The sequence below is a fragment of the Cinclus cinclus genome, chromosome 3, assembly GCF_963662255.1.
Source record: "Cinclus cinclus chromosome 3, bCinCin1.1, whole genome shotgun sequence".
NCBI lineage: Eukaryota > Metazoa > Chordata > Aves > Passeriformes > Cinclidae > Cinclus > Cinclus cinclus.
The window spans coordinates 102768666-102840754 of NC_085048.1; the positions used below are offsets into that span (position 1 = coordinate 102768666).

Below are 72089 nucleotides of genomic sequence, written 5' to 3' on the forward strand. Positions count from 1 at the left end.
TATATTCTGTATAGGAAACATTCCTGTATGTTGCACAGAGATATTCCAGAAACATTCCAGTGGAAGAAGAAAATGTGACCCTCCAGAGGAGGTGGTCACAGGTTCAGATGTTTCTGGAGTGGCACTGGTAAGATTTAAACCTTGAGGTGCCTGTGTGACTTCCATGGCTGTGGCTTCATAGTTTAACAGCATCAATATGTTGCTTTTGTCAACCTAGCTAGCAGGCTGCTCTATTTGAAAGCCCTTTGGTGTGCTTGTTCAGTTGTATGGATGGGGATGGGCCGTGTCTTTGCTTTGGGAGTTTCTGTGGACTTGCAGAAACTTTAGGGGGTGTCTTATGGGTTGGGGGGGTAGGGGTGGGGAAGGACTGTTTTATTACAACAGTGCAATGAATTGCAGCAGAGTGTGTTTGCAGGGCAGGAGCTGCTGGAGTGCTTAGCTGAGAGCTGCACCTCTTGAATGTTTATCCTGTTTGAATGTCTATGTACTGTGTGTTTATGTAGAAATTGCAAAAATATTAACATTAAAAATATTAATTATCCAGATGCATTTATGTAAGGGAGGGAGCAGGGATGCAGAGTGCTGATGTTGCTTCTGGGATTCTGGATCAGAAAGCAAAATATTTTCTCATGAGCAAGCATGTGACTGACAGAGTGAATGTCTTTGCAAACAAAACCTGGAACTCACCTGATTTCAGTGTTTTGGTCTGCAGGAAGAATTGCTGGGTGTCTTGGTCCCTCATCCAGTATCAAGGTGATTGCTGAGATAGCAGAGAATAAATCAGGGTGTGCCTTCACTGCTACCTTGTAGTATTTCTGTGACATTGTGTTTTTCTCTGCTGAGCAAATACACACAGGAAGTGTGAGGCTTTAAAAAGTTAACTTTGAGGTCAGTCACTTAAAAGTTACTTGTTTGATGCACATAATATCAACATAAAGCAGGATTTTTGTCTTTTCCTATGCAAACACTACAAAAGCTGTTGTACTGCCCTTCAAATTTGCTTTGGCAACTCTAACCCAACCCTGTTTTATTAAACAGCTCTCTTTCCTCCTAATATATACAGAAATGTTTGCTGTATAAACATCTTAACTAGACATCTGCTTTTCCCCAGATATAAAGCACAGTTAACTTTTTGCCCTATTCACTGAGGCTGATCACTTTTTTCCTGCTGGCCATATGGAAAGAAACTGGGTTTTGCAGCAGATGCAGCCCAGTTCAGTTTTGCATGATGCAGGTGTTCCCCCAGCTGGGAAGTGTGGAATTGTGCCATTTTGCTGAGATGATGGGGAGGTTTAGATATGTGAGGGCGTTAAAAATAATTCTCCATGTTAACAGTGGGCTTTGTCCCTGGTGGGCTCCATATGCTCAACAGCTGACTGAGGCAGCAGCTGTTCTATATTTTATTAGGAGACTTGTAAAGTTAGAAACACAGATGATCATTCAAAACACAAGCAACTCTTTGCAGTCATGGAAACAGGATTCAACAACAAACTTGCATTTGTGAGCCTTCCAAGCAAAATAATCCCACTGCACTGTGTTCAGGTGGTCCTGGGGAAGTGAATGAACTTGTATTTTGATTTCTGTAAGTTCTGTTTACTCACTCCCATTTCCTCCCCTCTTTTCTCCCTGTTTTCTGTTTCTGAGAAGATACTAAACTTTGCATGTGATCCTGCTTTAGATTCTTCTCCGACACTGACAGATTTATGAGAATCCTTCCTGGAGTATGGTCTTGGTAATGGTCACGGCAGTGGGATACAGAGGAGGCTGAGCAAACACTCTGCTCTCATATAGTTTCTTGGGATTTCAGCGTCCCTCATAATCCATGTTAGCTGCGCTTCCATACAATTTGTAGGGAACAGGTGAAGCTCTGCTTGCCTGGAGAATTGGAGAACCTATAGGTCTCCCTCCTCAAAACGTGCTGGCTTTTTTTTTTTGTGTACAAAAGCTCTCCTTGTTCAGGCTCTGAACCATCTTCTCATTCTGACTGTGGGTTCCTTTCAGGCTCAGTCATGTACCCCACCCCTACCCAAAACAAAATCAAACACTCCCTGCCAGTTTCTGCTGGCTCTGCTCCTGTTTTGGTTTGGAGGGGCTGCTGTTATTCCAGCTCCTGGCTTTCATGGAAGCACTGCCCACACCCAGTGTCTGCCTCCAGGCTCAGCCAGCCCGCAGAATAGTGACAAGTGACTGGATCTGTGCTCTTGAGCTGTGTGACAACCTCTGACTCGCCCAGTTTGGGCTCCCAGTGGTCTGCTGGACACCTGGATATCGCAAACAAACAGGGAGCAGGGTAGCAGGACAGCTGTGTGTAAATAAAATGGATTGAGCCAGGTGTCTGTGCAGGCTGAGGATGACTTGGGCATGTGTGTGAAGTCCAACTACTGCTACTGACATTTGAGAGATGTATAAACATTTTTATATACGATGATCAATTTTGGGTTGCTGTCAGATGAGTAGAGATTTAAAAGGAAGGCTTAAAAGGGCTATGGGTGAAACTGATATAAAAACTGGTAGAGTAAATCCTTGGGGCAGAGCCTGTCAGCTTGGGGACTTCAGGGATGGTTTATGGTTCCTTAATTTGCTCCAGGGATCAGCCTGGTGCCCTTCAAGTCTGGGATCTTAAGGAGGCGAAGCCACTTGAGCTTCCTCTGGGCACCTCTCAACAAAGAACTTTTTGAACTCCATTTTAAACTTAAAAGCACCAAAACTGATTTTCTTGGAGTGGGCAATGCTGAATTGTGCAATTTGGAAGTTAAAAGTTGGTGTAAAAGGACAGTGCTGATGTTGGGGGTGGAGGGGCGTGCCTGAGCAGCAGCACAGCTTGTTTGTAAGGACAGCCTGCACTGAGAGAAGTTAATTAAAGGATGTGTAGAGTTGAGCATGTGCTGTTTGCCACGGGAATTGAATGAAGGAGCAGGAGGTGGAGGCATCTTAGTCTGTGCTTGTGTGGAATGAGGAGTGGCCTTTCACACCAAGTGGATGAATGGGGAGGAAGGAGATCCCTACAAACCAAACTCTGTAGCAGGGACTTTTCACCATGGCAGTTAAATCCCACTATGAAGCAACTGGATTTGTCCTGATGATCTGGGGATGCTGGGGGTCTCACCCCATAGCTGTGGCCCCCAGGCAAAAAGAACATGACCTACCACCAGCATGGTTTTCTGGCCTGTGCTGCAGCCACGTGCTCCAAGCCTTTTGGCAGTTGCAGTGTTTGTTTAAAGCCACAAATGACTTCCTGAAGGAACGATCATTGGATAACAGGGTCCTGCTTTACAGTCTGCCCAAGCACAGGGGATGTGTTGCCTTCAACCACGGTGGTTGTGGCCTGTTCTCAGTTTTGGTCTGGAGTGAACTTTTGCTGTCAATGAAACTAAATCTCAGTAGGCCGCAGGCTTGTTCTTCTACAAAGGGATTGTGTTTTTAGTCTTCCAAGGACTCATCCTGTATGGGCTGAGATCTGGATCCCTCTGGCTGTTCAGACTTTGCCAACTCCCACAGTACATGACAATAACAGCAGCAGTAAAAAAATTACTTCAAAATAGGCCAAATACTGTATGGGAAGAGATCTTTATTAAAAATTTTGTACATCAAAGGATTACCTACTGCATTTTAAACAAGAAGTAGGATTTTACATATTACAAAAGATGTTATTAGTTTTTGAATTAGAAATAAATTTTATGAACGCTGTACATGATACATCTGAGTTGTAAGAGCAAGAACAGGACCGAGTGCTTGAAAATGATATAACTTAATAAGAAAATGCACTCAATTCTTAGTATACAATATAATTTTTCTGGAAAAATAGTACGCTAACTTCAGTCTGAAAATACTGCATTCCTCTGAGCAGTAACAACCAACAGTGTTCTCATGGACATTTGCAGCCTGTCTGGTGATTTCCTATTTGGAGTTTTTCGCTATTGGAGACATTTTCTTCCTATGGCCTATTTTTCTTGGAGAGAGCATAATGTTATTCTGTGGTATGGTTAACACAATCTGCATACAAAAACCTGATGCAAAGCATTGCTTACAGTGTCACTTTACCTCCAACCCAGCTTAGAAAAACCAACTGTGATAGCACATAAATGTCTACAGAAATAGATTTTTATTTACTGTTACATTTTGTTACAAAGTAGTTAAAAATAAGAAGTATATTTTAGCTTATCAGATAACCATTACTTTGCATATCATTTGTACTATGTAATTTGAGATTCAGTGTAGCTGCATTAGAATTTAAAATAAAAACAAAACAGAGGATCTTTGAAATTGCATGACCTATTTGAGTAGGAAGGGTGTGTAAAGTTTTACCGGATAGTATGAACATACAGTTCTCATATAAAAGCATAATATGTATCTAGTCCAAGGAAGGTAATAAAAAAGATTTAAATCTTTATACAGAAAGTGACAATGCCCATGTTATACTATGGAACACATCTACTAATTTGGAATTACAGGTGTAATGTGTGAATAAGAGATATCAACTTACTAAACAAATTCTTTTCAAAAAAGAGAGCGAAATCTATAAATAAAATAGTGCTTTCTTTCAGCTACTATTCTTTGGCTGCTGCGAGTGCCAGCAGAGGTTACTGCAGACACTAGAAGGTGTAGGGTCCCACGATGATGGTTAGCCTCAGCACCGAGCTCGTGCGGTAGTTCAGGCTGTTCACCGTCAGCATCTCCAGGTCCACGATGTGCTCCCTGGGGCCTGACAGGGACTTCACCAGCACCAGCATCGCGCTCACAGCGCTCGTTTGCTGCAACAACAACGGCACAACAAAGCCCGGTTCAGCGCAGCCCACAGAGCATCCGCGCTGTTGTGTCACCGCTCTGTCTCAGTGTAGGCGTGCCCCAGGCAAGGGGCCTTTTAATACTTCCGAAGGGCCGCAAGTAATCTCACACCTGGACTGTGCCCAGAGGAATAAACTGCGCTGTGAAATCTGTTCCTGGTTGTGCTGACTCCCCTAGAGGATGTGGGAAGTGGTAATCTATCCCAGGATGGTTGTTGTTTTAACCCCATCTATCAGCTTTTAAAATAGAGAGCGAATAATTATGTCAAATGAGTCCTAATGTCTTTAACAGAGAGGCAGTTTGTCAGTTGAGGGAAACTCAAAACTCTGTGTTGTGGCTCATACTAAAGAATTTGTGCTGTTCTTGTAAGTGGTGGGAGTTTTTGTTACTGCTGTGTGCCTATTGCTATCCCCATTCTAGTCCTGCTTCAAAGCTCTTTTCCTGGTCTGGGGTTATGCTGCTGGTTTGTCAAACAGCTTTGTCTTTGCCAGATGATAAGAGTTAATGCCATCTCTCCCTTTGCCTACTACAAATATTTTCTCCCCGTGTCACATGAGTTGGGTGCACAGAGGAATCCAATCCCTCTGCTACATCCAGGAGCCAGCTCAGCATTTTTTACTACAACAGTAGGAATAACTTCCAAGTAAGCTTTTGTTTACCATAGTCCCCTGGCAGGAATAAACACATGCTTCCTTATTTAAGGCCTGTGATTTCTTGTTGGGTGGCAACAGGAGAGGGGAATTGTTACTCCAAGGGTCAGTCTGAGGGCCACAGTGGGACCTGTAATAATCTTGTTTGTATTTTAAGCAAATAGTTGTTTGTATTTTGAGGGTAGTTAGGGGGTTCTGATGTGTAACCTGTAATCCAGTGCTTTCCCCTGGATTTGTTTTGTCACAAGACACCATATATGGATGAGTAGTTCCCACCTTGGGTAAACATGGTGTAAATGGCAATACCATAGCTTGGTACACTTGTTGAATGTACTATCAAAAGCCCTTCATCTCCTGATTTGAAGGAAAATAATTAAACACTAAAACCTCCCAATTACTGTGTTTCTGGTAAAAGATTTTTGTGTTGAATCTATTTCACAGAGTGTAAAGCCATATATGAAGGAAAGGATTTCTCAAGAATTTGTAAATATTAAAGGGGCTCAAGAAAATGAGATTTCTTCCCCCAAAAAAACTCTTAAAAAGCAGATGTTCTTGACATTCCCATTCTTGTGTATCTACTTGAATGTATCCCACTGACAGGAAATAGTACTATCCCAAGTATTTTGAACTTCCTTGGGTTTTACTATGGGAAATAAAGCTTAATTTTGTCTTAACATAATACCACTGTAAGTTGGCCTGAGCTTAGCTTGGTATGGAGCACAAATTTCTAAAATGCTGGTATTGATTTCTTCTTTTGCACAATGAGAAATGTAATTAAGGCAATTATGCAAGAAGTCTTTCCATAATTGTGTCCTGAATAAATTAATCTGAGGTGTTGGTACAGAGAGGGGAAGGCAGGGAGTTATTTTATGTGAATGTGACATGGGTGTCCCAGGATTGCTAAATATTCCCGAGTTGAAAGAAACAATTGGAGTTGCAGTTTAGGTTTTTCAGGTAGGAAAGGAAAATGCTTGTTAAAAACTAGAAACCAAGCATGCTTAGTAAGGAAGCACCAAAAAGCTGCTGAACTTCAGGGTGTTGTAGAAGCCTCATGGGGACATTTGGGGTTGTTACAAGGATGGGGCAGTATAGAGGTAGACTCTGCCCCCACTACTCACCCTCAGGTAGAACTCCCCATTCTCGTTGCCAGACTTGATCCTGAAGGTGTTGATGGTATTGGGGTAGATGGTGGTGGCCTGGATCTGGAAGATGTCAGAGGGCACGGTCCTGTCAGAACGGATGCTCATGTACTTGTACACCACTGAGTAGGGCAGCTCCCGGCAAATGGCATTGGACACTGGGCACACACAGCGGCTGCCACACAAACAGGGGTAAGAGCACAGGAAAAGGCATTAAAAGACAATTCTCTGGTTCATCCCATCATGTCCCCTTTTGAGGATGAGCCTAAAAAACCACAATTTCATTTTTCCCTTACTTCTCTGAGGTAAGGATGTAAGGCTCTTGACAAGGATTTCTGGGGTAACAACGGAACCCTCCATGGTAGTTCCAGCAGATTTCATCCTCTCTGCATTCATTAGTGGTCTCACACTCGTTAATATCTAGGAGGAAGGAGGAGGGACTGTGTCAAAGCAGATGGAAATGGGCTTGCTACAAAGGTACCACAAAAAACCTGCTTGTCTGTTGAAAGCCATCAGTTTTCCTTGTCTTGTTTTCTGGGATCCAGCTATAGAGAGTTTCTCTTGGCAGAAGTGGAATAAACTTGCTTATTGGTTGTTAAGCAAGACTGAATGTTTTTAGCTGACTGGAGATGCACTTTAATCATATATAATCCAACCGTGGAAATGCTGTCAAGTTTATAATTAGCAAAGAATGATTTCACAGCAGAAGGTGTCCTGGAGACAAGAAAAAGGTCTCAAGGAAGAATTGTGATTACCTGCCTTTTGCAGCTTCTCAGTTGTTACAAACTGGGTTTCAGGGTCTCAAGTGCTTCATTAATGACCACATTTTCACTAAAATAGCTATAGAAGGAATAGTGAAAGCTCATTTATTGTGCAAAGTAAAGCTTCTTTTGCCTGGGGAAAGAACCGTGAAGGGAGGTGGTAACCGTGAGCCTTGTACTGTATTAATGTTCTCTTTCCTGTCAGTGCCAGAGCCTCACTGTCTATCCACACAGTCTCCTAATTTTCACACAGGCACAGAAAGGCTTTATCCAAATGTCATCTCTTGGAAGGTACAAACAAGTTTTTAGATGCTTAAATCAACTCTTCTGCAATGCTCGGTGTCAGCTGCTGTTCTTCAGGAGGGAAAGAAGTTAATCAGGATTTTGTAAGACCAAATACTGGCAGAGTTATTTTCTCACATTTTCTGTCCCTAATCATCACACTTCTTTATTTCTAAAAATACCCACTGTTGAATCAGGTTTTGCATTTAGAAGCAATAGTTCTTGCACCTAATATATTGCTCTGCAATATTCTTTAATAAGATGCAGAGATTTCTAGCACCACTGAGAAAAAAAAACACAAACTTGAAAATCTTGGCATTTGGTGGCACCTGGCCAGAACATTTATTTTTCTACATGTGAATTATCTAAGCTGCTGAAGGCTTGCGGTTTTTTTCCCCTTTTGTTATCAGAAGAACTCTATCTTGAATTTCTACTGTGGCTGGATTTAGGAGTCTCTCTGAAAAGAAGCATGATATAAAGCATGTCTGTAAAAATGTTCTGTATTTATCTCAAATTTAGAGCCCCTACCTTGACATACAAGACAAGTTTTACCTGTGGGTTGCAAAAACTGAAATTTTGCCTTAGGATACCAAAGGACTCAGAGTTTGAGCTGAAGGGTTCAAATGAGATTAGAAGATATTTAATTAATCATCAGATGCTTTATCAACATATCTTCTGCTATCAGCACAGTAATCCTGTCATGCAATACAACCATTTAGCTAGCAATCATCCTTAGCCTTGCCTGAAGTGGTGTAAATAATGCAGGGCTGAGCCTGCCAAGGGGAGGGCACCTACCTTGACATGTCCTGCCTCCTACTACCTGGTATCCTTCAGGGCACACACAGGAGAACTTCCCTGGCTCGTTGACACACTGGTACTGACATATGTAACTTGAGGTTCTACATTCATCGGTGTCTGCAGAGAGCAGAAGAGCTTTGTGTTACTGGCTTTGAAAATTTGCCTTGCTACAGAACTAAATATAATAGCTAAATGCTTGGGGGGGGAGGGGGTATAAATCTAAAAATATTTATCTGAAACCTGAAATGTTTAACTTCTGCTTAACACCTTAAGAATGGAAGGGTGAGCTCTACTGGGATTTTGTTGGTAATCCTCCAAAAGAATTTTTGAGGAAGCAGAAACTAAACTAGACTTCAGAACAGGTTTGGGAAAATAACTCTTGAAATTTGTGTATACTTGCAGTATTACAAAATGTGATGACTTTGAGGAAAAAACAGCACAGCTGTGAGATCAGTTAGTAAGGCAAAAATGTTGCCTTTTTACTTGTGCCCTACACTTGTGGAGTAGCTCTCTGGGAAAGAGGGAAAGGTCCTTTTTTTGCCTTGTGATAATAATCAGTGGATACTATTCTCCTGCTTTTTTATCCTTGTGTATCTATCAGTCCCTCCTGAGGGAACCCTGGTGTGAAACAGAACTGAACAGTGTACACCACTAGCAAGAGATTAATTAAAACCCATCAAGACGAGCCGTTGGCTTGGAAAGCACAGAGCCCCCTCCTCCTAGCTCTGAGCTGAGCCGAGCTCTTGGGCTGGGCTCGGGGATATCCTTGGAGGCTGCACATTTGCTGTTCCCTGTTCTGTTCAAATAGGATTAGCTTAAGCAGCCTGGCTTAGCAGAGGGAGCATCTGTAACAGCTCTTCCAGCACCTTGGGGAGGAGGGCAGTGCTGAAACAGGCACCTCTCTGGCTCCAAGGCTGGTAGAAAGGATGTGGGCTGTAAGGGTGAGCTCATCATGTGTCCAAAAGGAGATTAGGGCACCCCTGTGGAAACTGTGGCAGAGGAAATAAAGTGGTGACTGTACAATCATCAGGAGACAATCATCAGAGTGGTGTTTGTGTACATAGGCTGCAAAGCACCTCAAAAGCACACTTGTTACTCCCTTAAAATCAGGAATTGGAGGTTTTGTTTCCAGAGAAGCCTAACACACAAAATTGTCCTTGTTTTTGGTGTGCATGCCTTTCCAGTTCATTTAATGGTCCATCAGTGTTAGACCACCCACAATTCCAGGGAGTTTGTGCAATTAGGGTTCAGAAACCTCTTTCTTCCCACTTGGGATCTGAAGTGCAGCAATCTCTGTCCTGTTCTGCACTTGCAATAGAGAGATCTGTTCCTACCTGTACCAGAAATCAGCTGCAGCTACTCAGGTGTGAATTAGCCCCCTTTCTGCCATAAAAAAATAAATATCTTAAGGCTTTTGGCTACAAATTGTACCCCCAGAGTGTTTCCATTTCAATTCTGTCCCCAACTCTGTTCACAGAAAGACTTCTGGGGACACACAAAGAAACAAAAAAAAAAAAATTGCTTTTCCAAGATAAAAAAGTCTCACCTTCACAGTTGATTCTGTCACTGCTTAGCTCAAAGCCTGGATTACACTGGCAGATGAAAGAACCCAGGATGTTGTAGCACTGCTGTGCACATGGGTTGTTGGCATCACATTCGTTTATGTCTGAAAGACAAAATTAGATATTTATCTTGTGTAGGCTGGGCCTGTTGCTCAGCAGAAGCTCTGTTGGCTCTATCAAAGTAGAGCTGCAGTCACTGGAGCAATGTTAGACCTGTGCTTTACATTCCAGGTAAAAAAAAAAAAAAGGTATTTTTCCAGGAATGAGAGTTGTTCTAATGTTCTAATTCTCCCAAAAATGTTTAATGTGGCAATTAAACTCTACATTCCAGCACCTTTTTTTCTGGTATGAAATGCCAAGTCTGTATAAATAATTGATATAAGGAACACATACTGATAAAACTGCTCAGCATGCAGTGGTTAAGATTTATTTGAGCTATTTATTACTCTGAAAATTTGTTCTTTCAAATTCCATTGCAATTATAACATGAGCCTTTGAAGCCAGTAGAGTTCTGCAGAGCTCTAAGGCTTAGACCATACTGGGGGAAGGTATTTTTCTGTGCTACATTTTCCATGCTCTTGCCCATCCCGAGAACATTTTGAGGAAGCTGGTATGAGAAGAAAAGCAATTTTTAATGGGAAGTTTATATAAAGTCTAATTACTTCTGGAATCTATAGCCCTTGTTTGGCACAGATTGTTGATTAACTGCTGCTCCTGTCACTCTTCAGATTTTAGTGTTTTCTGTTGTATTTCTCTCCTGCATGTTTTCCATTTGTGTTTGTATTTATCAGATCTCTTCATGAGTAGAGAGCTGTGCTAGGGAAGAAAACTTTGAGTTCATGGCTTATAAATGTCAGCAACACTGTAAATTTACAGATGCACCTAAAAACTGACCAAGATGAGGCACTCAGAAAAAATGAAACCAATGAAGAGGATATGATTTCTCTGCGTAATGAACCTCCTGGTCCTGAAAATGAATGATAACGGGGGAAACTCATCACAAAGTCTTTTTCTTCCTCTGAGTTCATCTCTGGCAGCAGGGCAAATGATGTACATCATTCCTCTTCCACTACTACCAGGAAGAATAAATTAGGTGGTCAAAGCCCAAGTTCTGTTCATTTTCTGAGAAATATTGACCCATTTTCAGTACAGGCAGAAGTTGATACAAATGTAATGGCTACATCTCTCAACTGTTGCTGTGGGAGATGAGTTTGTCTTGATGCAGCAACCATTCACTTATAAATCTTTTCCTTAAGCTTTCTTCCCCTTCACCTGGTAGAAATGTGCATGATGAAGTTGGGAGGCTGGAAAGCCAGGGAAAGACTATTTGGTGAAGTGCTGAGAGAATCCGCCTTCCATCTGAGCCATGGAAAGGGACAAATAAGTGACTTTTGTCACACAGTTCCGTTGTGTCCACGGGCAATTTTGAAAATCCCATGATCTGGTGAGAACAAAGCAATTCCTGCCTCAGTTCAGAGGTGTGCAGTGTGCCAGGGTGCTGGTGAGGTTTGGCAATGCTTGGAAGGGATGGTGGAAGCTGGAAAACCCAGCCTGATTTCTCTATGTATAAAATATAGATTTTTTTTTTTTTATACACAAAATGTCTATTGAAAACTGAGCATCTCTGTGCTTCTGCAGACAATTAAATTCTATTATTACTTTTGTAATTTTTACTCTAATTTATAAATAAATAATTTTGTTTAATTTTGTTTATTATTTGTTACTCTCATCTTTTAGAACAGATGTTATGATTTCAAACTTGACATCAGTCTTAGTTTTATTGTGTACCTTCCCTTAGTGTTTTATTTCTAAGGGCAACATCACAGCTGAAAGGTCACTCATAGTGATTCTTGTTTCAATTTTAAGCTTTTTCTAGATATTCACATGTGACCTGAAGACTTTGTTTACCATGTGCTGAGGCTAATTACCCTTAACTGCAGTATTGATTCCCAGTTCTGGCTTTTGGGGTGTGAACTGGAAATAATACCAGGAAAGCATAATAATATATATAATAGCATCTAATAATAAAGCAGAACTGCAAGAATAATTAAGTCTAGGATGAAATAGTGAATATAAGGCTTTAGTTATTCCTTGGAAATCTGCTATGCCAACAAAACACCAGTGTTGGAGAAAAATTGAGCTTTCTCTGGCTCTCCTGTAATTCTGAGGAGCCTCTCAGTGCAGTCTGTTCTGGTTGCTGCTGATTTTATTTCAGTCTGTACATGGCAGTCATGTGTCTCTGTCTGGGTGAGCTGCAGAGGAGTCCTTACCCACGCAGGTGTGGTTGTTGGATGCCAGCTGGAAGCCAGCGTTGCACTGGCAGTAGTAGGAGCCGGGGGTGTTCACGCAGCGGTGGTGGCAGTACGGGGGTAGGGTGCACTCGTCGATGTCTGCAGCACCAAAAAAACAGCGGTTAGTTCACACAGAAGCACAGCGCTTCCCTGCTGCTCCCTCCTGCCCCAGGAAACTTCATTGCACTTGATTAAAAGCAGGAGGAAAACTTAAGTGAGCCGGGGACTGCTTCCGTGGCTATTGCAAGATACACTTTAACTTTTCCCGTGTTTTGCGACAATATGCTCAGTTTGTAACAATTTTATGCTCAGTGTCTTCATTTGAACTTCATTTTATTGACTCAGTCCTGCAGCAGTGATTGGTCTGGTTGATTATGTGTAGGTAAAACTCAGTGTTTTGTTCAGCTTTCCTTGATCCCTCAGGACTGGACACGGTGCTGACCAACACAGCCAATGTGGCTTGGAGCTCATTTTCCCAAAAACTCACATGCAGCACTCCTGGTGCATCCTAAATATTTTCAGCTCCATTAGGAAGAGTCCAGATTTTCTGTGCAAGTCCAGGGAAATAGCAAGGATAGAGAATTAATGGGCCTGAAAAGGAAACAGGTGGTTGTGCTTCTACAGGGGTCCCCAGACCCTGCCTTGCTCCCCATGGGTTTCCCATTCCCCTGGTGCCTGTCCTGGGTACCACACAGCTGTCTGTGCATCCCGGGCATTGAGAGCCTTTTGTAGCCTCTCCTTGCAGGCCAGCCCTGCTTTTGAGGTGGAGCAGTCTGCCTCTCCCAGAGTCAGCATTCCTGGTGTTCATCAGAGCTGGGCTTTCACCTGCTGGCCACACAAAACATGCACCACCCCATTCCCTTACCCTCTGCATTTTAAAAGGCTTCCCTGCACTCTGGAGGAGAGAGTGGCTCTGTTTTTGCCTGGAAAACAAGTTTTATTATTCCATTATTTTGTGTGTGTGTGTATGTGTATGGGTGTAGTGGCTGCTTTGAGCTGTGGCCTGCTGGAGCTTGGTGAAGAAATCCACAGCCTGCTCCAGGCTTGTACACAATGGGACATTTCAAAGGATCAACACACACAAATCACACCAGTATTCACTGGAACAAAGAAAGGCAGGCACTTCCCACATCCATGCCAGATCTTGAGTTTCCTACCTCCAGCTGTTTCCACCATAGATGTGTTTAAAAAGAGGCAAAGACTTTTTTTTAAAATGAGGAAAGTGTTTATTTTTATATCATGTGAAAAAAAAAATCTTTAGAAGTTAACCCTTTCTTTGTCACATTTAGGGCTGAACTTAGTGTTTTGGATGATTCTGAATGAAAAGGCTTATGCTGGAAAATTCCTGGCTATCCCTACAATAGCAATTGTCACTGTAATTCTTGTTGCAGAGAAAAATTTGGAAGTAGAAATGGAATAAATTAAGGAGGCACAGTAGGTTTCCATCCTTGACTTTTACAGGACTAAGCTCTTAGAAGCAACTTAAAAAAAATAGGATTATCCATATGAGCAATGCTTTGGTACACTTATACACATAAATGCTTTCAGGATCTGGTTCTTATTCAGTGGGAATTTTCCTTGTGGGATTAGGCACATCAGCTCTGGGCAGATCTAAGGGCTGAGAGTCATCTGATCAATTGGGCCAAATCTGTTTGAAGGGATGCTGGAAAACAATTTATTCTCTCTGCAGCCATGCATTTCAGAAAAAACTCATTTGGCAATACGTGAACAAGCAAATTAAAAAAAATTTAGAAACAAAGTCAGAAACTGTTAGTGAATTTAGATTAAAATCAACCAATTGTTAAAAGTGGTTTTTTTCTTGTCTCTACCTTCAAGCCAAAATAGTCTGGAAAAATTTCTTTCAAATTTGAGAAACATTTCCTCCCATATGGAGAACCTCTATCAAGATCTGGCCCCAGGAACATTTTCTGGCTAAGCTGTTATAAAATCCCCGAAGACAGGCTTTATTCTGAAATGCTGACAGTACTAACTGTTGGGATGTACTTGTAATTTAGGTCAGTGTGTAATATGCAACACAGGTGTTACTCTTGGTTTTGACCTAAATAGGAGAAGGGAAATTTCCCTTTCTAGACATCTACGTGGATAGATTTAGATGCATAAATGTGTTCACATTTAGGTGTGAGGGTCTATGATTCTCATTTCTTCTCAGTTCTGTCCTGTTTCCTGTAAGAATTTAATTTAGGACCATGGGTCTTGATATCAGAAGTGCTGCTGCATGGTAGTAATATAATTTACCTGCTATATAGAAAATCTAAGTAAACCCTAGATATTAAAAAAAAAAAATTAACCAAGACCTTCTAAAACTATTCCTCTACCTGCATTTCAAATTAGTAATCCTTTTTCCTGCACAGAGAACTGAAAAAAAATCAGATACATTTGTGTTTACACCAATTTGACAGTTCAGGACCTGATCTATGTCTCTTAGGAAAGAGATAAGAGTTTTTGGGTTTATTTCTACAGCCTTTGAATGGAATCCTGAAGAAAGAGCCATGCCCAGGAATTGAAGTTATTTTAGGTGTGTACTAAAAATCTCCTCAGTTTCTTATCTATGGCCTTAGCAAGGTTTTCTGAAGAGATTAAGACTAAAACTTGTAGAAATATTATACAGCTTGAAATGCAGGATCCCTGAAAGAAGAAAACCTCGAGTTCTGCTGAGGAAATGAACCCAGTCCCAAACCTTTTTCCCCTAAGCTGCATAAAACCAGTGCACTGTCTTAGAAGAGGCTGTTTTGAATGTCACCTCTTGATGTGTAGATGTGGCTCTTTCTTCACGGCTGTTTTCATTATCTGAGAAACCCAAGGCTGGAGTGCCTCTAGAAGCAATTTATCTATTGAAATGGTGATTAAAGAGGTGTGAAGTGCAGGCTCAAGGGGTGATGGCACTTTGGCATGATGTTCCCACCTGAGAATGGGATAGGAGAGATGCAGTGTTTGCCCTGCACTTCGATTTAATTCTTTGCTATGCTTGCATGGGCCCCAGAGGTGCCAGCAGCTTATCTTGGCACGATGAATAAAGCCTGGTGGGTTTTAGAGGCTGCAGCTCTCCTGTACCTGCATTCAGAGTTTGCATCTCTTTCATTTGTACTCATGAAGCTGAGCAGGGCTCCTGAAGCAGGGCTGGGGGAGGGAGTGTTGTGTCCCACGGACCTGGAGTTGAATCTCAGGGGAAAGATGTGCTCTGCTGTTATCGTGGCAATATCTGGGACACTGGGCAATGCCCCAGTGCAAACAATCACACAATGGGAGCTACTAACAAAACTCAGCTTGTGAACTCCAAGTTTAAAATAATTCTCATCCCATGTTTTAGTTATTAATTGATGTGGTAAAGTGATGATTCCATTGCATTCCAAAGTGAGACAGCTGTTTCACACCACACGTACCCATCTGCTTTGTGACCAACGTGAAATTTGCACCTGTATATAATGAAGGAAAACCACTGAAGGGGAAGCAGCACTTACCAACGCACTGTTCCCCTCGCTTCTGGTAGCCTGGAGGGCACTGGCAGCTGAAGGACCCTCTTAAATTGACACACACTTGGTCAGCTCTACAATTGTGGGTTCCACTTGCACATTCATCTATGTCTTTATAAAAAAGAAAACAAGTTCAATATCAGTCATTAAATGTACTTATAGTATTTAGCCTCTGTAAATGCTTTGCACATCTTCAAGCTACCTGTAAGTGCATGCAGAAAAGTTCAAATGCATTCCCAAGATGTCCTCTCAACCCTTGCAACTATCAGAAATCTGGTCATATTTGAATTCTCGTAGATATTTTCAGATATGGTTATTTTAAACATTTGTTTGTCAAATACCATTAATATTTTGTGCTTGTCAGTCTAGAATTTTCTATAAACTTCTTGCAGCTTCATAATATTTGAATAGTTTGCCTGTTTTGTTTTGCTTTGTTTCTTTTCCCCCACTGGTTGGTTTCATGCTGAATTACTCCTGAAAATTTCAGAAAATGCAGTTCAGCTCTTTCTCAAGGAGAAGAGTTAGAAATATGTTGTTTTGCTGGTACTAAAAGGACTCTGCTGATCTCTTGCATGGTTCCTGTGCTCCATGCTTTTGACAGGGGCTTGGAACTTGGTATGTGGTGGCCTTCTCATCAAGAAGAGATTTGCCTCTTGTCAGTCCCATGAAAATTCCCCTAATTCATTTAATATGTTCAAGTCTCTGGAAACAGTTTATGTATGTTTGTATTAGCACAGTACAGCTAAAACTGCATGTTCTAGCCCAATAGTTTTCAGAGTAATTCAGGCAGCTTTTAGTTTGCACTCAGTGCAGGTTTGTACAAGTATAAAAACAGCATTTTCATTCTGCCTGCTCATTATGACTGCTGGAGGTACTTAATTATAATTAAACTGCATGTGCTGACAAACAAATTACAATTTGCTTTCTCATCTGAACATCCAAAACGTTGGAGAGCTTTTTATTGTAACATGACATAGTACAATGAGATGAATTTTTAATTTTGGCATCATACACAATTTGGAGACTCTAGGCTGAATGAACAAATTCCTTAGGACTTATGATCTCTAGTTTACAAATCTCAGCTGACCTCTCTATTTGTATAGGCACTGGGGATGTTAGTACATCACCAGTGGCAGATTCTGGGTGGTGCTTTGGAAAAAAATGATGGATTCTTTCTCATAGCAAATAAAAATAATTTTGACCACAAGATTCAATAAAAAATAAACCATCAACAGTTTGAATTAATTCTCAATGTTTACCCTTTCTGAAAATGTCCAAATATTTTACACACATCTTCCCTTTTTTGATAGGGAAGCTGAAGGCCTTTTATGTTGGACTGCTCTTTGCATTTCTTCACAGTGTCAGGGCAGAGGCTGCTGTGCTGGTGCAGGATTTGCTGAGCTCACTGTTGTGTCCTGGCACTGAAAGCACATTCCTAGGTGTGAAGACTTTTTGGGGACTATAACTGACTACCTCCTGCCACCCTAACATGGGGCAGCTGAAGGCAAGTCTTTGCAGAGACCTCAAGAGCTTTGTACTCCTGGTTCCTACAAAAGCTGGAAGTAAAATACTTGTACAATACCAGTCCTTTTTTGTTGCCGGCTACACTGGAACAAAGCTTATTTGATCTTTAGGAGCCTCATCTATGAGTAAACATGAGTTCCTTTTTAAGATGGATTAGTTAAAATGCATTGAATAATAAGCTACTCCAGCTAAAATGATTCATAGATTTACTTATGCACTCATGGTCTCTGGCTGTTCTGATGGTAAGTTCAGCTGGACAGAAAAACCATTATTCCCAATTATTGCCTGTTTGCTGCCTCCCCATCTGCAAACCCTTGGAGAGTTTTGATGTCCTGGCCGAGATCTGGGCTTGTAAAAGCTGGGAAGTGAGGGTGGCTTCCCTAGGGAAGGGTGGTAAGGTTGCCATGCTTGGAGTGGTCTGCTCTCACCTGTGCAGGGAAATCAGTGCTGGCAGAGCAAGGCTGGTGGCCCAAAGGTTGTGTTTGAGGGAAATACGGCAGGAGGAGAACAACAGGTGGCACCTGGAAAGGTTTCAGTGCTGGCATCTCCAATATTGCAGTAGTTACAGATGTGTCCTACTGTTGTGACTGATACAGGGGGTGAGGAAGGGAGTGAAGATTTCTGTGCTGAAAGCAGTGCCAAACATGGATTGTGTTGGTGCAATCCCAGTGCAGCCAAGCACTTGTGAAGTATGGGAAGGAGCACTGGTGGAGTTAGCAGTGATGCTATAGCTCTGCCTGTGAGTGAGGCCAGAGAGGAGGCTCCAGCTCTTGGAACTCAGTGTGACTCAGATCACTGTCCATTACAGAAATAGCCTGTTTCCTAGCTGTTCAGGGAGTTACTGGAGAAATAGAGGTGTGGGAGTCATCAGAAGGAAGCAACAGCAAGACTGGAATCTCCTTGGCATGTGGCAGAGCAGCTCCATTTCTCTCTGAGGTGGTAGAGGCAGAGTTAGTAATTTTCCAATGCACACCTACTTCTCTGCCCATGGCAAATGGCACCGTCCTGCACTGGGGTCTGGGGATTGATTTGGGATTCCCAGTATGTGTTTTGTGGCTCTTGAGTGGGTAGACTGTCTATCTCTAGTTCTTCAGCCTCTGACCGAACTCAAGTTTCCAGATTGTTTTCCTAGTTATGGCTGTTCCCCACCCCTGTAGGGAAATCATTCATTCCCAGGTCTTCATTCCATTATTATAAGGACTTATTTTTCCAGTTGAAATCAGACTTTTCCAATGCACAAGATTCTTAGATTTACCATGAGTCTCACAGTACCCTCTGACCCAATAGCGATTTTGAAGTTCCATCAAATCCTGCTTTTAGTCTGTATCAAATATGGGAATGAGATGCGAGTCATGCAAAGCACATATTCTTCCCTAAATTCTACTACCTCATTCCATTTGATGTTTTCTTGACACAATGCTTGGTCTTAAGTGTGAATGGTAAATAGGCATTGGGAATCCAAACTTTTGATTTCTGCCTGGTGCAGACACCTATGGCCATGATTTGGTCTCTGAGAAGCCACTGCAATGTGGGGCCAAGGGTGTGACACAGGAACATCAAAGAGCTCACCAGCTCTAATCCTGAGAGCAAGACAAATTTATCTGACCTTCCCTCTCCAGCACTAATGTTTTATAATGTGTTACGTGCATGTATATTTATAATTAAAAAAAATTAAAACAAGGCTCTCCGCTGCACACACTTTTCCCCCTGGGGAGAGGGTGAAAGAACAAACATGTGACAGATGTTTGTCATGTTGCTTAATGCACTACTGGAAAGCACTCAAGATACCACAGTGATGAGTGCAGTATAAGAAACAGATCTAGAAAGAAAATATGGGGCTTTTACAAGCTCATTCTTGAGCATCTTGCCTCTACATCCTCTTTTCCAAATTTAGTGTCATAATGATAAAGTTCATCTCCAGAACTGTTTCAGCAGCTTGTTCCATAGCTGAGGCTTCTGCCTTAAGCAAATATCTTGCCTGATAAGAAAACACCTGAAAGCACTCTGAAATCACTCCTCATCAGCTTTGTTTAGATGTTGTACAAGCATTTGTTTGTCCAGGTAAACCATATAAATTACAGCAGTAACTAATAATGAAAGTGATCTGCTCTTTTTTTCTTTGTATTTTCTAATCTCAGCTAACATTTCTAAAGCTTGTGCTGTTCACTACACATAAACAAGGGCTGCAAGTTTGTATTAGGTAGTTAAGAAAAACTGAGTGGTGCTTGATTATTGATTCATGCAACCTGTGAAATGCAGGTAAGTTCATAAACTCTGTGTCTCTGAACCTGTTCAATGATAGTGCTCAGATTTTTATTCCCAGACTGTTATATCCTGTGTGGGTGGAAAATTTCTTGGAAGTGGTCTGTGTGTCTTTAACAATCCTTTTGCAGATCACTTTTACTTGAAAATGGAGCTGGGTTACCTTCAGTGTCTTGATCATTTTAATAACTGAACTCAGGTAAATTATGTAGTCTTTCAATGGACTGCTCAAAATCAAACTTATCAAGGGATTTATTTTTACTTTGGTTATAAAAAATATTTGCAAAATGGGTTTGGATTGAGTACTTTAATCTGTCTGTTGCTTCTGTTACATCCACAATAAAGATGTCACAGTTCTGAAGTTGAGGATTTGCAAAGCACAGAATTCAGGTTCTCTGAACATTTTGAATTCAGATCCACTAAGCATCATGATATGACAGAGTCTTTACTTTCACTCTGTTTTCCCTGCAGGCCTGTGCTTGGTCAAACCTTGCTATGCCCAGGATGGGTTGGGTGGTATGGGCCTCTATCAAGTTGCTGTATAAAATCCTTAAAAAATTAAAGTCAAAGACAGTGTCTAAGGAGAAGTGGGGCATACACATGACGATTGAGGATACCATGTCTCAGTTAAATGGAATGTGAGCTCCACTGCTCTTCCAGAAATGTGGATGGAAGTCCTTAGCTGTGCTGTGGTAAATAGGGCCTTCAGACCCCAGTGACTCACCCTGTTTCAAACACTGGCTTTTGCAGCAATTTGCAGGGCTGTTCTAGAAAGTTACTTTTGAAAGGCTTTGCCATCCATAACTCTCTGTAAGTTAAGAGAATGCTCTGAGCTGCACAGGCAAGTGTCTGGGGTTTGCAGAGTGTTACAGCCATAGTGTGAGAACCATGGAGGGCAGCAGAGCTTGCTTTTCTATTCCTTCAAAATATAAATCAACTTGCATTTCATAGTTTTAATTCCACAAGCCTCACTAATGGCTATACCCAGTGATTCCCTCATTTTCCAAAAATGTGCCTGCACTGCCTCTTGAAGTGATTTACACAATTCTGTCCCTCCACTGCTGACTTTGGCAGCCAGCTCTGTATTTCAACCAGCAGTTGTGTACAAAAATTTTGCCTGACCTGCTTTTTAGCTATAGCTTTCCCTAACCCTCGTATATGGCTCCCTCTTCCAGAGGTAGTTTTTCTGCTTCTCTCTTTTGCTCCATTCTCTCAGGCTCTTATCTAGATCCTTAACATTTTCTTGCTAGTCTCTCTTTCTGAGTTACAACCCTGGCTCCTTTCCTTTCCTGCTGTGACTCACTTTTCCCACACCCCCTGACTCATGCTGCTTGCTCACTTATGCAACAGCTTAATCTCTGCAATTTGCTTCCTATCGTTAGAAGCAGCACATAAAACCAGGAGATGCACTTCACCAGGGCTTTGGAATTTTAGAGAAAAAATGCTATCCACATCCACCTTCCTCTTATTTAAGCCACTTGAAGCTTTTCTCCTCATTTCCTGCATATACCTGTATGTTGTGCTCAGAGCTGGAGAAATGTTTTCTTAACTAATTCAAGTGTGTCTTGCTTCTGTGACTGAAGTGTTCAGCTTCTTGCCGCTCGCTGGCTCTCAAAATATTGCAATATATTACAGCATCTTCTTGCTCTTTATGTACATCCTCCTCTGTCCAAACAAAATGTTTCCAGATTGCTTTTCTCTATCCTGGTCCATAGCAATCTTAATATTCCACCACATTAAAAAAAAAAGAAGGCTCTTAAAATATTTTATGGGATTGAAATTCTTATTTCTGTCCCCACTGAGGAGCACTGGTGGAGCAGCTGAACAGTTCACAGAAATCCAGATCCATCATTGTCCCACCAATGTCGGTGTTGCACTTGTTGCAGACCGCAGTGAACCCATTCTCAATTTGTTTTGAATGTAAACCATAAAAATTTTACTGAATGGGTTTAAATTTTTTGAGTTCTTAGTGTGAGTCCAGAAAGTGACTTGGTCTGTTTTTCTAATGGATTCATCTGAAGAGCAAACATCAGCTCCCACATCAGCAATGGCACCAGACAGTCTGATATCAGACACACAGTGATCTGCACGGTTCTGCAGCATCACTGACAATTTACTTAAACTCAGAGTTCTGTCAAAACTTTCCTTTTCTGCCCACTTCATTAACTTTTATTCTGTCTATAAGATGTTTTATACTGGCCTCTTTCAGAAAGAGCCCACCTGAAGGCAACAAACTTAAGAAATTACACCTCTATCATTCATCCATGAGTATGGGCTTATTTTATTTGACCAAATTAAGTATTCTGCCCCTTATTTATGTTTCTTATATTGTTCTTGCAAGTGAAGCCAAGCTCACTGCTATGTTTTTTCCTGGATCCTCCCTGATCCTTTCTTACACGTAGGAATAACATTAGCAACCTCCAAATCCCCTGGTTCCCTCCCCAGCCTTAGCAAGCTATCAACAATTTCTGTCAAAGACTTTTCTATTTCCCTTGCTACTTCCTTCAACATTTGCAATGTTATTCATCTGGGCTGGATGCCCAGACAGCTTTTAACTCATTGGTGTTGGGAGGTTGTGCCTCTGTGGTAGTAGAGCCCCACACAAAATCTGTTACGTAACATCAGTGCAGGAGGCAGCAGGAGATGAAATATCTGGGGAAATTTCCCATTCCTGGAGCGGCAAAATGTGTTAATGCAGAGACCTTCACTCCAAGTGCTGTCACTGTCAGTGGTGTCATGAGGGATCCTCTCTAATTCTGCACAGCTCTGCAGCAGCACAAAACCTCCCCCTTTTCTGCTGTTTTTTCCCTTTTAAATTTTCCTTTGCCCTTTCATGGGAGGTACATTGGCCTGATTGCCCTGGTAACAAGTTTTCACAGTTGAGTGAAGGTAACCTGCACAAATACTTGTTTGCACAGGAAAAAGAGATGTGAGAGCCAAGACCTACATTTAAGCAAATACGTGAGATAGAATGTTTAAATTAATGAGATTTTCCTGAAAAACAGTAAGACTCCTTTGGTGTGTTGAAACATTTCCCTTGTCCAGTTTGAGTGCAGCAAAGCAAGTTCCTTGTGGATTCATCTCTTTTTATTGCTCCTGGATGTTATGGTAGAACACAAGACAAAGTAAAGTATTGATGTGGTAAAATGTGCAAAAAGAGAATTGAATGCACTGTAACTCGTTGATTTTTTTGTATTTGAACTGCAAAAGTGTGAGCAAACCTCTGTGGATTTGGGCAAGTTACCCAAGCACAGTGATTCTAGGAATAGGAAGGTACAGAAAAAGCATCTTTCTGTTAACAGAACAGAGGTAACAAGCTGTTGTAAGTGAGCCTGCCCTGCAGTTTTCTGTCACAATTATCTGTTGTCTTTGGTATGTCCAAAGCAAATTGACTTATCCCACAGAAGAGCTCAATCAAGGAGTGAGCCATAGCTTTCAGCACTAGATCATCTCCCACATGCTTGTGAATGGCAGGCAGCTGAGAAAGGAGAAAAAAAAAAAGAATGAAGCTTTGAACTGATGCATTTGAAAATGCATTTCTTCCTTTTTCCTGTTCTTTCCTCTTCCCTGAGAGATGCTCCTTCCCTCTCCAGCACACACCAAGCACTCTGGGGGATGCATTGCACACAGGATATGGCTCCTAATTCCAAGATCCTTTGGAATTAGGTGGATCCACCTCATTATCCAACCACAGCTGCAGTGAATTAAAGGCATGTGATGCATTAACCATTGCTCAGGTAACACAGGAATTAAAATGATCACTGCAAGTGAGAGTGGTAAGGCTGATACGGTGTTAGTCTGATACAAAGCCACAAACTATTCCCCAAAGGATTTTCTATCCAATGTTACTTCAGTAGGTATCATTAAAATAAGAACATACAAGTGTCATATATAAGAACAATAATTTGTCCTTGTGTTTAAAGTTTCTCAGAGGGAAGAGCACATTGTTAATTATGAGTCTTCCCACTCACTAAAAAGAAAAGTATTCCATGCTTTTGATGGATCTAGATTCATTTGAAATTTGTGGGATTGGCTTTATTTTTGTTGGAGCCATAAATGGAGTCATTACAGTCCACTAATTCAGAGCAGTGTATCTGTGAGTCTCTGAGTGCTTCACAACATGAGTTGTCACAATGGTAAATTTCTTAATTTGCATTTTGCAATAGCTTATTTTTACTTTCAGTAGAGTATTTCCTGCTGTTGCTTTGTTGTGATTTTATGCTAGAGGTCTAGCAACTTGTGCTTTTTGGTTCATGCCTGCCCAAGTGAGGATCACCCACCCATGATGACCAATACACTTGGACTGTACTCAAAAACAACAAGGGTGGATTAAACTATTCCATTATTGCAGATGAAAGAGTTCTCTCTAACATCTGGCATATCATCTTCAAAACTGATATGGAACATCTCCATAAATTCAGCTTAACATTGTTTTTGTGAGTGTTCCAAAGTATTTTTAACATGAAAAAATGGCATGCAAACTAATTTCCTATTTGAAAGTAAATGTCTTGTTCTTATTTCTAATTCACACAGTTATTAAAAAAGCTTAAAAAAGGGGATGTTCACTTAACTTGAAGCATACTGGTTTGTTTACTTAAGTTAATGGATAAGCTAGTCGGTGTTTGATGTAAAGCTGCCCCCTTCCTTGAAAGAAAACCAAACAACTGCTTATGAATTATGAATATCTCCTAATACTTTCCAGAATTATCTGAAGGATGTATTTTTTTCTTAACTATGTACACTTAAAAGTTCCAAGTTCCCTCTTAATTTCCTTTTTGTTTATTTCTCTCCTTGGTAACCTCATAAGCATTTTCCTTTAGCTAGGCTTGACCGAACAAAATATCACTGCTACAACCTGTAATATTGGGGAAATCAAGGCCTGAAAGCTCACTGTGGTTTTTAATTAGGAAGTTGAAGCTCATTTAAGCTTTGCAAGCCTTTTCACAGCACTTTCACTGGCAGCCTCTGGATCCCTGCAAAGGAAAATATGAATATCTACCCAAATATTGAGGGCACACTTCAAAAATCAACTTTCATTCTGAGACAGCTCAGAAAACAGCTCCTACAAGAAATGTTGCTTATCTTGTATGCTGGCATGTCTTCCACTGGTTTAGTCCCAGTCAGAAGCACAGCAACCTGATTTTGGGGGGGTTTTGGTAGTGGATGTGCAGCTGCTCAGAGCTGACACAAGAAACAAGGGACCTTTAGGAGGAACTTCACATGTAGGACAAGTGACTTAGAATATTTTATGAGAGACCAGTTTTATCCATATCACCTCATTCCCCTTCAGTTTTTGCAAGCTGAATGAGCCTTTTTAGGAATTCCAGTTTCCAAGCTGAGAACATTTAAGTTCAAGTCGAGTTCAATAGCAACTCTCGGAAGGAGAGGGCTTATCTAAATGATGATATTGTTTTTAGCACTAATCATCCTATCTGTTGGCAGTACCAACATGCTGCAATCTCCACATAAATAAGCAGATTCCTGATGCTGTTCCAGCTTCAGAAATGCCTTTGAAAGCATTATTTAGTTATGAATTTTTCCTATGTGGTTTTGTGATACTTTTAGCATGTGGCTGGACACAGCCACAGATGCCTTGTTTTGAAGAAAGGTATCTAAAAACATATCTGAAGTGTTATTGGCAGTCAATGGCCTGTGAAATAGAAATGGTTAAAATACATTCTCACATTCATGCCTTCTACAACTTTTGAGTGATAGAAGAATAAAAGCAAATTATGGAAATAGTACTTAACAGAAAGACACATCAGTTGTTTTCATTCAAAATATACTCTAGGGATGGGAGGGGACTGAAAGAGCTGGGATAGAAAAACACAATGTTTAGGTTGCACAGCTCAAGTGAAGTGAGAGGATGTGCAGGAGTTAAGGTTTCTGTGGCAATATAAATTTGACTATGCCAAAACCAAGCAGAGTTAGTCAGTTCTGATCTTACAAAAACCATCAGAAACTGGATCTTATAAATTTTTATCTGTTTTGCCCTAATAATTCTCATTAACCACCTACTCCTTAGAACTTAAGTGGAAAATTCAATTTTCCATGTAATTCTTCACATGAAGAGGGCTTAAAATTGAGTTGGAAGTTTTAAAAATTCTTTGTTTGCAAGAGAATAGATACAAGAGGTGAAGCCAGGCACCATCAAAAGGGAGGCAGAGACAGCAGGGGAAAAGAAGTCAATCCCTTAAAGGTGTAAAATAAAAAAAAAGAAAAAGCAGTATGGATACTAACGAAGGAAGGAAAATGAACATGGGAAAAGCAAGACAGGAACCCAGGGGAGGTTGTGGAAAAGGGGAGATGGACAAGAAAGGATAACTGAAATAAGTTGGAGGGTGTGCAGTCCTCTGAAGTTTGTAAGTTAGAGCAGTGCTTGGGAAGTATTTGTTGTTCTTTTAAAAACCTGACAAAAATTCTGAAAACTGAAAATTATTATTATTTTTGGCCCTAGTCTAAGATTTTTCTGGGATTTAGCCACATTTTTTTTCTGTGTTTGGGAACAAAAAAAACAAAAAAACAAACCCAAAAAATACTTTGTTCTTTCAATGAGTCAGTGATAAATAAAAATGAACATTCTAAAAACCAGAAGTTTCCTTTGGAAGAGAATTTCTTCCAAATTGCCTTTGCCTTAAAACTGGGATATGCTTCGAGGATCTGCCTTCCCAGCTGCCTTTAAGCAATCAAGTAGAAGTAGCAATTGGGATAGCTTTGCTCCTTTCTTTCTTTCTGTTTTTTATTTTTTTTTTAATTTTTTTTTTTCCCTGCTGTTTGGCTGGGAAGTTACATGGGTTTGCCTTGGAATGAATGCTGTGCTACCATAATCCTGGCACTTTTCACTGAAAATGAAATTTCAGCAGGGTTTCCTAGAGTAAGTGGAGAACTCCTGAAGCATCCTGAACATCCAGCTGCAGGGCTGGTGGGAGGGGGAAGTGCAGCAACCTGCTTTGTTTGCCTGAGCATGTGATTTTTTTTTTTCTTTTTTTTTAAAATACCTTGTGATCTTCACAGACTCCTGGCAAAGCATAAAAGGTTAGTTTGAGAAGGGAGTGGCTATCATTTGTTTAGAAAATAAATAGCAAAAAGTAGGCCAAATACCAGTAAAGTTCCAGTTTTAAAATATTAAACTAACACACAACATTGCTGACCTGGAAAGGTCACATGAAGTGGGAGAAAGGATGTATTTAGAGTGATTGCCAGGCAGGACGTGGGATCTCTCACTGACTTGGCAGTAGATACTTCAGCTCTATTTGCTGTTTCTAATGCTCCTTATTTGCTAAGTTCTTAAGTTTGACAAGATCCATGCTTTATTTGTCAGTATTTACATAGTATTAAGCAAGTGTGTAAATCCATTCAGAGGGTAACCAAGGCCTGCTTTTCTTGCCTCATCTTTGGGTGTAGACAGGATGCTCAGAAACCTGGGAAAAGGGAGGCTTGGAGGGGGGTTTCCTTTGGGGAGTGCTATCAGATACCAAGGTTATTTGTGACAAGTTGAAACTCACTAAATCTGGTAGAATAGATCCAGTGCTTCCAAATCTATCAGTGTGAGAGTGAGGAAAGAAATGACTGCTGAAATGACAATAGAGCTGTTAAAGTTCCTTCAGAAGAAGCAAGAAGATTTAATGGAAATGTAAAGATGTCAGCATCCCTCTCTATGGCCTGACTTTAAGGGCTCTTGGCAAGCGTGGAGGAGAAAACCCAACACAGCAGATAAATAATTGCAGCCACATCATCATCACTGCTGGATGAGATTAAAGGTATTTACAAACCAGAGGCTGCCAGCAGAACACAGGCAGCCCCAGCTTGATCCAGCTCCAGCAGTAATCAATAGGAGCCTTCAGCTAAACCAGAGCCTGAAGAACAAACTGGCTGATTTTTGAAATTTCTTACATGGTGAGTTCTGTAAAGCAAAGCTGCTGCTCAGCAGGAGCAGGGTGTGGAGGGATGCAGTGGAGTTTTGCTCCACACGTTTGGTGGGCTTCAAAATTATACTTTCCACTGACAACTGAAGCACAAATTTTCATATTCCCCCTTCAATCTCACACTCTTCTCCTGTTTTTCTTTCCCTGTTCCTCTGGGTTCTGCCCTTCTAATTTTTCAAGGCAGAGAATGTGCCTTTGTTTGGGAAGAGCAAGGTGAGTTTATGGCACCCTATTAATTATATTTATCAATCATATCTAACTGAATTTTTCCCATTGCCCAAAGGCACTGATCTTAATGCCTGTGTTTTCTATTTATAAGGTGTATTTTAGTTTACATCAGGAACTGAGGGAAAGACTTCTGCTTAATATCACCTCTGCCAAATGAAACCCACAGAGAAAGTGTGGCCAAAGGAATTCTGTACAAAAGTTGCCCAGGCTCTGTAATTTTGTTCATGTGGGGGCACGGTAGTATACATCAGCTGCCAATAAAAATATTTTAAAGTAGATACAGCCCTGTTCAAGTCTCCAGATGATCTTCAAATGTACAGAACATAGGTAAGGGAGCACGGGGAGACAACCAGGCTTTGTCAGGACAAAGCTTGGTGAGAAAATCAGCTTTTGCAAGGTGGTTGTGACAGGGGAAGCAGCTCCTCCAACAATCCCTGCTACTCTCTGTAAGTTGATGAAATTCCTGAAAGAGCACATTAGAACCAAATTAAAGAAAATTTTTGCTTTTGAAGCCATTTGTGGTTGTGACCAATTGCGGGCACTCCCCAGAACGTGTTGATGCTCCATGAGCAACAGAGCCAAGGACAATGAATCCCTCCAAGGAGGGAACATTGATCTGGGATGTTGCTCCACCTCAGGAGAGTCCTGGATCACTGTCAGGGGCTGGAAAGCTCCAGCAGCACGGAGCCCAGGACACAGGGAGGAGATCTGTGGGACAATCATTAGCACTGATGCCTGTCCAAACCGAGCTTTTTGCCTCTGGAGAATGGCAGGAATAAAAGGAATTGGCTTTGCAGCTACCAGGGGGAAGGGAAGGAACAGGCCCTGACAGATTCACTGGACAAGTCTTTTAATACTTTGTGGCTTGAGATGTTTCTCTTGCTACTGGCCCCAGGAAGAAAGATGAATGGGAAGCTTTAGAATCATAGAATGGTCTGGGTGTTGGAAAGAGTCTTAAAGATTGGATTCTGCCCCCATGTCATGGGCAGGGATACCTTCCACTATCCCAGGTTGCTCCAAGCCCTGTCCAATCTGGACTGGAACATTTCCAGGCAGCCACAACTTCTCTAGACAATCTGAGCCAGGACTTCACCACGCTTGCAGCCAAGATTTTTTTCCTAATATCCAAAGGAAATCTATTCTCTCAATGCAAAAAAACTAATTTCAAAAAAATCCCTCTCTGTCTGCTTTGTAGCCATCCTTCCTGAAAAAGCATTGAGGACCTTTTTCATCCTTTTCTTTCCACCCCCCCAAGAGTTCTTTGCTTGGTTCTCTGTGTTCCATTCCCCTCTTTAAAAGGCATGAGCTCCCAGATCTTTCTGCTCTTGCAAATGGAATGTATGAGCCAAGTGCCAAGAATGCCTGTCTGCATCCTGGCACTTCTGAGGGATGCCCAGGACATTGACAGTGCATTGTTTGGCACTGCCTGGCTGGTTGGAGCTTTAAGCAGAGAGCCATGAATGTGTGATTAAAATCCACTGCAGAGGTTAATGGCTGGGCAGGATCCACAGGGAAACATGAGGGCCTCAGATGCTGCTGAACACAGGCCAATGGTGGTTGGTCAAAAGAAATTCTGCTCATAAATTCTTGCAGGATGGGAGAAGAGGTTTCTCAATTTAAACTTTCATCAAAGCTGTTGGAAAAAGCTGTCTATCACACTTAGGGTTCTCTTGCTGCCTCAAATGCTTTCCAGATGGATTTAATTCCAGTGCATTGATTATCCACTTGGCTTTGCAGGGTAACAGGTCAGGGCAAGTCCCTGCAATCTTCACTGAACTCTGGATGGCAACAACACTGACTGGTGGCTCTTTCCTTATGGAAGTGCTGTCTTCCAGCCACTGATGAAGCAAGAGGTGAACTGGCAGAAGATGAATCTAGGAGAGGCTAATTATATCCAAGTAATTAATGCCAAGAGCAAAGAATTGAATGAAAAGGTGAAGCAAGGAGAGAAGTAGCTGAGTATTAGGAAGATGGCCTGTTTATAGTGGAGAAAGAATAAATATCTACTAGCACATTCATTTCTGACCTATAGTATAAAGGGAGGAATCACTTAAAATTCTGAAGCCTAAAGTTTTAATTTTTTAAAGTCATTTACTAACACTATTATTTATGCAATTATAGTTGTTAGCTGGAATAACCCAAGCCAATGTGTGCAACATTAAGCCTTCTCCCAAGCTAATCAACCTCAGATTCATGGTGTAAATTTGGGAGACGTGACCTGGATTTCTCTGTGCTTTTGGGTTTTAGAAGCTCTGGCTGTGGAGGAGGATTCCGTTGTTGTGCTGCTCCAATCCCTGAACCAAAACCCAGGACCATGTTCAAGCAGCAAACAGAGGAGAGAGGGGAGCATTTCAGAGGACACAAAGACCTGGATAATGAAAGTTGTCGGTTGTAGAGATTTTTTTTTTTTTAATAAGCTTTTACAAGAGATAAGGTTTCCAGACAGGGACTACTGAAGAGGAGGGGAAGTTTTTTAGCAGACTGAAAACATGTGGGCTTCAGTAGCTTGAAAACTTTCATAGATAGCATTTAACCAACTGCCTTGATTTAGAGGCTGGGTTTAATTAATCAGATACTACCAATAAATATGCAAAACATCAGTGGAAGGCTAATGAGAAGATTAGTTTTTAGCAGTTAATTGAACATCCTTGGTAGTGAGCTCTGTATCTAAATTTATTTAGGATCTAACAGATTGTTAGTTTGCTTTGGAGATTTCAGGGACGGGCAAAAAAAAAATCAGCACCAAAGAAATAATATCTCAGCTAAATAGCCATACAGTCTTCTGAAGGGATTTCAGAGGTTCAAACACACCTCTGACAAATGAAATTCAAGTCATGAAGGTTCTAGTACCCTGTTATTTTCTGGACTGGGAAGTGTTCAGTGGGTGTTAGGATCAAGTCCAAACAATTTTTAAGGAGTTAGGTCTTGTTTTCAATGAAAGGAAAATAAAAAGGAAGCAACGTATAATAGATAAGTAAGGCTAAATACATACCAAAACAAAAATCTTTCAAAGCAAAGAACAATGACCTCTTATCTACAGAAGGTTCAGCAAACAGGTTAATTCTTCATATTGCCTTAAAAATCTTGGGCTTGATTTATTATTCCCCTTATTTGTGCAGGAATTTTTATTTACCCCACAGGGCTTCACACCTATTGCATGTACTTGTACTTGCCCACAATGTCCAGTGGTGGAGAGTAAGGCCCCTTGAGCCAGAAAAGGAATCTCAGAGGTTACTGGAAAGATCTCTGTGGATGCACAGTTATGTGTCATTCTGTCCCAAAGCAGGCCCTGCATCCATCTGCTCCTCAGAAGGGACAGAATGGATCTGGTTTGCAGATCATCAACAAGCTGGAAATTCAACTTTCAGGAGGGATAAGATTTTACAGAGAAGATACTGTGGAGATGGTTCTTGTAAACAAGCCAGGCCTCGTTTTCTAGAGAAGTGGCATGAAGTATTTAGTGAGTAAAAGTGACAGAGTAAGGCCCCTTGAGCCAGAAAAGGAATCTCAGAGGTTACTGGAAAGATCTCTGTGGATGCACAGTTATGTGTCATTCTGTCCCAAAGCAGGCCCTGCATCCATCTGCTCCTCAGAAGGGACAGAATGGATCTGGTTTGCAGATCATCAACAAGCTGGAAATTCAACTTTCAGGAGGGATAAGATTTTACAGAGAAGATACTGTGGAGATGGTTCTTGTAAACAAGCCAGGCCTCGTTTTCTAGAGAAGTGGCATGAAGTATTTAGTGAGTAAAAGTGACAGCATGGCCTCATCTGGCACTGAAAATTCACAGTCCTGTTTGAAGTCACCATAAATCATCAACTGTAAAGTATCTGGTTTCCTAAAGGAGCAGCTTTATTTCATTAACATTTTGAAAGTGATGTTGCTAATTGTACCATAATTTGTCCTGGAGCACAGTGTGAACTGCTGTTTTCAGTCAGGGTTTGGCCCTCCTTGCCAAGAGTTTAAGTAAAGAAATGGGGAAGGGAGAGTAAGGAATTAAAGAGAAACAAGAATTGAAGGCTGTCATGTGAGCATTGTGAGACAAGCTGGGATATTCTGCAGAGGGATCTGAAAACTGTCTCAGCAATGCAAGTGGAAGCTGAGTAAACAGGCAATTCCTCCAGATTAAGGCTACTCCCTCTGATACTCTCAAACATTTCCTACCCACCCATGAGTAGGATCAGCCAGTGCCTGGTATTGCAGGCTTGCTCTAGCAAGTTTTGTAGTGAGGGGTTTTAAAATAAAAGTTCCTAGCAACAAGGTGAAGAAGGGGTCATTGAAGACTGCAGCGAGCACTGAGGCATGTGCAAAGGTGTCAGGGAAAATACTAGGTGTGTGCTTTAAATGCTGGAATGCAACTGAAGATGGCTTAATATGATACTTCAAATTACAAGCAGTGGTTTTGTTTGCTAAAATCAGTCCTGATGTTTGAGAAGCTCGGTGGGCGTTAGTTAATGAAAATATCTGCAGTTATTCAGAGACAAGTAAGCACCGTCATGGATCAGTGAAACTTCACTTCTTTCCTTATTTGTGGATACACATTGATATTATTTTTTTTTCTGGTTCCTTTTTAACTGGAAATTAAAAAGCTGCAGAGATTCACTTGTAGCAGGAGTTGGGTCACGGGAGATTGGAAATGACATTCAGCCAGTCTGCTCCTCAGGAAGATGTTTTCATTCAAACCTAGGGCTGTCTAGAATTGTTACCTCCTCTTATGGAGAATATTTCCCATGCATTTGTAAGAAAACAAACCCATTTTCCCCTAAGCCTGCATTTTTAGCGCATCTCTTTTGTCTGTGTCAATCCAGGGTGAATGGTAAGGAGAGATTCTGCACATAGGGAAAATCTTTTTCACCATTAGGACAGCTAAGGTGTGGAACAGGTCCCCAGAAAAATTCTGTGCTCTCCTTCTGTGGGGGTTTTAAAGCCCTGACTGGATAAATCTCCCAGGTCTGATCTCAGAGCTGAGCAGGCTGTTGGGCTGGAGACCTCCCAAGGCCCCTTCTCACCTGAGTTATTCTGGGCTGTTGTAAAAGTACTCTAAGCTATAAAGCAGAATGGAGAACTATACTACCTTTCTTTCCTCTGACTTTTTATGGGGTTCTTCAGGTGGGAATTAAGTGCAGTGAGGTTTCTGATTAAAACATGTGGACACTGTCACACAACTTCTTTTTTTAATGCAACCTAAGCACCAAAGTAAATAAATTCAGCCCAGCTGTGAATTAAAGAAAAGAACTGTAAGGAAACTAATTGGTCACCACTGGGCTAAATTGTGAAATTAGTGCTAAAAATAGTTAACAATGGGACATAAGCATTTAATTTTTAAATTAAAGACAAATGATAGGAATGGAAAAACCTGCACATTATCATTGCAGTTTTTAAGGGCTGTTGTCTGTGCAGCCCATCCCAAGTGCATCCCAATGGAACAGTAATGCTGTCTTGAAGCTGGCTTTGTGTGACAGAGGCAGCTCTGGAAGTCTGGGCCATAAAGCCATAAAGCCGAGTGCGTGTGTTCTGCGGGGATGGGCTCCATCCAGGCACATCCTACAGCTGTCCTGCTCTCAGTGTTACAGCCAAATTTCAAACCCTTCCTTGCTTTGTGCTGCCTTCTTGGTGTTTTTCCTGTTCTGACACACTTGGGGTTGTTCTTGTTGGCTGAACTCCTCAATGGCCATTGAGTATGTGAAAATCCCAACCAGTCCCTTTGGTCTCTTTAAAGCTTTGCTTCCAGCTCGCTGCTCAGGGCTGTAGCAGGAGTAGGACCCCACCCTGAGGACCAGGCTGTGGCTCCTCAGCCCCTGCTTGGTCACACTTGAGGCATGTGAATGGAGCCCCCGGGGCTCCCTCAGCCTCCACCAGCCAGAATGTGCCGAGACCACTTTTTGGCTGTCTTGGACATGACAGATACTAAAACAAAGAATCAAATGCAAGGAATGGTACAAGCTGCTCCTGCTGCTGTTTTTGTCCTAAATGCACCACTGAACACAGCGACTGGGGGTTGTGGCTCATTGAGTCCAACCCTAAAGGTAGGGAAGCGTGTGCTCCATGAAGCTGTTCAGAGAAGGACAGTTCCTTCTCCATGCACGTGCTGTCCAGGAGAATGAGGCCTTGGAGGGCCCCTGGAAGCTGTGCCAGTACTCTGTCACTGAATTTCAGTGCTGCATGCTCTGCCCTACAGAAACAAACCCTGATTCCTATGACGGCAGTGTTCTGATATCAATACCTGATTTCTTTTTGCTATGAAAATTGCATTTGACAGCTAATGATCAGATTCTTTACACACCACTTTGTCAGAATTACAGAAACTGTTGTCTGAATTTCCCAGTGGTTTTAATTTTTAACAAACTATACTGCTCTGTGCTTTCCCAAAAGAGGATAAACCTTCTGCAGCCTGTAGGGGCAGGAGTGGTTCCATTATGGGACTGAACATCTGATGTCCACCAGACTGATTAACCAGAGCTTTGGGAAATTTGCTTTGTGCTCAACCCACAGGTAGCAGCCATCAAATCCAGAAAGAAGGAAAACACAGAGACTCTGCCTTCTCAAATTGGGCACTGGGAGATGCCTCAGAAAAGTACAGACATCAACAATGTGTTCTTCAGTCAACCCAGTCCTGATATTCCTTACGAACGGAGGATTGCCCTAAGGATAAATTAGGTTTGTTAGCCTTTTCAAAAGTTGCTGCTTTTTAATTTCTGCTCTCACTGTATAAAATGTCCAGACCTTTGTTTGACCAAGTTCATAAACTGTTGGCTTCACTCCTATCTCATGGCAGAGGATTTGAGAAGTATTTCCTTTTGTGGGCTTCTCCAACCATGCTGCCTTCCAGCATCACAAATACTCAAACTGTAAATTTCAGAGTGGGAAAAAGCAGCCTTGATTATTTCTGTATGGTTTTGCTACACTTCTATCTGCTATTAAAACCTCTGTTCATCCCCAAGCTGCTTTCTTCTGCTGCTTCTGTTTTCCAGTATCCCCGTGTCCCAGGCTCTGCAAACAGCTGCCCTGCTGCTGAGCTGTTTAAGAGGGAAGGAGACCAAGCAAGTTAACTTATTTCTGCATCCCAAACAGCCCCTGCGTGGCTCTGGAGCTGGGGAATCCCCCAGGAAACTTTCAGGAGGGTGGAGAAAGCAGAGACAAGATCAAGACCAGCACTCTAAAGCTGTGCTGAGGGTGTTCGAGGGTGTTGCTGGGTGGATCTCCTTGGCTGGTTTTGGGGTTTGGCTCTATTACATGGCTGTGCTTTCAATTTATTTCAAAGGTGCCTGGAGCCTTGTAACTCTGCATATATAGTAAGGATGAGATTCTCCTCACAGTGGATACTGCACTCTGAGTATAACCAGAATAGAGAGAATGTTTTGATTTAAATACATAATGAACAACCTTTTCATAAAAATATCTTGTCTAGAAATGGAGAGTTTTCCTTTTTATAGGCATAGAGAGCCACAGTTTCTAACAGAGGAATACCTGGTCTTGGAACACACACAAAAAAGTTTCCCCTTCCCCAAAATCATCCTTTTTCACATTCTGATAAATAGATTAAAATCTGTGAATGTAGTTTCTGGATTGTTTAAATAATGGGGAATAACCAGGGTTTACAATGGGAAAAATGGGTATTTTTTTCCCTTGCACCCTGCACAACTTTTCCTGCACAAATTCTATCAGGAGTGTGGTTCTAACTCTCTCCCACCTCAGATTAATTCAAGCTGTAAGGCTCTCCTGCTCCTGCAAACACCTGAAACCCAAGAGTTATGCTCAGTTATGTTAAGTCTATCAGATGTTAAGTCTATCATTTTTATCTGCTTGTACAGTGCTTTCTGCTCCAGGGAAAAAGTGCTGGAAATGTCAGCAGTATCTTTGGGTATTGCAACCATCCTCAGATTATCTTCTACTCCAGTAACACATAAGGAGAGAGTGGGGAAGAAAATCTGTCTTGATGCTTCAAGTGAAGCCAGATAAGACTGAGGAAGGTCTGGATGCAGAGTACATACAGGCAGGATGATGTCAGAGAAGAACACATTTTTTCTTTCCCCTTGGGAGGTGGGAATGACTTTTGGATTCTGCACATTTTCCTGATTTAGTCTCCAACAACTTCTGGGAGGAATTAAGTCAGGTGTCATCCATGGCCCACAGTGGCAGAGCAGGGGTTGCTCCAAAGCACTGCTTATTTCTGATGTGATTCTGTGCTCACTGCCCTGTGAAATATAAATGTACTCCTGCTTTTAACTCACTCCAGGCATGACACTCAAGTCCTTGTTTTACCCAGATCACTTTTATCAGCTGAGAGTTCTGTGGAAAACTGGCTCCTGATAAGAAAGTCCCTTGAGAACAAATTCATTTATGAAGAAAGTGCTTTAAAAACTACAAGCAAGTATTTGTTGCTTCTAGAAGTGTATTTAATTCCGCCTACTCTATATCCCAGATATTCAAAATTCGCCCCAGAGTAAATTTAGACGAGAGAGAGTGTTTCTCCTGGTTTTTATTTTTGTAAGATAGGTCACATCAGCTAAAATCACATTTAAATCTCTGCTCACTTTGCCATGTTTGATTCCTTTGCTCTATGCAAGACTGCTGTTAAACATTGCCTTATTTGCAACCTCTTTAAAACCAAACAGAGCATTGTTACCTGTCAAAAGTCCTTGCATTTCCCAGTTCTCAGTACTTCTGACAACAGGCAGCTGTTAAAGTATTGATAAGGACTTCTTTCTAAATTTATAATGCTTCAAGATATTCAGGAACCGGTTGTCCAAATTACTGCTTTTCTGAAAATATGGGGGTTTACATCCCATAAGATGCCTTTTTATTTTTTCTTCCTTGAATTTCTTTAACCCTGGTGAATTTTAATTGAAATTGATACCCAACCTTAACTCTTGGTGTAAGGCCCAGTTTTGCAGAGCAATCTGCCTTGTCAGAGTTTGCATTTGGGTTCCATCTGATAGTGGGATTGGTTTGATTGCACACATTCTGCCCAGTTACCTGTCCACAGAAATCCCAGCCATCTGTGCAGGCAGATGAACATAAAAACCCCGGAACAAGCTCTGCTTGTAGTCAAGAATCTCCATGGAACATCTGTGCAGGTATGGGCTGAACATGCTCAAGTGCAGGGTCAGATTTGCTTAAATCATCTCACACCAGGTCATGTACCAGACCAGGAGTTTCCTTCAGGTTAAATTCAGCTTGTAAAGGAAGATTTGGTGATACCTTTTCCTTCTCAGAGCTGATCAAAACAGGCTTAATTAATTTATATGTCCACTCAGAGGCATTGATTTTTAAAATCAGGAGTTAATAAAGCCAAATTTGGAGTTTCCCAAAATAAACATCCCTTCACACACTGACTCCTTTGTCATTCCACTGAAGAATTTTCCTTTAAAGTTATTTATTTAAGCCGTTCAGTAACAGCAACAGACAAGGGGCTACTGAATATTTAATTTTAAAAACGCTTAATTAAGAGCTTGGGATATATTTTACCAGAAAAGGTCTAATTAATTTCTGAGCCTCAAGAACTTTTTCTCAGCACTGTAGCTTATAGAAGTGTGTGTAACAAATGTTTGCTTAGTTGCATTTTTCAGCTTTGATCATATAATTACACCTAACAAAAAATAGATATTTCTCTGCTTACAACAGGACCAACCTTTAAGATGATTTCAGATTAACAAATGACACACAAATGTGAATGAGTATTAAACATGTTTTATAATAACTATGTGTGTGCTAAAATACTTCAGAGTTCTGTAATTTGCAGATGCCTCTTGTATTTTTAGTAGAGTTAAAAGGTAGATGAAAGAAGGTACAAACAGCATTCTTGTGTATTTAGTGTAGCTTTTTTTTCAGGTTACATTTTGCTGTCTGTTGAATTGTGGCAAATAACTTTCTCTCCAAAACTGTTGCTTTCTGGCTGCTATGAAAACAAAACTTAGCAAATTAAAGGTGAAACAGATATTTCTTTGTGAAATTCCATACTTTTTACTCATGAACTTTATATGTCTGATTGCCTATTCCATTTACTCTTGTCATACAGAGAACAGAGATCTTACAAGCCCAGTTCAGATCTTCCAACCTTGTGGATAGAAGCATCTAAACTTTGACAGGTATGTGGCAAAATTCCCTTTAATAAGAACCCTTTAGCCCAAAGGAGGCTTAAATTTCATGTGACTTATTCTAGACCATGCATAAATTATGATAGCACAGAAAAAAACATCACAGAGGGGAAAAAAAGAATGTAATTGTAATGAAAGGGGGTGGTCAAGCTTATTTTACGTTAATCCCAGTTAACAGAGACACAGCACAAAGGGGTTGCCATGACAAAGTGCTGCACAAGAGGAGCTGACTACACCACAAAAAATGTGGAATGTTGAAGATGCAACCTAGTAGATGAACTCAAAAACTACACTCTCCTTGAGGTTTCTACCAGACCAAAAATATCTTACTAGATGGGTAGTCCTGTAACACTCCCACTGTCTTTGACAGTAGGAAAATGGCAAACCAGCAAGCCTGAACACCACTCTGAATGAATTCCCACAGTGCTAGAGACTGGTGTGCTGTGGGGCAGCAGATGGGATTCCTAGGAAAGGCCAGGGAGAGCAATGCAGGCATCCCTGGGTGGTGCAGGGAGGAATCAAACAGGTCTCTGTTGCCTTTGCAGGAAGCTTTGTTTTTCCTGCCAGGACTGTTTTGGTACACAGAAACGACAGCTATCATCTTCCCTAGCCAGCATGGGGAGGGAGATATCACTTGGAAGGAGAATAAAATGAGGAAAATAAGTTTCAAATTTCAGCTCTTGAACAAGTTTTCTAGCATCCTAAATTTGTGTCCCATCACTGGAGATGCTCAAGAAAAATTTTAGACCTTTGAAAAATGTGTCTGCAATGCTGAGATCCTTTAGAAACGTTCTAGCAAAGGTGACTCAGTAACCCAGACTGCAAGAGTGAAAATAAAACACAGGTAGGAGCATTTCCTTTATACACTAATTAATCTGAAATAGGAATCAGGTTTGAAAATGGAGGAAAAAAGTGTTGGTTGAGAGAAAATCATCCTGAGCAAAAAACTGGGGAGAGGAGGAGCACAGAGCTTTTCTCAGGAGGCTGAGGAGTGACAGTGCAGGGGACTGGGAGGAAACAACTGCTCAGAGCAAGCACCATGAGAACATCCCAGTGGCACTGTAAAATAACCTGAGTGAGGTGTTAAAAGCAGCTGCCTTGGCACTGCTGGGGGAAGTGCCTGTGTCACTGTGATGCTGTGGAATAGATTCCTTTGAGAGCAGGTTTTGGCACAGGGATCACAGCCCTTGCTGCCCCAAGTTCTGTTTTGTGCCCTCTGGTGTTGCTGAGTGCAGCAGGTGACAGCCTTCACTCCTGGTGGGGTTTATTCCTGACTTGTAGGATGCTCAGATCTGAGTGTCTGCAATGGGTACAGGGAATTCCTCCAAGAGAGAAAGAACTGCTCTGAGCTGCTTAATGGGGTGCCAAGTACTCTGGGATGCTGAGTCAGGATCAGGCATAAGCACATCCTTCCCCTTTGCTAGCTGGTGTTATTCCTGATTGCATTGTGGAAAAGACCTCCAGCTTAGACGGAAAAATTCTAAAGGAGGACAGATGGCTGGAGTTTGGACTTTTTTCAGGCCATGTGCCTTCTGAATCCATTTGCTGTATTTTGTCTGTCAAAACATGAGCCTCCTCCGAGCTACTAAGGCAACAGGCTTTAAAATCAACAAATGCAGCCCACAAGGATGACAGCCGAGGTGACTACTGTGTGATCCCATTCTTCTACTGCAAGAAGCCATGAGAACTGCTAATGAGTTTACTTAAACTTGAAGCCCGGTGCTTGCCTGCATAATCCCAGTTCAGGCAGCTAAGGTAAATACAGCTCAGGGAAGCTTGCTTCCTCTATCACACTTAGTGCGATGAGTAAATGGGAGGAATCTTTAGCTGCAACACACTGAGTGTATTCCTGCAGGGGTCAGGACAATGGGAAAGCAGCAACTAACTCAGGAAAGGAAAGCAGCTGCTAGTATTTATGCTTGTGATGGATGTTCACAGTAAAATGGTCAGACAGAACAGAGAAAATCTCTCCAAGGTCTTGACTTGACACCCACAGCTGTGCAAATAGCACAGATGGGAAGATGATTCAGAGTGGCCAGATTTCAAAAATGCCCAAAACCAGTCCCTCTGGACCCTCAAGGCCACTAAAGACATGCTGCTTTGCAGCAGAATGCAGCAGTTTCACAGATTAACATCTTGAACAGTTGTTTCTGGATGGACTGATGCTGACTGCTTGCTGTATCCAAATGTACAAGGAGTTAATTGGAAGCTATGAACAAAGAACTGTGAAAGTGTCAGCTTGTGTCCTTCTGTGAATTCTCTTAGACCTGCAGAATTCCTGTGGCTTGTCCCAGTAATGAGTATTGAAGTGGCACATGGAACCAGGTCAGTCTCTTAGAGTGGCTACAGCTGGCAACAAGTGTTCCCCACTTGCTGGAGTGCTGCATAAACACATGGCCTGAGGGAGCACTTTGAGTTATTGCCATCCTAAACCACACAGCCAGGCCTTCCTTTTCCTCCCATAGGCTCTGTCCTCACACTATCCTCAAACTTAACAAGCCTAGCACTGCTCACAGAATCATAAAATAGTTTGGACTGGGAGGGACCTTGAGGATCATCTTGTTCCACCCCTGCCATGAGCAGGGACACCTCCCACTATCCCAGGTTGCTCCCAGCTCTGTCCAGCCTGACCCTGCATACTTCCAGGGATCCAGGGGCAGCCCCAGCTTCCCTATGCCAGGGCCTCACCACCACCACAGTAAATAATTTTTTCTTAATACCTAATCTAAGCCTACTCTCTTTCAATTTAAACCTATTCCCCCATGTCCTGTCACTGCATGGTCTTGCCGTAAGAGGAACAGCTCTGGAACTAAACCTCAGTCTCTTTTACAAGTAGTCCTGAAGCATTTTTAAAAGTACTTCTTACCTACAGGCAGGGGGAAAACTTGGCATGGTACAATATTTTACAAAAAGCTCTCAAAAACATTTCCTAAAGCTAAGGAACATGCCTAGCTGTATTTCAGGCCATGTCTGTATTAGAAAATAGGTTGAGCCTATAGGAGTAGATCCCAACTTGGTGCAGAGGGTCCAAAATCCCAGTCCAGGCATTTCTGAGGCTCCCTGGAGTCTGGCCCTGAAGGCTGAGTGCTCCTTAGTGGTTATGGCACCCCTGGGGTGCATTTCAGGTTGAGTTTCAGCCGGGCTGGATGTGGCTACACCTTCCAGGAGCTCAGGAATCAAAGCACAGTGAGTGTAGCTCATTAGGAGCTGCAATGCCCCCAGCCAAAATGCCAGGGAGGAGCCTCCTGCCAGAGCACAGCCAGTCTCTGCTGAGGGCAGCCAAGTGCACCTGCATTCACACACCTTTTATGTCCTTTCTATGCCAGCTGCACATCTCTGACATATGTAACTTTATATCATATAAAGTGATTTTTCTATGGAAAATGTGATGAACTGCTCCCCCTTGTCCCTCCCTCCTTAACAGGACAACAATAAAAAGGATTCTACATGTGCAAAATTTAGCCTTATTTGACTTAACAATTAACTTCTTGAGTTAAAAGCATAGCTTAACTATGGTAAGTTACTTTGAAAAGTACAAGAAAACACAACACAACAAAAAAACCTCCTAACCTCTAGCAGTGTAAAGATACCTAAAATTATTTTGCAGGGGGAAAAATAACTGCAGCACAGAGAACAAATTCATTTCTTTCCCCCTTCCACAGAGGACGAAAAAAAAGCAACCACTGTCCACCAAATCTGGGCAGAACTCTGGAAAAATGTCTTCCACAGAAGCAAGCACTGATCTCTTGTATTCCAATCTGTCTCCCTCCTGTACTTGACAGTGCAGCCGCACAAAGGGTTACAAACAGGCTGGAGAAATATCAAAAATTAATCTAGCTGAGGAGCAGAAATGTTTGCTTACTTTATTGCTTGTATTGCCAGCATGATAGGAATTAAGGAAAGTAAGTTCTTTTCCCTTCTTGAGTTTACAGGTTATTTGGTACTGTTTTTGGTCTTTTTTTTAAATTCAAGTGTCATTAACAATCTAGGAGAAGCCAGTACTTTCTTGCAGACCAGATCTGACAAAATTGAATTAATTGGGTGATTTTCTTTTGAATTCAATAGGAGCAAACTCAAATCACAGAGAATCTAACAACAAAGTAAAATACAACTCGTTATTGTTATATAGTTATAATATAGTTATAAATATATATATAATAATATATTTTATATATCTATTTATATACTATATAATATACATAAATATATATTTATATGTAGTTATAAATATATATTATTTTATATGGTTTTTATGAGGAAAGAATGCCTGTGACCATGAGTTAACTCAGTGATTTGCTTCAAATTATTTCTTAGTCGATTTTTTTACTCTTCCCCATTACAGCGATACCATCACAGTGGCAGTGCTGAGCACCCAAGTGGCCTCCTGAAAATGTGACCAGTTACCACATACAGGAATCTCCCTCAGGGACCAAATTTAGGTGTGAAAGTGAAATGGGAACTGATTGGGATGGAGAGGATTAGGTGAGGTAATAAACTCAGAATTTAAAGTACAGTTCAAGTGTTTACATTGAAGCACAACTTTTTCCACATCAGAGATCTTCCTCCAGAATAACTTCCCTCATCCTTGCCTCCGTTTGGGGGTTCCTGGCATCACTGCTCATAAAGAGTATCTTAAGAATGGCCCAGGAAACACTTGCTACCATCAATGTGGTCACACTAGAAACATTTCTGCTCACTAGTAGTTATAAAAATGTGTATCAGCACATCACTAGAGTGAAATCCACCAGGACCAGTGTCCTTTATGGGCGTTTATTCCAAGCACAGGAACCACAGGAGTGTGTTTGGCCTGTCATTCCCCCAGTATTCCACGCTTAAAAAGGGAGTGGACATTTGTGGTAAAACAGAAGGCCCCTCACTGCAGCATGATGTCAGTAATTCAGTTCCTCAGAACATGTTTGAAACAGAGGTCTCCACACTTTCACATTGGTTATAAAATACTTAGTGCTGCTGAACTGGAAGGAAAATGTCATACATCTGCAAACAATTAGAAGGAGCTGGACTTCATATTTGATTTACTAAACAATAAAACAAGCTTAAGTGTGACTATATCTGCAAGTTACACTCCCTAGGAGCCTCAAGCAGTTATCATAGCAGTGTCTTTTAACTATAATTAAATAAATCCACAGCGGGACCATTGCTGATCGAGATTATCTTTTATATTTTCAGCAGTGAAAAGCATGGAGATCATGAAGTTGAATGCATGCTTTAAGTGCTCCAAAACTCTTTTATCCTTCATTTCAAGCACACTGTCCACTACCCTTCCAGCTGGAATGCATTCAGTACAATACAGTTCAGCTTTTAAACACTAATATTTTCATGCTTTCTTCATTTAGATTGAGATTTTGGCATGAGGAAGTAAGTAGCTTGATTCAGTCAGGCCCAAGACTTCACCATAGTTTGTGTGCCTGCTGGTTGTAACTCCTGGTACTTAGTTGTTGTTATAAATTAACCAAAGATTTGGGAATTGAATATAAATATTTAGTTGCAAGTTCCAGGAAGCCAGGGCACAGCGTAAAGTAATAGTAATGTATCACCACCAATTTCTCCTCAGCAAAACAGAAACCTCAACCAGTTGCCAGTCTCTAAGTTGAACCTAATCTGCAGCCTTTATTTGGGGCAACAACTATGGGTACTGAATGCTGTCCAACTGCCTTATTGTATCCTAAATTTATGTTTCTAAAGCCAGCATAGCAAAAGGGATGGTCATGTTCTGAAATTTTCTAGCATGACCTGCATTTTTTATCAAATAAAAATGTTCTGTGCTGAAGTTGGAATTGTTTATTACAGTTTACCAGTGAAGAGTAGTGCCAGCAGCATCACCTGAAGGAGGGAGTGCCAGGCCAAACTCAGCAGTTCTGCTCCTGGTTCTGCTGGTGCTTTGCCAAGTTAAACTAAGGAAAAAGCCAATTTCCCATCCTTAGCATTGATTTTCCCTTGATGACCCCCCAGTGAACATCTAGGGTTAAGGAGATCTGACCTCCTGTGGTAGGTTCTGTACTTGACATTCTTGAATCAGAGTGACAGAAATGTTGGACATGAGCAGATAAGACAGAAATGAAACTCTGAGGCTTCGCCTAGAAAAATAATTCCTCCAGCCTCCATGATGATTACTGTGCTCCAGAATGACAGGGGATTTACTTACTAGTGATAAATAATGTCCTGTGTACATGAATAGCAGGGAGCTGTGTATTACAGCCTGCCCTGATTACAGTCCCTGAAGTACTATTTTATGTGATTATAGAGTTACAGGCCACAAAGTGGAAAAGATGAACCATAGGGTCAAGTTTTGCCCTCTCTTTGCATGGGTGTCCCTCCAATGTGCTTGAAAAGCAAGTTTGTGAGCAAGGGGTAGAACACATTTCTAAGAAAACAAAACAATGGTTGAAACATTTGTTACTTCAGCAAGTAGAAGAGTAAACTATTTATATAAAATAATAAATGAAACAGTCTTAGTTTACAGTAGTGCTTGTGAGGCTGGTTCCTGAATGCATACAATTAACATTGCTAATGCCCTGAGAATTTTTGGCATGGTGTGGGGTGCATGTAGACTCAGATGAAAGCTCTTCATTGCCATAGCTTCAAAGAGTGGCCAGGCTAGGACTGGAAGTAAACTGACAGGGTCTGCCTAGGGCTACATCCACAGAGATCAGAAGAGCACAGGCTGCTCAGAAGTTGGGTTCCTACTGCTGGAGGAATATTCCTTATCTGCAATGAAAATACAGGACCATTCTGCACTGCAGCTTGCTCAAAGCAAAAGTTTATCCTGTGGTTGTTTTTTGTTCATTCATCATTCACTTACTGAAAAATACAGTTCTGCAAACCTTTCCAAATTTTTTATGCCTTGCTGCATTGCCCACTCTTTTCAGAGCACTTTCTTTCCTAGATGAACTTAATACAACACAAAATGCTTCACTAGAGTTGTTTAAAGACTTTTTGAAGGAGCTAAACACAATGGAATAAATTCAACATGTTGGCCCAAAATAGATGGAACAGACTGTAAGGCTACAACAAACTGCACATTCTGATGCCTTGAACAACAACAGTGACATTTATGTATTTTATTTTTGTATCTTTAAGGGTGTCAGTGGAGCAACAGTCCCTTCCAGTCAAGTGCAAGGGTTATAGGCTCACTCCCCCAGCTCTGTGGTCACCCACACTGTGATTGCAGCGGCAGCAGGACAGAGGCAGGCGCTGGCTTACCTTGGCACACGTTGTGGTCGCTTTGCTCATACCCAGCTGCACACTGGATTTGGTGGGTTGGGTTGGGAGGGGTGCGCTGGGGGTCGGCCGGGGTCCGGCGAATGACGTTGTTTCGACCACTTGTGGATTCAGCTGCTGCTTCTTCTCGCTCATTTACAATAATTTGTGCTGTTCTGGGTAGACAGAGGTATCCTCCATAGTGGTTAACACATTTCATCCCACCTTTACATGCATCTGGGACTATTTCACATTCATCAATATCTGTGGTTAGCAACAACACAAGTCATGCTTTTAACAGTCGAACCTTCTGCAACAGCCATTAACACAAAGAAACATGATGAGACATGCATGCACACCTCCGTGTCCAAAACAGGGGTGTGCAGTGAGAATACTTAAAGAATACCAGTGGCAAGTCTGTCTTTGAAAATTATTTACTGTACCTTTGCACCGTTGCCTAACAGGATCCCATTCATAGCCATCTGTGCATTGCTGTGGATTAAAAAAAACCCATAAATTTGGTTACTTGGGATTCTGGAAAAACAGTCGGGTGTATTCAGTGAACTCAAAGTGTGACACAAAGGGAAATGCAATACCTTGGTAGGCCAAAGAAATGGCAATTGGTACAGCACTGCTGTGCAGGAGCAGCGGAACTTGTGGGTCCTTTCCCATTCAGAATGCTCTATGACTCTATGATACACAGAGAACACCTCTGTCTTGGGCAGTTCCCAAGGTATTGTTTGCTGTGAGCAGGCTGGGGAGCAAAGTGAGAAAACATTTCTTTCTCCTTGCCTTGTTCCTATATCCTGTGTTATACCATCTCTCCTTGGCCAAATCCTTGGTGTGACCAAGCTGACCACAATGAAAATCGTCTAATGAAAACAAGAAGTTTTTCTGAATTTGGATCTCATTGACTGCCTTCCAACAGGTGAACCTCTTTCATTCCCAGGCTCTATTTGCTAGAGGGACTAAGAGGACTCTGTGCCCCTGAACTTCATCTTCTCTCCCATTAGCACTCTAGCAATGAGGAAGGATCCCATGGCAGCTGGAAATTCATTCACATGCTTTTTAATCATATGACTCCAGGAACTGCAGTCTAGGAAGGACAATTCATACAGTGAGACACACAATAAATGGTGAGAGTTTATAATAGCAGGACTACTTATTTATACAAGACTTTGCAAAATTCAAACAAGGCTATACTCAGCAACTATTCATATCAATGCACACTAGCAAGTTCAGGAAAGATTTTAAATAGTCTGCTCTGCATCTTCATTACTCCTCTGCCCAAAAACATTAAATTATCCAGAGGGCAGTCATTTTAATTGCAGGTCACAATTAAGGAGACTGATTAGCAAAGTATCACAGTGCTACCAACAGCAGCAGAAACATTTAAAATATTAAAATATCATTGAATCAACCAGGCTGATCTGTGTGGGTGCATCTTGGGCTGCTCAGGGTATTACTTTAATGGCCCCATACAAAAAAAAAGAATGGAGTTTAATGTAATTAGTCACAGTCAAACAAGCTAAATCTTATTGCAACTCCTCTGCTGCTGAGGGACTTGCAAGTGACAAACTTGACTTTCTGATGCCAAGAAGATCCACTTATTGTAGGTCCTATCCTCAGGTTGTTCTGATGGACTTGTTACTAGTGGGCTCTGACTCAGCAGGAGGATTGAAAATATTTTCTTCTCTTGCAGGTAACACCAGTGATTTGTCAAATGTGGCAGTGAGTTGTAGCTTGGAAGGGTTTTTCTCCCCAAGGGGTAAGTGGACACTCTCTAAAGGATTGACTACATGCTGAATTGACAACTCCAAAGTTACTGTAACTATAAAAAGGCAAACCCAAAGGAAAACAACTAATTCATGCATTTACTGAATCACCCAATTCCTGTTAATGCACAACAGAAGTACTGTCTGTTGAACTGCAAGGAGCCAAGTCCATCTATTACTCCAGCCAAAGGCTTTTACAATAGCAAAGGATTTGGCCCTCCATGGATACGTGTGCATGAGAAACAGTAGCATCCCAAGAGGAAAATCTCCCAAAGCTGCGGATTTTTTTGTTTCATTTTACATGACCAGCATTTAAGGATCAGTGGAGCACCTAAAGGCTGAGACCTCCTTAAAAATGGAACATAGGTGCCCAAGTCACCTAGGTTTGCTAGAAATGTTCAGATAATATAATCAGAATAATGTGAAATGCTACATAATTAACCCCCCCATCTAATAACTGTGGGAAAGGAAGAGGGTGGGATCCCTGTTTAGTCCAAATTTTCAAAAGTTGCTTACATCTTCAGTTTCCACTTATATATAGGAACTTAAAAAAAAAATAAATCAGAAGCCTCTAAATAAAACTACTCCCAGCCTTCAAAACTCTAATGCTTCTAAAGCTCAGTGTTCAAGTATTGTATTACTGACTTCCTGATGCTCACTTGAGGCTTCTTTAAGCCCTGACTTCTACAAGAAGATCCAACTTTGCAATATTTACTTGCTTGAGCCATCCCACTGACTTCAGTGGGATTACTTGTATAAGACACAATCCCAGGCTTTGGCTGTGGTTCTCTAACTTTTTGCATGTGTGCAGAATTTTCTGCTTGTGTGGCATTGAGCTGATGTGCGTGCACATATCCAGAGGTCCACCCATATGAAGCAAGTTGCAGGGATTACAGCTGTAATCGGATGTGAAAATGCGGGTTTTTCCCCAGCCCAAGCCGGGGTAATTGCCACTCCTTCCATGACAGGCATTATGCAAGCCAAGCACTGAACACAAGCAGATTGAAAAGAAAAAGCCTGACAAAAAGGCCTTTAAATCTCTAAGCCTGTCACTTGCTTGCAAGCAGGACCTATTTCCAGTATTCTTGAACGATTTTATGAAGCGATGCAAAACCACTGCTCAAAACCAGCTCAGAAAGAACAGTCTCATGATCACTCCAGGATTCAGATGCTTCATTAAGAGCCCCAAATTTGGAAGTACTTACAACATTTTGTTAAAAACAGCTTGAAATATCCACAAGAAAAAAACAAAAGAATGTTTGACCTAATTATCTGCCAAACTCCATATATTTCAAATTAAGGTCCTAGGGACCCTGCCTTTATGAAAATGGATTAAAACAAATATTAAAACCTCCTAATTTTGTTCAGTCCCTCTGAGTACATAGATAAACTTTGCCAAAGAAGCGGTTGTAATATATTTTGCTCAGTCTTGTCGACTTGAACTTTTAAACACTGAGTGCAGGAACAGCTTATTTTATGGTTAACGTTCGAACTCAGCGACCTCTGTAGCACATGCTATACATTGGCAAGAAATTCGGTTTTTCTTAAGGGTCGTTTAGCAAAGAATCCCCGCAAAGCAGTAATTATCTCAAAGTCTGTTAAACCTTACCGTGTACGTTATGGTTTCCTCAGTTTCTTGCGAATGTACTGTAATAAGAATGAGCGCAGCCAAGAACATAGCTGTCAGCATCGTGAACCTTGAAAGAAAGGAAAAACAAATGAAGCAGGAATGCTTTTAGCGGTCTCCTTTGCTGGAAGAGGCTGCAGCACCCCTGGGACCGCGTCGGGTGCGGCTCCTGCCCGGGGAGCCCACCCAGCCCCTACCTGGTAGAGGCGGCCAGGCTCTGCCCGCTCGCTCCCGCAAGGAAAGGGTGAGGCTTGGCCACACTTCCCAGCCCGGAGATTTTATCCAGCTGAGAGAGAGGGGCGGAAATAACCGGTCAATGGAGTTTAAAACACCCCAGCACTCACCGGCAGCAGCAGCGCCGGACAAGGCGCTGACAGCACCCGGCTAGCGCATGCTTTGGGGCGGAAAAATAATTTTTCGGTCAAAGCAAGGTGCGGGGCATACCCCGCACATGCCTTTCGGGCAGAGCTCTGCCCGGGGTGCGGCGGGCACGGAGCCGCCAGCCCTGCCCGCTCGTACCTGCGGAACCGGGCAGGCGCCGGCCGCTGCTCCCGTCCGCTGCTGCCTCCGCTCCGCTACGCTGCCGGCGGCCGCTCGCTCGCCTTGCCCCGCAGCCCGTGCGGTGCCAGCAGCTGCTCCTTCCCTTTTCCCCGCTGCCTCCGCGGTACCGGTGCTGTGCTGGCGGCCGCTCGTTCTCTTTTCTTTCCCGCGGTGTCCGTGCGGTGCCGCTCGCTGTCTTCTCCTCCCGCCCCCCCCCCCCCTCCCCTCCCGCTGTGCGGCGCCGGCGGCCGTCCGTCCTCGTTCCCCCGCTGCTGGCAGGCGCTGCCCGCTGTTCCCTCTGCCGCTGTCGGTGCGTGCCCGGTGCCGGCCCCGGGCTAAATAGAACGGGGCGCCTCTCTCGTCGGCGCCGCGCGTGCCCCCTGCTGGCCCCGCGGGGGCGCGCGGGGCAGGTGCGGCCCCGCCGCCATGTTGGGGCCGTGAGGGCACCGGCACCAACACCTCGGGAAAGGGAGTGAGCGGCCCCGCGCGGGAAGCCGTGAGGGGAAGGCGGCCGAGGCCCCGGGAGCCGCTCCCTCGCGCCGCTCCCTCACGCCGGGCATGTCCCGGTTGGGATCTTCAAGGGAGCGCAGCCCGGCCGTCGTTCTGGGGTGTGTCGTGAGTCGTGCAATTATAGAATCGTTAAGGTTGAACAAAAAGACCTGTAAGATTATCTTGTCCGTCGCTACCATGTTCTCAATTACAGCCGTAGTCAGATGTAGAAATGAGGCTGGAAAACTGGGATTTTCCCCAGGCCAAGCTTGTGTAATTCCCTCTCCTTCCATGACATGCATTATACGAGCCAAACACTGAACACAAGCAGATTTAAAAGAAAATAAACGTACAAAAAGGCCTTTTGATCTCTTACCCTTCACTTGGTTGTAAACAGAATTTATTTCCAATATCCTCGCCCTCACGTCTGCCATCCACACATTTTTGAACATTTCCGTGAGTGGTTACTCCGCTGCTGCTTTGGGCAGCCCCTTTCAGTGCTTTGCAACACCTTTTTTGAATTTTTTTTCAGTAACTTCTAATCTAAACCTCCCCTGGAAATTTAAAGTAGAAGGACTGATGTGTTATGGCCGTTAAAAATTTGGTAGATGAAAGCCTTGAGGAGCCCTCCACAGGGCAGACCTTAGACACCACCTAAGTTCAGCAATCATCACTTTAAAAAGAAAAACAAAAACAAACACCTTTTCAGGCTTCAAAAGGCTGTTATTTCCCTACCTAGGGGGTGAGTTCATGGGCAGAAGGAAGGATGAGGCTACACTGCAGGGGTTTGGTGGGTTTGGGTGGGGAGAAGGTGTCCAATAATGTGTTCACTGGTTGAAATCTTTATTTAATTCCCCAATTTTGCTTCTGGGGGCCCTGTGACACAATAAAGCAGCTCTATTCTCTTCCTGTAGTTCAGCAGGAGGAATTTAGTTTTAAAACAAGTTTTTGCCTCCTTAATGTAGACTTTGAAGGGCCTGTAGAACTAGAAGTCTGAAAAAATGTCTTACTAGGCTGCAGACCTCTGACCCTGCTGGCCTAGAGAATGTCTTTCTTATACAATCCCTTAAATTCTTCACATTAAATTATAGTTGGTCTTATATAAATCATGAGTTCTTTTTTTGGATGGCCATGCAGTGCTCATTAATTTTGTCTCTGAATCAAATCACTTCTTATCTGTTCTAGAATCAGCCAAGCTGGTAGTTTTAGAATATTTGTAGCTGCAACCATATGTTGCCTATCTTTTATTTTTTTAGGTGGTTGTGAGAGAAGGCAGGATTTTCCCTCCCTCATTGTAGTTTCTGTGCTTACAGGTAAGTGGGAGACTCCTGAAAATGTATTTGCAGTCCACACACATCTCTGGTAAATAAAGAACAGAAGCAACAACATGGTGTAATGAAGAAAATCTAAGTTGACTGCCTTATAGGACATTTTGCACATACTTCCATGTGTATATTTATTTCATATTTAACAGGCTATCGTTTGACATGTGTTCTTCTGCTCCAAAATGACTCCTTTTAAAACTTTCATTTCATTATCTAGGAATACAGCTTCACAATGTTAGATTTGCTCTGAGTTGTTCACTTCTGTTGGTGTAAATTGGATTCCTATTTGTGATGTGGTCTCTCATATGTTTTAAACTTTACTGTTTCTTGCCCATAGAAAGAAATTTGGATATTTCTAATAATCTAATGAATGCAAAATAGTGTTGTAATTGGTTTTATCTATTTGGCAACACTTCATAGTGAATTTTGAATTGTCTTGAATTGTGGCATTGTCGTCCATGCCACACAGAGAGAGCAGAATTTAAGTTGTTGGGTTCTGGATTAAGTAAAAATTTTAGAAGTTTTGTCTTAAGCTACCACATAGGAAAGCACTGCCTGAGTTACAGAACTGCAGTTGGGTTTTTTCCCCTCTGGAAAGATGTTCTGCAAAGCAGAGAGCAGCAGGAACATAATTTTGGAGGATGTCTGAGTACTGGCTGAGCAGGGACCCCCTTCCCTTGGCTTCAGCTAGTATTACATGTTTGCTGAAATGCCCTGTTCTGCCAAGGATGGTTGTCAGTCCTTTAAATGGAGGTAGGAGAGTTAGTCCATGATTTGGTAGCTCAGATATTCCCTGCTGAGACAACTGGAAACTTGCCTGGTGTGGGAGAGCAGAACTTAAATGCTTGGAAATGCTGATGGGAGTGTGAGGTATGTGAATGAGCTGAAGGACAATTTATTTACATATCTGGGGTGTCTGAAGATGTCCCAGTGGTCAAACCATCCCTCCTTCCATGCTGACCATGAGCAGCTTGGCACTGCTGAGGCCAGCCCCTACAACAATTGAAGAAGCCCTGACAGGCTGGTCCCTAATTTTCCTTCTTTCCTTATTTTTGGCTCCTGCAAATTGTGCACTCTATTCCCTACTGGTTTAGTGAGCTCTTTGTCACATCTCAGTCTTTGCTTTCTTTAAACCCCACAGTTTTCATAAATTCTTTAGCTCAAATGTGTTTACGACTTCAATGTTCACATTTTTTTTCTTTCTGGCAGGATGTGTTGTCACCCCCCATTGTCCTCAAAAACCCAAGGATAGGTAGGCTGAAGAAAGACTGTGTGTGGTTAAAATGTCACTACACTCCCAACTAATTCTGGCTGCTAGAATTGTCCCTGGGGGCAACAGACACCTGGACGTAATTTAGAGCAGGCTGAGAGTGATACTAGAGGCTAGCTTGAAAAGCAGGAAAACAAAATTGCAGTTTAATATCTTCTACTCCCAGATCTGGCCCCCTTTTCCTGTTTCAAACATCGCTTCCTAGAACAGAAAATGAAGCACATGGAGAATTTAAGCAACTTGTGTTTTTCAGCTCAGGGGGCCATTGGTGTCAATTTAAGATGATTTCTGTCCCTGAGTGTGTCATATCCAGTAACACTGGAGTTGTCTAAACTCAGAGCTGGAATGGTGGAGATGTTATTTTCATGTTGGACTCACAGGAATTTTAGAACATAAATTATTTTGATAACATGGCAGGCTGCCTTTCTGCCACGCTGCCTGCAAATGTCAATTTTTTTTCCATGCTTCAACTTGGAAGTGACATAGTGTTGGTGAAGGATAAATTGTGAAGAATTAGATGTCCGATTTTTTATTGCTGATTAAACATGACAAATATTAAACTTTTATTTGAGGTAATATTATACAAGTTTATTTATCTTCAAGGGAGGTATCCTGAGCATATTGTATGTGCCACGAGGTGTTACTGTACCGTAAACTTAATTTAAAAGGAAGTCTGTGTTAGGAAGTTACTTTCACATTTCATAGAAAGCTGATATAGAGGTGATAATTCACCATATCAGTTTCTTATCACAGGTGTTGAAATGACAAAAAGTTAATAAGGACCAAATTGTCAGTAGCAAGGGACAGAGAACAAATTCTCTCCTCCTTAATCCTCCCATTCAATCAAAACATAAATTTGTTGTTATTCTTTGTTTATTGCTTTGAAGTGAAGTTTGTAGGTGACAGATGATGCAAACACAGAATTGGAGAAAACTGACCAAAAAAAGGCATGAGAGCTGCTTTAGAAAAATCTAATAGTAGTATTTTAGCCTTTATTTTCTTCAAGTTATCTCCTGTATGAGAGCTCTTGCATGAGTTTTGTTATGCTGAGGCCTCTGGCTAGCTTGGGCTAACCCATGTTTTCATTTTTAAATGTCTAACAATACTCTGAGGATGTTTAAGTATAATGTTGTTGCCATTTTTTTATTTTGATTTTTTCAAAAGATCAAGCCTGTGGTCTGCATAAAATTTGTCAAGCATGCAATTTGCTTGTCTGTTGCAATTTATGGGGATGTGATCCTGTGTTTTGTGTGTTTCTGTGGACTCCTGCAGAAATCTGGATGCCCAGATAAGGTGGTGACTATTCCCACTGGAGTCCTTTGTCAGTTAAAGAAACATGAGGGAGAGAGTGAGTGAATCATTGGGAAAGGCATCTCCCAGAGGCTGTCCATCTTTTTGTTGGTGCAATTGTGCAGCCCTAATAAATTGGGAATTGAAGGGCTTTGGAAGAGTGAGTGGTTTTCAGATACAGCTGAAAACAACACAAGAAATGAGGGGATGACAGTGTGGGGGAGGATGAGCCCATTTCACTTTCCATGTGTGGTTCTTCACCTCTTGCATTTCAGAGAATAAAGATTTTCCAGGACTGCAAACCTCTCCTGCTGATACTCTTGGGTGATGTTGATCTTAGGCTCCTCTTTGGAAAATGAAAAAATATGGTTAATGACTGTTTTCTCAGTATTTTCAAGGCTGTAACTTACACAAGTTTACTCACAACCCCAGAATATCTGTTTTTATGGATAAACCATACAGGTAAAGACCCTTTGATGTGGTAAGAATTTCAGATATGGCAAATCCAGGCTGTAGCTTAAATTGCACTGTGATGATATACTTTTGCTGAGAAATTGTATCTGCAGCTTAAATATTCCTCCTCTCTTTAGCTTGTATTTTGGACTTCTTCCATCTTTTTATACTGTGCAGCAACTCTCTTCCATTCTCTGTCAGTGATTTTCTGTCTCTTGTTTTCTATTTCTCATGCCAGATAAGAGAAACAGCAGCCTAGAAAACATTCATCGATGTAGATGTGTGGTTTTTGTAACACAGGAGTTGTCATTTCTTCTCCTTTTTCCTCTGGAAAACCAGCATTGTTGTGCATGGGAGTTGAAGTCTGATGCTATACTAGGTTTCAACCAATTTGGTTAAAATGAGAACTTTTTCCCAGAAATATCACCCATCTGAGGAGTAGACAGCCTTTCTGAAATTCAAAATCCTAGCTGGAATATATACTGTTGTTCTGATTAAACTGTGTCTCTGTAGTTCCTTGCTCTGGCTAAGAGACAGCATAGAAATGCCAGAATTCAAATCCAGTATCACCAAGTGTTGAGGGTTGGTTCTCTCCCTTTTCCCTCTGTGGAATTTTCCCCATTGTCATGCTAAGATACCTGTTGACTGGGCCCTGGTGACAAGGGCGGGGGGACGAGAGAGAGAGGAGGTAAACCCCGCGATATTCAAACAGCCAGAAGAGGAAGCGGAAGGCTCTGGCTCGGCCCATTTCCCCGGCGGAGTTCGGACGAGAAGGACGATCGCCGCCTTGGCCCCATCCCTGCCATCCCAGTGTTGGGAAACCATCCTCACTGCTATTGAACCCTGCCCGGCTGCCTTCTCGCTGTAACCTGCCACCATCCAGCACTCTGCTGAGCATCGGGACCGACACCATGAGCGGAGAGCTCTCTCTCCATCTCTCTCTCCCCCTGGGACAGCGCTGCCATCACCCCCAGCCCTCCTGCGGCTCTGCGGGACCCGCCCGCCCCCAGCGCCGGGAACTGCAGCTCAGGGAAAAGGTGCCTGCAGCCAAAAAACACTGGGACTGAGTTACTGTTCTGTTTGTGGATAATTTCATAGCTGTTGTTGTTGTTGTTTGTCTTGTTAGATATACTAGTAAAGAACTGTTATTCCTACCCCCATATCTTTGCCTGAGAGCTCTCTTAATTCCAAAATTATAATAATCGGAAGAATCACATTTTTTTTTCAGTCCAAAGGGAAGCTTCTGATTTCCTTAGCAAACACCTGTCTTTCAAACTAAGACACCAAGAATATGCTGGAGACAGCTTTCAACTCTAGTTTTAGCTTCTTGTGAAGCTTTGAACAAATAATTTAATCTATTGCTTGGTACACTCTCTATGAAATGAGGAAAAGATGTGACTCTTGCCCAGGGAAGCGGGGGTGGTGCACTCACTTACCTAGGATTTCCAAAGCCAGCTGGTTGTCTTGGATACTCAGAGTCCATTCAGAGACCAGGAGTTTGGACGCTTGTCTGTGAGGCTGCCTTCAGGCCTGCTGTAGGCACCTCAGCATCCCCTCAGCTGAAAGGACAATCAGGCAGAACTCATCTACTGCAACATTCATGGGTGGGGATGAGTAAAAACTCGGTGCCCTCTCTTTGTCCTCCCTCCATATAGGAAATCCATTTCCCTTCCTCTGTCAGTTCTGAGAAGGGTAAATGTGGGTTGATATGAATGGAATGCCTGTGTATGACCAGCATGGATTTGACTTGGCAGCTCAACTCCGGCAGGTTGTTCAAACCCTAGTTCTCATTTTTCCAATTTTTCAGCACTGTATTTAGCTCCAGATTTTGTGAATTGATTTGAATAAGTTAACCTTTCTTAAGAGGACTAAGGATCTTTCAGCATAACCAAACTGAGACCTCTCAGAAATGCTGTGGTGAAAGAGAACGTTAGAGGAACAGATTTGTGAGGCAGAGCTCTTGCTAAGGATTGTTTTGGTTTTTACTATTCAGGAACATCAGGATCAGTAGATATATGAAACAATAATTTGGTTCCATAAGCATCTTCTGAACTTTCTGAAATTTCCTTTCTTTCTCTTTTGAGGAAAAAAAAAGAAGTTAGTAATAGGGGAAAAGGAGGAACATCTCTTGTTCTCTTGTTTATATTGTGTGGGGATGAACTTGGCAAACAACCTGTTAACCTATTAATTCTTGTCCAGAGACATGACTTTTATGCTCAATATCTGCATGTTAATACTACAGCATGTATATCAGAGCATTTGAATTCCCTGGAATATTAAACTTAGTGTTTGTCTGTAAGCTGTCATACAGAAAGCAGAATCCACATACTAGTGGGGATTTTCCTCTGTGTGAGATTGGTGGGGTTATCCTTTCACCCGTCCTTGCAGATACCTGTGGTTGAAAGGGATCAAGATTCTGGAAAAGGCTGGAAGATGACATGACAAAAAGCTGGCACAGAAACGCCCATAACCCTGTATGCTCCCAAAATATTCTCTGTAGGAATTTAACCACATCGGGAAAAAATTCAGTTCTGGGAGTGAGGCAGTGGGAACACCACATCTCGAAGTCATGGAGGTGGAGAGGCTGCAGAACAGCCCCAGCATGTCATTTGTGCCATGGGCTAACACATCACTTACTACAGATTCATTTTAAGTCACATGTAACACGGGGATTCTTCTTTCAACTAATCAGTTCAAGTTCTCATTCCCTGGAAGCCGGAAGCCGTGGCAAATTAATGCCTGCTCATTCAGCCATCACTGTGCTTGAACTGTTATGATTTAGAGGTCATAAAGGCCTAAAATAACCGGATGGATACAAAAAAACCACAATCCCCCTCTCCAGCCCAGTGTAGAGCAGCTCAGTGCAATTCAGTTCACTCTCTTATGTCACTCCAGAAACCCCAGAGCTCGCTTTGGCCAACAATAGTCTCAGTGTGTCAGGGACCATGGGCCTCCTTGGCACCACAGCTGCAGGTCGTAAACACAGTTCTGGAGTTTAAGATATTAAAATGTGCCTCTTTGGGGGCTGCACAACAAGTCCTGAGGTGTTGCCTTGTGTCCCCAAGGCAGCCTAGTCACTCCCAGGGCTGTCAGGTGCTGCTTGGAGCACGTGCCAAGAGCTTCCCATGTGAGGATTTGTCCGCAGCAATGGTGTGGTTTGCCATTTCATCTGCCAGCCAGGAGTGTTTGCTGCTCCAGGCTCCCACTTCCTGCAGAAGGCTCCACAAGGTTGGTGACAGAGGTTTGCTGAGCAGGAGTTCAGTGAACATCATGCAAAGAAAGTGTAAATGCTTTAAGAAAAGCACTGGATGCTTTGTGCAGACAAAGCTGCAGTTGGAGCTTGCTCTGAGCTGCTCTGTCCTCATGGCTTTCCACACATTTACAAAACCCCAGCTAAAAGAGCAAGAGGCATGTTGCAATAGCCACTTGCATCAGTGCAGAGGAGGGGAGAGGATTTACCTACTCAGTGTCTTACTAGCACTTACTTCCAGACTTCCTATTTATTACTTTTTATGCCACTTTATGTAGAAAAGGTTTTTGATTTTCAGCTCCCTTGGTCTTGAAAAAAAGTGCCTTTCTCAGTATAATGTTTGACAACACTTTAAACAGTGAGCTGTGGTTGTAGAAATTTTGACTTCTAGAGGCGGTACTTTTCAGGGCTTGGTCATTTCTGCTTACGTTCATCTTTATTTTTCAGATGTAGATCTCTTAATAGAGCTTTTGCCATAGAAATTCCACCTCTGCAAGAAGACACCGGAGCACAAAAATCAGAATTGATTGAGCTTAAATCAAAGGAGAGCTCTTGGTTCAACATTTTGTCAGCAAATTGTGGCTGAGTTATTAATTACCTGTCTCAGTTTTTAAATACCTGGAATCTGTAAATCTTTCAGGAAGGCCTTTAATATACAAATACCTGCATGTTACTGGAGCTCCTAACTGGTATCTCTGAGGAAGCTGTGGAAATATGGAAATATGTCATCCTGAAGATGGATGATTTAAGTCTGTTGAAGTAGATTGTTTGATTGTGTGATTGTAAAATAGTTTATTTGGCACTTGTTGCTGTAGGACTAAGAGTCAGATTCTTTCTCTGCCCTGCACTGGAGATGCATCAAAACTTGTGTGGTCTGCCTGCAGTGGGTTGGCGGCCTGTTCCTTTTTTGTGGGTACCTGTGCAGGTGGCTTTTGGGGACAGGTCCTGTAGATGCTGGTAAATTCCTTTCTGCTTTAAAAGAAAGGGCACAAAACCAGAGGAGGTGGCTTTGGCTTCAGCACTGTGGCACTGCAGTTATTAAGAAGGCCCTTTCTGTGTTTTTCCCATGCTTTCCTTCAGTGGATTCAAAAGGACATTAGCTAAAAGCACAAAGAGAAATACAGTTTTGTTTCTCTGAAGGTGCAGGATTGAGGGGGTTTATAACATTCCTTTGGAGCTAATAATGATTCAAAATTAACAGTCACATAATGCGCATACAAAACACTTCCATGTAGAGAATGTCAGTGGAATTTTTTGGATAGAAATTACTCCAGATTCTTCATTCAATGGACTTTCATTTCCAGCAGGGCTGTCAGTATTTAGTAAAAGCCTTCTGCAGTGCAGGAAATATACCTGTGAGGGAGGCCCCAAGTGTGGCAAGTGTGGTGTTCAAAGTGCTAGCGCACGCTTCACTGTGTCACATTTAGCATTGGTAGGTGAAGGGGAAGGACAGGATCTTCTCCACTGCAAAACAAATCTTTAATTGATGGGGGTTAACAGTTTCTCACTGTTAGAAATTTTGGGGTTTTAGTGTGAATCTTAGGAAGGGGAAAAAGTGCTATTACAATACTTCATTTGGAGTCAGGAGGCCTTCTTTCATTGCACTGCTGCCTTTTCAAAATCACTTCCAGTGTCAGGCAGAAATATTAGGGAGGCATGGAAGAAAGTGGAATGGATTTGCAGTAATCTTTATTAGAGAAAAACTGCTAATTTTCCAGGAGGAAATGAAGTTCACACACATTTCCTTCATAAAAAAGGTAGGGATTTATTTTTTGTCCACCTTGAGATCTGAATGAAATCTTTATTCCCAGTTGGGAATGTGTGACAAAGCAAAAGAGATTAATCATCTGGTGAATTTATTAACAGCAGTAATAAACTAGAGCTCTCAGGGATCCTCAGTGATTTTACTAGTTTGAATTTAAAAGTATGTGAGTGGTGTGAGTGAATTGCAAGATAATAGTAACTAGAGACATTTTCTCACAATTGAACTTCTACTTCTCAAGCTATCAGTTGTTTGCTGGTCTGAACCACTGAAGTGCTAAAAGCTAAATACTGTAAAATGTTAAACTTTGATGAAAGATACTAAGACAGAAACTGTTTCTTTTGCCAACACTGTGGTCAACAGCAGTGCCCTGACCTGATTACTTAAGCTGATGTTTTTCCTAAATCTGTCATGAATCAGTAATTATCACGTTTTGCAATACTCAATGATTCTCTTGTGAATAGCAAAATTATTTGTTACTCTTGCATCTGCAACCTCTATACAGTATGTTTGACGCTTTTTTTTTAGTTTTTAATTATTTTTTTTTTTTCCTGGAGAACTGTGGAATGCCACAACAAATCTCCTGAATAGTTTCACAAAATGTGAGAAGAATTCAATCTGGTCTAATCTGGAAGTGACCCCCTCTGGTGTCTTATAAAATAAACTTTTGTGTCAGCATGCTTTTCCAGTTATGGTTGGAAGATTTCCAGTACAAGTATTTAGTTATGGGGCTTGACTTGTAGGGCTTCTAATAGGAAAAGGAACTTGTACAACATATTGTTTTTATTAGTGGGGTGTTCTCATAGCAATTTAATATGGCAGTGCCAGAAAAAATTTGCTTTTACCTTGCACCAAGTGCCATGCAGTTGTGTGAGGTGGGTGTGCATGGGGTCAGAAGTGGGACCAGGTCCCTGAATGGGGCTGAAAATTCATTCAATGCTTCCCAAGATTGTGGTGGCATAATACTGACGTCCAGCTTTGGAGCCCCAGCAATCCTTGCAGCCCCTGACAGAGTTTTCTGAGAAATGAGAGACCAGAATCAGAGGACCTTATCAGCTAAAGTTAATGAGAGATGTGCTAACATGATGCATTGTCTTCTTAGTCATTTCAACAGAAAAGGTGGGATGGCAGTACCTCTCTGTGGGGCTTATTTGGTGGATGTTTTGGGCTCTGTTCATGCACATCTGTGGCTACCCCTCTGTGGAAACTGGACTGCACTTCAAGCCGTGTGTGATGGCGCTGTGGAGCTGTCCGGGGAATGTCACTGAGGATGTGGTGAGTGGGACCATGCTCCCCACTGGCAGCAATCAGGGGAGAACGTGCAAACAAGCAAATCTAAATGCAAATGTTCACTTCCAACACTGGTGGAGATTTATCCAAATGATAGGGGAGTTGATAGCAGCAAAATGAAAAAGAAGAAAAAAACGAGGAAATTGGAACCATCCAGTTCTTTTCGGGTGAAAATTGCTTAACTTAGATTTGTGGTTTTAAGTAAACATGCACATTGAAAGAATGCTGACCTTTAAGAATGTGAGTTTAGATGATTTGCTATTGTTGCTGGTTAAAGCATATGCACTTATTGCAGAAGATGCCATAAACCTGTGAGGTTGGGAATGCACCATGGAAACAAACAGCACCCTGGCAAAATGAAGAGATGTTTCCTCAATGGATCTCCATTAAAAAACTCAACAGAGTTCCTTCTGAACCCTGTGCGCCGGGATGCTCCAAACTTCTCAAAGAAAAATGCACAGCAAAGTGGGGAATTAAATGGTTTCACCGTGCTTTGCTGTAAAACAAAGAAGGCTTTTATGAGAGTCTTGAGCCGAAGTGGTAAGTGGTGGATCCAATGTGTTGGAATGCGATGAAATTAATTCCTCTGGGAGATAAGGAAAAGGATCTAGAAATGTAGGGCTGCCCTCCAGTGGCGGCGTGAGGGGATTCGTCTCCTGTGCTCGCAAGGTGTTGGCTGGAAGGCAAACAGGAACGTGCAAATGTTTCCGAAGGGACTGAGTAGTTACAGCTCAGTTGTCGGGGCAGCAGTGGAGAAGAGGGGTACGAGACACAGCCGAACTTGCCCTAGTCTGGAACTGCTGAATTGGTGGCTTTGTCCAAGGTCATTCTCAGCCAGAGGAAAGGACTCTTCCCTGCACACTACATCAATCCACTTCTAGTTTGCAAAGTCTTCTGTTCTAGTTCATGAAGAAAGGAGTGTTCATGGATGAAATGAGCCAAAATTATGAATTGTCTGAGCAGACTCGCCTTAAAAAGGGAGATAATGTCTGTGTGGATAGCGCCAGCATAGTCTAACATATGCGATTAAACTAATTTTCCTCTTGTTTAAATTGTGGTAATAACTCCCCTCCACACCCCTTAAGTCTGTTTGCCTCTTTAACATGGCATGAAAGAGAAAAGAATAAGTTATATAAGTGATGTAGCAAGCTGCTGCCTACAAATACTGTGTTCTGTGAGAGGCTTCAGCTGTTGCATTGCCAAAGCAATTACCAGTCCCTCTGTGATACTAGGGAAAGCACAGGTAGCACAATATTAGGGAGTGCCCTACAGAGGCATCTTTCCTTGTGGTCTGAACAGCAGCAGGTCTGCTCAGTGAGGGTTAAACTTTTCTGTCCTGGTCTGCTGCTCTATCTTCATCTTCAGTGTAAAATGTGATTTCTGTTTCCATTTGGTTAAAGTTGTGTAAGACAAATTCAGGAAAAGAAACTGAGCCTGGCAAGACTAGGAATCCTAAATACAATCATTTGTCCTAAGGTTCAGGTTCTGGGAATACCAGACTGGTTTCAGATTCACAGAGTGCACCACAAGAGAATCTGGGAGGGGCTGTGTTACTCCAGTGTGTGTTTTAGGTGACAGTGGGTACGTGTGAGGGGAAAGAGATCCAGAGGGGAAGGGTATGGAAAGGCTCTTGTTGAAAAGTTTCTTTGTGTGTATTAATGTCAGTGTAGATAAAAGGAGCAGTAAAGATGACATTGATGGCAAAGAGTTTTATCAGTGTTTGTTGCCTGTGCAGTCTTCAAAGACTCAAATGAGAGGAAGGACTTCTGCTGGAGAAGTCAATGTAATAGGCAGAGTGTAAGGAGAACTGATGAACCAGGCTTCCCTTTATCCATGCTTATTGGGCACAACTCCTTCCTATTCATGTTTCCTACACTCTCTTGTTCTGCTCTTAATGAAAGCAATGTTGCTCGGAAGATAAAAATCAGTTTCTGTGGGTGCAGAAGGCCTGGAAGTGTGGACAGACCTATCAATATACACGTACCTGCACACACACACACACAGAGCAGTTGAAGCTGTCTGAGGGCCTTTCTGATGGCACCTGCTCTGTTTCCATGGCTTCTGCAAAGACTTCTCTGTGAGCTATACAAAGCAGGTGCTGCAGGTTATCTCTGGGATTGGGAGTTAGGAGGAGCCCCTTTGAACATGGAACCAGGAGGTCAGAGCATGGTGCTGGAGGCTGCAGTCAAACATCTCCCACCAGAAAATTCTGGCCTTCTCTAAATTGCTGTGAATGAGGCAAAATATTTTCCTTGGTGGGCTGATGTTTGACTCATCTCCATGACTGTTTTCCTCCAAGGGATGCTATCTTCTATTAAGGTAAGATTAGGCATTGTGGCTTGGTTCCATTGGTCAGGGTATTCTTTGGTCTGTCCTGAATCTGGTTGAATTCAGAGTATCTGATGCTTATTATTGATGTATAGAGATGCAGATGCTCAGCAGAAACTGCTTAGTGCTTTTATAGACACGTGGAGGCAAGTTGGCTGGAAACTTCCAGGGATAACTAAATCCAGTTATGGGCAGGGAGTAAAACATGTCAATTCATACAGATGTTGATTCATATAGATGTTAACTCATAATCCACTACACTGATGTACATGTAATATTCTTTATAATGACAGCCTGAGGCTTTAAACCTTATCAGACTTCTGAGCATGGAAGATTAGATTGAAGTTCATGACAGCTGAAGATACTACATAGGAGACAAAAGTGAAATAGTAATTTGTTAATATTTTGTTACATCTGTCCCTTCATGTGGATATTTTGTCCCACATCACACAGTACAATATGTCCAGGAGTAAGTGTTGTTTTCTTTGCTTTTCCCATCTGTCCCATCCCCCTGACCCCACCTGGCTGTCCAGGATTCAGTGTTGCCCCTGTGTTACTTTGGTTCAGTGCTTCTCATTGATTTTAGTTCATCAGGTAGTCTGGGATATCTCAAACAGAAGAAAAACAGTCAACAGAAGAGCAAACAACTGCTCTGTGCTTAGAGACATGTTTACCTTTCATCAAGCCTTGCAGAACTACTCTGAGGCTGGAATGCAAAGTAGTTGCTGTAGTGTCCGTTTGATTCTGTGTGAGATACAATCTGTGTCAAGGATGTTCCCCAGACTACCTGTGCAGGTTAATTTGCATGAGAACCTTGCAGGATCGTTCAGGCATTGGATAGAAGACAGAGAGTTGGATGTCTCAGGAAGCTCCTGCTGCCCTGTAGCTGCAGAGCCAAGAACATGACTTCGCTTCCCAGCACAGCCATTCTCTCTCCTGCTCCAGGGGCAGCGGAACCCCTGTGGTGGAGCTCTGTCAGTTCAGCAGCGCAAAGCTGCGAGCGGCTGGAGCAGGGAACTGTTTTCCGACGTCCTTGACAGATCCCCACAAATACCAGGTATCTCTTGAAGTGAATTTGCCAGGTCGTCCAGCTGCCCTGGGGAGCTTGTAAGTTCCTTGAGCCTCACTCCTGCCCGCATGGAAGTTACAAGGTGTGACTGCTCTGCCAAGCAAAGCTGGTAAATTCCAAGTAGCCCAGATACTGGATTCACAGAAATTACAACCCTGCTGACCACGCTGGTGGAAGCAGAAATGTTTTGGAGTTTCATAAGCCTTAGCTGTTTCTCCATGTCATTTACAAATTCCAGTTGCACATCTGCATAAAGGGCTTTGGCACAGGCAGCTGGAGCTTTCCATGGCTGCAGTCACAGCCAGCACAATGCACACGCAGCTCTTGGAACCCTTGCACAGCTTCTAAACCTGGTGGTCTCTGGTCAGGGTGATTTGCAGTGTGTCCCTCCTGTTGATTTAGCAACTTCAGGGATGGGGTATAATCTAGCACATCACTAATGACCCTGCACTTTTATTGGAGCCTAAAATTGATGATTCAGGGAGATAATAAATTCTGCTTCTCAACCAGCAAGTTTAGAAACCTCTCTGTAGTACTTTGATGCAGAGGTAGACTGGAAGTAGAAAAGTCAAGTTATCAAAAAATTGGAAAATTATCTTTATGATTTTTCTACAGAAATATTTAGATGACAGCAGTTTCTAAATTCTGTCATTGTTTTCCTCTGGTGGGAGAGCAGACATGATGTATTTAGATGGCAAAGAGGGTGGATTTTAGTTTTATAAAACCAGGGTTAATTGGCTAAAACCACATCTTACCCTCATGTTTTGTCTCTCAGAATTTACAAGCGCCCTATCAACTGTAGGTACTGCACTTAAAAAACCACACCAGTTTTGTTAAAATATCTGACATTTGGAGAATTTGTTAGAAAAACACATAAAAGTGCTGAACTTCTTTTTTATGGATAACAGGCATTATATTACATCAGCTATTTGCATCAAACGTTTTAAAATAACTTTGAATGTCTTTCCCCTTTATGTTCTGTAGCGATCATTGAGGTAGAAACTACTTTTTTCTTAAGTGTGTAAAATGTACAAGTTGAATCTTGCCACTTCGTGACATTTGGAACCTGGTCTTTACAACTTTAATGTTCTTTTAGCATTGTTTTTTTAGGGGTGTACCTATAAATGTAAGGATTCATCTGTAATATAAACTGATGAGAACCAATAGAATATGTGATATATATTTGAAAATAGCATGCCTTCCAAAATAGATTGAAAAATGGCAGGATGGAAAAGAAAGAAGTTTGTATTTGGTATTTATATGGTGTATATACTAAATTAGCAGAGTAAGAAAAATTGATCCAGATGGGATATTCCTTATATCTGTGTACATTACCACCTAAAACTGTGTCAGTGTCATTGGGCAAACAACAGTAGTGATGGAAAAGGAAATTTCCAGTTGGGTCTTCATTTCCAGTGCCTTCCTTTGTGTTCCCTTTGCAAACAGAAGCAGTTTTGCTCCCAGGGTATTTCAGTATGGTGGGGAGGTTGAAGAAGCTGCTCAATCATAGAAAATATTCTGGAAATGCTTCCCTTGGTAGCTGACACATGGGTTGTTAATCATTCCCCTTTCCCTGGAAAAGGGAGTGTGGTAATATATCTTTATGTCAGAGCAGTTTTCTGTGTCCAGAGTCTCTCACTCTGACTCTGCATGTCTCAGGAGTCTTGCCAGTGTGGCATCTTCCCTCCTGATGTAACTCTTCCTTCAGGATGTTGTGGGTAGCTCCTCTTCTGGGTGGCTGCTCTGCATAGGGTTTTTTCCATTATATGAGTAGCAAAGTGAACTGGCACTTGTGAATCTTCTTGCACCCTGCCCCCCCTTGACTGGCAATTCTGCCTCTTGTAACTTGGCATTGAATAGAATTTGCTGGAAGGAGCAAGAAGGCAGATTCTGATGGTTTGGAAGTTGGCCTTGATGTTTGTGACTCCAAAATTAATTTTGTCAAAGCCATTGATGAATAAAACTTTCCTCATGTTTTCCCTTTTTGATTGAAGTTAACTTCTAATTTACAACCTTATTACTCGTCTTGTATATATCTCAAGTATAATGGTTGCAGCTGCTAAGAGAGTAATTAAACTTCAAAGCCTTGTTATTAAAGACTCAGTAAGGACACCCCAAAGCAGAATTTGCACTTAAGACTGTACAAATCCATCCTTAACGAGCCCGTAGTGAGTAGGGATTATGTAGCACAGGAATAGCATTTTCTGTATGGGGGGGTCCTTGCAAAATCTGAACATAATGAACTGCATGGAGTACAGTACATGGCTGAATGTTCCAGGATTATGATTTTGGGATTTTCTGTGTTTCTTTTAATAGACATGGCTTTGCATTGAAGGGCGTAGCTGAAAATCATTTCAGATAAGCAGGACTCTGCAGTCCAGGATTTTGCCTTGACAGTCATCTGTAAAAAATGTTAGTTGATGTTTCATTCCAAAATCATGAACAAGAGCCTTGATTCTGCTGTTAGATCTAGATTTATGAATCATCAAAAAGTGCATTAACCTATGTGTGTGGGTGGCTGTTGCTCCATTAGGACTGTGGAGTCATCCAAAAGTGGACAGCTTTGTGCTCTTGCCTATCTGTGCTGAGGAATGGGCCAAGTGGGAGGTGGATTCACCAAAACTGGGAGCCCATGGACTTCCATGCTCCAGCATGCTCGTTACTCAAAGCCTACTGCCTGCAATGGGCATCTCTGGAGCACAGCTTTGGGTGTAACTGGTTGCATGAGCCTAATGGAATAAATATGGCATCTAAACATTTCCAAGCATGCAGTCAGGGGGCAGGGGGACGGGGTGGGGGGGTGGTGGCTCCCATTTAAAACATCCTTTACTTGCTGAGATACTTGGGCTGAAATTCAGAGGATGTGTAAAGTTATCTGGAAGTCTTCTTTGGGTCCTTAAAGGAGGAATTACAGATTCTGTCTTTTGACACCATAACCTCTTTTCCCACAGTCACCTTGTTTTCTTTCCTCATTGCCAAGGCTTCCTCCCCCTGCTGGTGTTTTGTTGTTTCGTTGTTATTTCTCCCATTTCCATCAGGAATTGTGGAACACTGTAGTAAAATTTACATGATTTTGAGAAGAATTACTGTTTTTCATATGCACTCTCAGTTAATAGATTTTCAGCTAAGGTAAAGCTTGAAGGAATGCCTACTGAGCAGAGGTACAAAAAATAAGTGAATCTCCATTACTACATGTAGTGAAGCTGTAGAACTCCTTGCCTCAGGCATTATGCACTCTGCAACTTTGGTGGGTTTGGGGGGATATTGGACAGGTTTGTGAAAAAACAATTTGTTAGGGATGCTAAATGCATGGATACATGTCCTAGGGAGTTTGTGAGCCACGGATTGTTGGAGAGCATTTGGGAAAATACCTCTGAGTTTACCTTGTACTTGCACCTTGTTTGAGTTGCTAAGAGGTGAATTAGTTGGATCTTTGGTCTGTTATCAATAAGATAAATGTTTTTGTAGGGAATACCTACCTCAGATAATTATTTGTTTGTATAGAGATTCCTAGGAAAAGCCAGTCTGGTTTCTATTGCTTCAAATGCAATGGGAGCAGAAGGAGAGATTAAACACTTGAGTATTTAATTAATGCCTTATCAAATGCCTCCTCCTTATTGTCCCTTCATTTTTCTCCCAGATTGTCCTGTTGTAAGTGAATGTGCTGCTCTGTGGTTCAATTGCAGCACCTCATTTGCACAATGTTCTCTGGTAGAGGCTGAGCCAGGGAGTGGCAGCGAGTAATGGAAAGGGAGCTCTCCCTCTGGGATGGCAAAGGAATCCCAGGGCATGAACTGGTCAATACTCTCTTGGCAGTGAGAATAAGGAAAGTGAGGAGAAATACAGTTAATGCCATTTTCTTGTGCCTCGCTTGCACTGCAAGCTGATGAGACAGTTGCTGAACTGAGATAGAAGTGGGAAAGAGGAGGAAAAGAATATGGAGGAGTAAATGATCCCTTTTTTGCCTCTATTCTCTTTCCAGTAAGGCTTCAGTGAGGGAGCTCCAAAGCTGGCCATGAGCATTCAACAGGGAGGAGGGAAGCAAAGAAGTTATGGAAAAACCAAGTGTGAGGACCCCATCATTTTGTGAAACAGTCTGCCCTGACATTTCACTGTGAAATGTCATTTTGAAGTGGTGCTTCCAACATCTCTGTGTTTGTTTCTTCCCGTCTTCCTGCAAATCCTCCCTGGAGAATGCATGGATGTTATTGGGGTTCCGAGAAGCTCGGTGGTTTGTTTTCCCTGCAAAGCTGTTCCTCTCCCTCCCTGAATCAGCTGCATTCCCACGGGAGTAGGCTTTCTTCCTCCCCCTTGGCTATGTTGATCTCTTTGGGCTGGGGCTGCTCTCAGCCTGATGCTGTGTGCCACAGCAGGCGTAGCTCTTCTGTGCTGCAGCAAGTACTGCCTCCTGACACTGCCTTCCCTGGGGGATCATTAGCAGGGTGGAGGCTCTTTACTTTCCTAGAAACAGGAAGAGAAGAAGAGCCTGAGAGATGTGAGGCTTAAACAATCTAGAGTTAGATTACAGTATGAACTCCATGACATCAGCTCCCTTCAATCTTCCCACCCATTGGCTTTCTCATGGCATTTCTGCTTAGGATGGTCAGGATCTGAAGATATCCATAATAAAATGCTAATTCTTTTGGGGTTGAAAGGGCCAGAGCTGCCAGTTCCACTCCCCACAACTGGCAAGTCAGGAGTATGGAGAGCTGCACGCTGAACTGCACAGGTAACTGCATTTATCAAACAGGTCAAAATTCAGAGCACTTCAGAGCTACTGTCAAGTGATATAGCCACCTTCAAGTCTTGTAAATGTAAAAAAAAAGCCATCAAGGAGTAATAAGGTTTTTCACTGCTAGCTGCTTTCTGCAGCAATTACTCCTCATGCTTTGTGTGTGCTTGGTCTGTGGAACTTGCCATTCACTCATGAATGATGTGCTGGATGTATTTTTGGCAGTAATAAAGGTCAAAATAAGTAAAGCAAGAAATAAAAATGTTTGGATTTATTTCCCCTTTAATACAACTGCTTAAAAATGATAGGAACAGCAGGAGAAAAAAAAATAGTGAAAGACCAGTGTTTCTAAGTCTTGGTAGCCCTGAATTATTTTCCTAGGAAGGAGAAGAAAAGGGGCTAAGAAGCTGCTTTGGGTCCCTTCAGAACCTCAGTGCCAGCTGAAGACAATGTGGATCTCTATGTGCAGTAATTCAAGTTCTGTGTGGATGTTGTAGGTCCCAGTTCCACGTGCTCCCAGACGAACCAAGGTGTGGATTCTCTGGAGAGGCTGGAATGAGCTCAGTGTCACTGCATGAGCTGCAGTGCTGTGAAACTGGCACTTACCTTTCCAACCTTGCAGACAACTTGCATCTGCTTACTCAGGCTCCTTGTTTCACTCCTAGAATTCCTCTTGCCCCCAGCCATGTTTCCTGCCTCTGGAAGGTGCTCCATGTCTCTGCACGTTCAGCAGCACTTCCAGACAGCTTTGGGATATGCAAATTCCTCTCTCTGGGGAATGGTTCAGTGCAAGGATTTAACCTGTGCACCTGTGCCAGCACTGCTCATCTCCAAATACATGGATTGAGGATCTAAATTCTTATTCAAAGCTTGTGCCCAGACTCATCTCTGCGTAGAATAAATGGGTAAAACTCATGTGGAGACAGCCAGGAGGTTGCATTTCGTTTTAGAGTTTCAAAACTAAATAGGAATAGGAATGAAAGCTAAACAGCCTGAATAGGAATATTGAATAAAACAATGTCAGTTGACTCTGCTATAGTCTAATTATTTTCTGAGACATCCCCTTGCCCCCCTCAGAGAGCTGTGGAGGTGATGTTCTGTCTGTCAGTCAGATTGCAGGTAAGATTTGCCAGGTTGTCTTTTGGAGCAGTTGATACCACCAGGTTCTGTGATAGAATTGATATCTTGCTGCTTCCTTCAGCTTCAAGGTCACAAATTCATGTGGGCTGGGATGCTCAGAATGGAGGTAAAAGACCTCCAGCATATCCACAGATGGACTGGAGGGTCCAGATGCTTTGCTCTGAGCCATTGCTTAGCTGGAAAATTGTGATATGAATACAAAATGCGTTGGTGAGGGCTGTGCTCCGCAGGTGGGGCTCAGATTTCTTTTGGAGACACAAGAATGCAAAGAGCCATAAAGGTCTGTCAAATGAGTATATTGAACTTGCCTGGGTGTTGCACCCCATTAAAATGGGATAGCTTTGTTCAGGCTGAGGGAATTGTTGGGTGTTACATGCTGCCTTTCACTGTGCTCCACTTCCATGTGGCTTCTGCTCCATCAGCAAACACAGGGTTCCTCTCTGCTTTTTCGTTTCTCTTGTGGAAACATACATACAAATCCATAGCTGGATTTTTGTGCATATATTATAACAATACAAAGCAGACTGTAAATAATTTTGTTGTACTTTGAAATAATTTCAAGTAATTTTGAAATCATTTGGACAGAAGTGACTCTTGCCATTATGACTCTTTAAATTTTAGGTGTGTCACGTCAGTCTTGTATGAAGAGAATACATAATTGAAGTAACCACCATTTTTTTTTCTCCCAGTCTGGTTGTAGTTGCAGCACCCTGGTCTGGGAGGGAGTGAAGTGTCCCACTCAACAGCACAAGTACCTTTAGATTTCCCCCATGAGGTAAGGCTGTGTTTTTGTAGGAGAGCTGTCAAGGTTTTGGTGGGATGACATTTGGGTCCTATGTCACCATCATAATATTGCAGCTGTTCCTGTTAGGAACTCCTGGATGCTTGTTTAGATGCTGAAGGCAATGCATTAGGAACTGATGGTGAGTGATTATTATCCAATCAGTTCCTGATGCAGTATCTGCGACATCAAAAACTCTGCAGTGGTTTTGGTTGCCATTTTTTAATTTTAAACTTCAAATGTTGAATCTTAACAAGGTCAGTGTACTAGGAAGGAGAAAAAAATTCTCCAACTTAGTTGCACTGCTCAGTTTTTAAAAGAAAAGTATACCTTTTATCTAAGAAATGCTGAGAATAAATATTAACAAGAATCTCTCTAGGTAGCACTGCTGGAGAGCATTATATATCTTGTGCAAGTTTTGCTTCTTAGTTCTTCAAACCTGTTGTTTCCTGGTTGAATAGTTGAACACAAATTAGTCAGCAAGTGTATCGTGCTTCTCCAAAGGGCAGGAAATGATGTAGGCCTGCAGCAGGGCGAGTCTGCAAATTCACTGTGTGTGAGTTTGAAATTCAGAAGCTCCAACCCTGTGCCAGCGTGGGTGGGCTTTCTGTATGCAGCAGTTTGGCAGTGAGAACTACAGACCTAATGTCACTGTTCATTTCTCACACTTGTGCTGGATCTAGAGAGAATACTGAATTAGAAAGGAATAATCTAGCTCCAGACCTGAGCCTTGAGTGTTCTCTGGATGGGTGTGTGCCAGGGATGTTTGTCCATTTGCTGTAGGTCTGGGTGTACTGAGGGCAAATGGCATAGCACAGTTAAAGCAGCATGTGGTCATCACAGCCCTCAGACATCAGGATTTCTGCTTTCACCCACTTCTGTTTGAAAGGCACTGATTTTTGAGACAGCTGGGGTTTGTATTTCTGTTTCAGGCCTAAAAAGAAATAATCTGGGAATGTCTGATCGATCTAATGAAGCTGCTCTTCCCACATGGGTGCCCTGTGTGTATTTAACTGGTAACTTGTTTTGTTGCTGCTTTCATGGCACACACGCTCTGTCCTAAAATACCCTGCAATCTGTGTCCCACAGATATTTTCACTAACTTCATCTTTGGGTATGGAAGACAGATGCTTGCAGTGGACAGGGTAGTATCAGGTGACATGTAATGACAATGGGAATGAGAGCTAAATCCATCTAAATGTCCTGTACAAGCTACACTTTTACATCAGGGGTACTTCTGTTAGCAGTTCCTGAGGCAGCAATGGTGTCCCTTCACCAGGGGTCTTTCAGACAGAGAATTTTATCTCAGAACAATTTTCTTCTAAAATTCTGCAGGACTAAAAAGAACTCAAGTTATACCTGGTCTTGTTGAGAATCAGCTTCTGTTCATCAGAGTCAGCCATCTTTTAGCAGGTTCCTTTGATCCCTAGGGTAAAAGGAATATTTCCTGGCAGGCTATAGATGCTCCTTGGAATCTCACACATAAATAAAAACTTAGGGATGTATCTCTAAGTATTGGCCATCTGGAGCTTTCAGCCACAAAACTGGGGTGTAGTAAATATATTTTATGTGCTCTGGCTATATATAATATTTCTTTCTGCTATGTATCCATAGGCTGACTAGAGTCATCTAATGATAATGGGAATCTTGTATGGGTTTCTGCATCTTTGGATTGTTCCTCCTGAGCTGGGGAACTTCAAATGTAGATGAGTTACAAGAATCCAGACTGCCCTGAGTTGGTATGTTACCAAGGTCATAAACATGGGGAAAATGGATTGCAATTGTTTTGGGTAATGGAAAATTCAGCATAGAGGGTGGTTCTGGTGAAACAACACTCTTTAAACTTGTGAAAAGTCTGGACACAGAGCTGTGTGTTTCTTTAAAAAATTGCAGATGCAAAGGATTAAGCAGAAAAGTCACCATCAGCCCTATGGTTCAGGGCTAAATGAGTGGC

General features: G+C 42.1%; 1 protein-coding gene across 1 annotated transcript; it reads right to left on the reverse strand.

The window, feature by feature from the left end:
• Window positions 1-4592: 4592 nt before the first annotated feature.
• EFEMP1 (EGF containing fibulin extracellular matrix protein 1) lies at window positions 4593-48479 on the reverse strand. Its single transcript, XM_062489416.1, has 10 exons — window positions 48399-48479; window positions 45458-45506; window positions 45018-45278; window positions 15748-15870; window positions 12248-12367; window positions 9962-10081; window positions 8413-8532; window positions 6871-6994; window positions 6554-6749; window positions 4593-4751 (listed from the first exon to the last, which is right to left on the reverse strand). The coding sequence occupies exons 1-10, from the start codon at window positions 48477-48479 to the stop codon at window positions 4593-4595; spliced, it is 1353 nt and encodes a 450-aa protein (XP_062345400.1).
• Window positions 48480-72089: the final 23610 nt, after the last annotated feature.

Coding starts and splice junctions, on each gene's coding strand:
- EFEMP1 (XM_062489416.1), bottom strand. CDS start 48,479: ATGCTGACAGCTATGTTCTTGGCTGCGCTCATTCTTATTACAGTACAT. Junction 12,368..15,747: donor GCGAGGGGAACAGTGCGTTG/GTAAGTGCTGCT, acceptor TTGGTGCTGCAG/ACATCGACGAGTGCACCCTA. Junction 6,750..6,870: donor TACATCCTTACCTCAGAGAA/GTAAGGGAAAAA, acceptor TTTGTGTGGCAG/CCGCTGTGTGTGCCCAGTGT.